At 37.4% G+C, this 62,035-nt stretch overlaps 3 protein-coding genes and 1 pseudogene across 3 annotated transcripts; all 4 read right to left on the reverse strand.

Annotated features, from left to right (window-relative positions):
* Positions 1 to 6,876: 6,876 nt before the first annotated feature.
* LOC100522425 (olfactory receptor 5M3-like) lies at positions 6,877 to 7,808 on the reverse strand. The gene is given in 2 exon segments (XM_003124127.2): positions 6,877 to 7,208; positions 7,211 to 7,808. Coding segments are annotated over 2 exon segments (930 nt in total).
* A 14,425-nt stretch (positions 7,809 to 22,233) lies between these two features.
* LOC100518949 lies at positions 22,234 to 23,171 on the reverse strand (annotated as a pseudogene).
* Positions 23,172 to 38,205: 15,034 nt separating this feature from the next.
* Positions 38,206 to 39,188, reverse strand: LOC100154947 (olfactory receptor 5M8-like). Its single transcript, XM_021082132.1, is given in 2 exon segments — positions 38,206 to 39,137; positions 39,140 to 39,188. Coding segments are annotated over 2 exon segments (981 nt in total).
* Positions 39,189 to 45,958: 6,770 nt separating this feature from the next.
* On the reverse strand, positions 45,959 to 58,452 carry LOC100152560 (olfactory receptor 5M8-like). Its single transcript, XM_021082145.1, is given in 3 exon segments — positions 45,959 to 46,903; positions 57,848 to 58,170; positions 58,173 to 58,452. Coding segments are annotated over 3 exon segments (1,548 nt in total).
* Positions 58,453 to 62,035: the final 3,583 nt, after the last annotated feature.

A 62,035-nucleotide genomic window follows, 5' to 3' on the forward strand; every position in this document is an offset into this window, starting at 1 on the left:
ATTCTTGTTGAAAATGAGTAAATAATAAATATACAAATAAGATACATCACCTAGTGGAGCTGCTGTGACAAAAACACAGCATGCTGATAAGATCAGAAATAAGAAGAGGCAGGATGCAGACAGAATGGCCAAAAATCTTGTGGATATGACTTTGGGTTAAGGAAAAGTAGCCAGATATGTAGAAATAAGGGGGAAGAAAATGAAAATGCAAAGTGTTAGAAGAGGAACTATTTAGCTTGCCATATTGAAAAAAAGTGTTACCTGAGGTACCCCTTTAATATTATGAAGTGTATTAATTCTATGACTATATCATAAGTTCCTCTAACTAATAGAAGAGCACATTTAGGAAGTTAATTAATCTCAAAATATTTTCCTACTTCTGACATTATTAATATAGGAATTAAATACACCATGTACTTAAAAAAAGAAGTTCCTGTTGTGCCTCAGCAGGTTAAGAACCCAACATAGCGTCCATGACAATGCGGGTTCCATCCTTGGCCTCTCTCAGTGTGTTAAGCATCTGGTGTTGCCAAAAGCTGTGGGGTAGGTCACAGATGTGGCTCATATCTGGTGTTTCTGGTGATGTGGTGTAGGCTAGAAGCTGAAGTAGGATTCAACCCCCATCCCAGGAACTTCCATATGCCACTGGTGAAGCCCTAATAAGAAATAAAGAAAAAAAAAGAAAGAAAGAAATATACCATGAATAAAATGAATTGGACATGTAACACAATAGACACTGAAGTTTCCGTTCAGATCTGAGTTACCCTTTACTCTAAATTCCCATGAATTTAGACATGTGCCTTCTTTTATGTGTAGAAATACTTAGTGAGGTGAGAGCTGCAGACTCTGGTTGGGAAATAGAGCTAAGGTCAGGAGTTTCCCTATGTAAAAATCTCCTAACCCTGCTCAATGAAACTATAATGCTCTAATTAACAGAGTTGGACTTGGGCTAGTGGTACTGCAAAGTATAAAATACATTAAAAAGCATAAAGACATCTAAGAAACATAAGCTAATATTAATTCTCCAATTTTGCTTCCTATATGCGTAGTTGTTTTTTTTTTTTTTCCTTTATAGGTAATCATTAGCTCTGTGGTAGCAGAATTTGTCTCATTCATCTTGGAACCTTTAAACTGTCTAGCTTAGTTGTTAAACATAATGGATATTCGAGAATATTCATGATATGATTTTTAAGAGCCGTGATCTCTAGATCTGGTTCATTCAATGCACTTAATATTAATAAATTCTCTAGGAAAGATTGTTCTAGTGGCAATAGCCTCAGTTTTAAAATGTACTAAGAATAGCTAATTTGTATTGAATGCTTGCTAAATCTTTTGCCTGCAAAGTTCCCATGAAGCAGGTTCTATTAGGATAATTCTAAAATTGAGGAAACTGAAGCACTGAAAGCCTAAGACGGTCTTCCTATACTGGACATCTACTAATTGGACAGATCAAGATGCAAGCTAATTAATCTGACTGTAGTAGTGTACCCTTAATAACTTTATATCACTGCCTAATTGATAACCTGTTCTAGCATTCTATTTCTTTGTATTTAAAATTCAGTTTGATCATCCACCCCCAAAGAAGAAAGGTTTTCCTTTTAATAGTTCTTCCTTAATGGACCAGAAGAGCCTTGAATAACTTCACAGCAGGCTGAACTACAGTAATAGACCATGGCCTCTCTCTGCCTCTCAAAGTTAGGCAACCCATAGTTCTAGGATCAGAGAATCCAAGTGAATTCTGGGATAGAGCCAACTTACTACATGTGTTCATCATATATTAAAATAATAGATAATATAGAATATGAAATTTTAAAATTAAGAAAATATTAACCTTTCAGGAATTTCCCATGAAGAAGAACAGTGGAGGTCTAGTAAGTGGCCAATCATCCTCACTAATACAATACTTTCAACTCCATTCACACACATTTTAATTATTTATTTATTTTCTTTTTTAGGGCCACACCTGTGGCATATGCAGTTTCCCAGGCTAAGGGTCAAATTGGAGCTACTGCTGCTGACATACACCACAGCTCATGGCAATGCCAGGTCCTTAACCCACTGCGTGAGGCCAGGGATTGAACCCGCAACCTCGTAGTTCCTAGTTGGATTTGTCTCCACTGCACCATGACAGGAACTCCACATTTTAAAACACAATGGTCTTTGCAGAGAAGTGGTAAAGGGGTAAAAAATGAAGAATAAGCATTTTGTTAAATAAACTGTGGATATAAATAATGTATTTCCCAATAATATAATTTCACCCAATAAAACATGGTGATAACAAATATGTCTACAATTTAGGTCTTAGTAGCTTCAAAATAAGAATAAAAATTAAAATATGTGACTTCATTAATCTGTACTGCAAAGAGCATAACGTTTGTAGATCTACCTTCAGCAGCAAAGATAAACAAATGATAATTTCTCACTATTTATAATAGAATCTTGAACACTGAGAGGATTAAGAGCATTTCCCCGAGGAAATTTCCAGGTAGTTATGAAAGACATAGTAATTAAAATTCTGGAAACATCTCAGGAGTAAGGGATGTTAAGGAACATTAGTTAGAAGAATATTACCTATGATAAAATTAAAATATCAAAATTTTTAATATCATGATCTAATTTCTCCCACTTTCACATGGGCTCTTCCTTCTTTGTTCACACTTGACAATTGTGTGTCTCAGGAAAACATTCTTATTTTACATTATAAAATATCAGTCAGTGGTTTTCTTTTCTGTTTTGTTAGAGTTCTTATAAGCATCATCTGTCAGAATAGGTGATCATAGAGACGTGTGATCTAGGCATCTCAAGTTTGTCTTATAGATAGAAGATGCCTCAAAAGTATACATCACTTGGAAACATCTGGGGAGAATGAGTAAAACAGGAGGTCACTGGTGAAGAACATGATTATTAGTAAGACAATTTTTCTCACTTATTTTAGGTTCTTATGGGAATCAGCGAGGATTGACTTTGATGTCAGATCAGGAATCGCACCTCAGCTTTGACTTCAACTTTGTGTCTTTGGATAAGTTAGAATTCCTGCCTCAATTCCCAACTATAGAATGAGGACATTACAGTCTCACAGTGAGGCATGGTGACCTTAGATAATATTGGCATAACTCTCAGCACAATGTCTGTATCATCTAAAGCACTCAAAAAAATTGAAATGATTTGTGCCTTTTTACCTATAAACAGTTCACAGGTATGATCTCACCACTTCTCTAGGACTGTGGCCAATATTATCCTTATATTGAAGAATAAAAATATGCACATGTTAAATAACCTTAATGTTAAGTTTTTCTACCGAGTTTAGATATAGCTAGCAGGTTAACAAACCAGAATACCCACCTAGATTTTTCATAAACCTTAGATGATATGCTGCTTCAATTTTGTCTGGAAAACCGTGAGCAGAATAGTGCTCAGGAGAAATCTTTTTCTGCATTCTTCAATGCCCAAGTACCCAGAGCTCCTGAGTGCTTTTTCACTTATTATGATAAAAGTGCATCATGTAAACTCATTGACACAAGCTTATTATAACGTAATATGCATTTTCTCAAGAAAATGCAGTTTTGAAAAGAAGAAAGTGTGTGTGGGTGTGTGTGTGTGGTGTGAGTGTGTGTTAGGGAGAGAACAATGAAGGGAAGGAGAATGACAGAGAAAGATAAGGCACTTTCTGTTGGAGATGCTTAATATAACGGTGTTCATAGATGTCAAAATAAATGTACCAATAAGACCTATTTTTGAAAGTATTTGAGAAAACTATCCTGAATTTTCAGCAAATAGCAAAACTGCTTCAAGTTCTGCTAAAGAATGCAGACTCATGGAAATTACAAAAGCCAGATGAGATCTTGGGCATCAGACTCTACAACTTAAAAATTAACTGGGTCAACACAAATGACTTCTCCAAGGTTATTCAGAAATTGCTTTGAAATTTGGAAACTCAAATCAGTAACATGATTTAACCCGTGACCTTGTGTCAGGAGGTATGTCTCTACAATCTTTTATTAGCCTCTCTGCTTCTATTTTCTATGCTGAAAACTCCATCTTGTCCTGCTTTACCTTTAACCCATATTCCTGCTTGAAAAACAGTCACAGTGTTGGTAAACAGCTTAAGCTTAAGAACAAAGAGCAAAAGGCATAAGTTATTCATGTGGTCAGCTGAATGAGGACATAACGCATTGGTCTAGGCATGCTGGACCTGTGCAGATAGCCACTCACATCAGTGCACAGCACGATATGTCATGGTAAAATAAGAGGAAGAGGAGCCTCATGGCCCCACGGGGCTTATGAGGGGTCATTAGTGGGATATGCATCAGCAAGGAGAAAAGGTGCAAACCTAGGCATGCCCAGGTTACCATAGGTAGGACAGCTGTCTGCAGAAGCAGAATGGTGATTCTCTAGATGCTGTGCATAGACAGCTGCTGCCAAGCTTCCTCAATGCTAGTGACTGTTAAATGCCTAAGTGTCAGAGTAAAAACTTAACCAGCTACCATCTATGCGACTTTTAAAATAGTAAAAAAAACCTATGTCTTGCACCTACAGCCCCCTCCTCACTTGATGTAATCCCAAAGAGCACAGTAAAAGCAGTGTGGTTTCTTGAGGCGGGGCTCTTGGTCCCTGAGACCTTGAGTCCCCCGGTTCCCACCTTTGATTAAGATAAATGTGTCTTGTTTTATGTTAACCTTTTCTTAAGTTTCACGCACCCATTCATCAGCCCTCACTTGCTGAGCTGGTCTCGGCAACATTGACATCATCATTCTTCATGCAACACTAAACCAACTCTCCAAAAAAGTACATCGAGAAATTGGTTTAGGTTTGGGAAAATAAAAAAAGACAACAAAATCATCCAAATCCACTTGCTGACAAAAAATTTTAAAGCTTTAAAACCATATTACTAATCAGCAAGTAGTTTAGTATATTGAGTTTTCCAATAAATGGTGACTAAATGGTGTTAGTGGCAAGATAAATTACTTTAAATTCACCTGAAAAGTAACATTAAGTAAGATCTTGAATTCCTTAGGGGACTTAGGTTTTTCGGTGACAGATGCAGTAATATTATTATAATTTAATCTGAATTAGAAATTTGTTTATATGCAAATAGCTTTTTAAAATGCCCATGACATATGTGTGTGTTTGTAGAAATGAGCTTACGAATTTATCATTTCCCTAGAGGAGAATAAAAACTTAAAATGGACAAAGGAGAATGTCCTCATACTGCATCAATCTTATTTTATATTTGTATCTTTGTAGATAAATTTGTGATTACTTAATGTATAATTTAAATATGCAGATAACATTTCAGTATTATATATATTTTCTGCACCAGGACAGCAGCACATAATTTATTTATGTATTTATTTCTATCAGAGGACATAGAAATGTTTTGGAAGTTGTCAAGTCATTTCCTCATAATAGTACTTAATGAAGGGAGATACAAAGGAGAAGCCAAACTATGTTAATTATATCATGTCAGGACATGTCTTCGTTAACCACAAATAGACCACCAAAATATTTTATTTCTATCAAATACAAAAATTATTTTATAACATTTAAGGAGTTCCTGTTGTGGCTCAGTGGTTAACGAATCCAACTAGGAACCATGAGGTCAGAGGTTTGATCCCTGGCCTCGCTCAGTGGGTTAAGGATCCAGTGTTGCCATGAACTGTGGTGTAGGTTGCAGACACGGCTCAAATTTGGCATTGCTGTGACTCTGGCGTGGGCGGGTTGCTACAGCTCTGAGTCGACCCCTAGCCTGGTAACCTCGATATGCTGCAGGTGTGGCCCTAGAAAAGACAAAGAGACAAAAAAATAATAACTAAAAAAATAAAACATTTAAGTACCATATCTTGGTCACAAAAATGCAAAATGTGAGTTCTCTTGTGACTAAGCAGTAATGAACCCAACTAGTATCCACAAGGATGCCAGTTTGATCCAGGCCTCACTTAGAGGATGAAAGGATCCAGTGTTGCCATGAGCTGCAGTGTAGTTTACAGTCATGGCTTGGATCTGGCATTCCTGTGTCTGTGGCATAGGCAGGCAGCAGTAGCTCCAATTCAACCCCTGGCCTGGGAAATTCCATGTGCCTCAGGTTTGGCCCTAAAAAGAAAAAAAAAGTACAAAATGTCAATTCAGTTTTTTAAATGGAGTCTGGAGAACTCTACTTTCAAAATGACACATCTACTAATTCTACCTACTTTTCATTCAGAATGAAGGCACTATAGCCAGGGCATGCAGGAGGGTACACATTCTGGTCACTGGAAAACTTGGAGTTAAAATATGGACGTTACTGGAATCTGTAAAAGAGAGACACTTACCATATTATATCTCTTAAACGCTAAAAAAATGAAAAAGGATTAAACACAATAGGATTGCTCTTTTCAAAATAGTAGTCTCTGAACAGACCCACCTTTCACATTAAAAGAAGCATTACACATCAATCAATCTTACAACTACAGCTGAGCCCACCTTTTATAAACCTTTGCACTAGAAAGTTACATGAAAGATGATATTTTTATGCCCCAAATTACTACATAAATAGGCAAATCAATAAATATTTGCTAAATTCATCCACTGCATTTTTGAATAACTAAAACAAAATCTCTTCATTCTAGCTAAGTACATGAAAAATTTGAATGAGATTACCTGTGAACTTGGACTTAAATGATCTTTTCTATTAACTTATTTATTATTTTTTAATTAAATTTAACTACTTAATCAATAGGAATGGGTCAATCCACTTCATTCTCTGAATTTTTATCTTTTCCTCCTTTTTAATGTACAAAGTCCTTAGCTTTTGTAAAATGTCTTTAGCTATGTATTAAACAATAATTGTTTACAAACACATATTTATGAGATAGAGGAAAAAATTAACCCAACCTCATTTTATTTTGTTAAATATGTTCTGCTGAACACTTTGCTCATGGCCTCTTTCACATCCTTGTTCCTCAGACTGTAGATCATGGGATTCAACATGGGGATCACTGTGGTGTAAAACACAGCCACCATTTTCCCCTGTTCCACGGACTCCTCTGAGGGACGTCTGAGATACATGAAAATAAGGGTTCCATAGAAGATGATGACAGCTGTCAAATGGGACCCACAGGTGGAAAAGGCCTTGCGCCTCCCTTCTGCTGAATGCATTCGCAGAATGGCAACAAGAATAAACAGATAAGATACAATAACTACAGTCAGAGAATATGTGAAGTTAATGCCGCGAGTATGATCATGGTATATTCTTTCACAAAGGTCCCAGCACAGGCGATTTTGATGAGAGGAGGATCTGCACAGTAGAAATGGTTGATCTCAACTTTCCCACAGAAATACAAGCCATATGTCCACAAGGTTGCTGCCAGACTCGTCAGAAAACCATATATGTAAGGGAAAGAAATCAGTCGAATACAGACAATCCTTGACATTTTGCTGCCATAGAGCAAAGGCTTCCCGATGGCCATATATCTATCAAAGGCCATCACCGCAAGGATAAAAACCTCTACATGGACAAGGGCAATAAAGAAGAAACACTGGACCAAACAACCAGCATAAGAAATAGTTTTTGTTTTTGATAACAGATTTTCTAACATTTTAGGGGTGACATTAGAAGAAAACCACACATCAACAAATGACAAATGACTAAGAAAAAAGTACATGGGGCTGCTGAGCTGTGGACTGACCTTAATTAACATGATCATGCCAATATTACCAACCATGGTGATAATGTAGACCACCAGGAAAAGGATGAAGAAGAGAACTTGCCATTCTGGACGAGTGGTTAGTCCCAAAAGAATAAAGTCCGTCACATCCGTGAAATTGAGCATTTTCTCAGTTCTTGGTTAGTATTAGTTACAAACTTCTGTGATAAGTAAAAGGGAATAAAATTTAAAATCAAGTATTATTTATTTATTAATTTATATTTTTCCAATGACCTCTTCTTTTTTTTCTCTCTCTCTTTTTTCCTTTTCTATGGCCCCTCCCAGGGTTTATGGAGGTTCCCAGGCTAGGGATCTAATCAAAGATGTTGCTGCTGGCATACAGCACAGCCATAGCAATGCCAGATCCAAGATGCATCTGCAGCCTACATCACAGCTCATGGCAACACCGGATCCTTAACCCACTGAGCAAGGCCAGCGATCGAACCTGCAACCTCGTGGTTCCTAGTTGGATTCTTTAACCACTGTGCCATGATGGGATCTCCCATTTTTTTCTTTATTAAATATCTATGACTGTGTTTTGCCATTCTTCTTAGCAAATCATTTCTGAGTACTTACTATGTAACAGGCTGTCTGAAGTTTGCTTGGATAAATGCACATTCTATATTATATAACATATATACAAAATGTGATTGAAATATGCTAGAACCAGGTTTCAAAGCCTCCTACTTAAATACCCCTTTTTTCCAACACAGGCATTTGGTAATTGCATATTTGAAGACATGTACAGAGAGTTATGGTTCTCATTTTAACATAGCTCAAAAGTAATAATTTTACTCTTTTTCATTGTAAGCATAATCTTCATGATTAGATATGGAAGCCATTTAATCCAAAAATTTGTTAGCCCTAAATCTCAGATAAAATGATTTTAATATAACTTCATATTTGCACTCATTTAAAGAGGGAAAAATGATCACTGTAGTCATTAAAACAAAATGGTAAACTGCTTACACACATTCATACATTATGCATATTTCCTGGATAGGACTCTTGTTTGCATGTCTAACATGAAATTATAATCTACTAGATATCTTCCATTGCTATGTTCTGTGAATTCAGATATATGTTAGGCAAGGATATTAATTTCACTATTTAAAACAGTGTAAATGTAAATAAACTTTCTAAAACCCTGACATATTCCTTCAGTGTGATACTGGGTGCAGAAAGCAGGCAATAAATGATGCTTCTATGGAGATCCAGTGATGTTCTAGGAAAACTTTCTGGTATTTGCAAATTTATTTTCAAATATGGGTGTATCATATGAACATTTGCCAGAACCACATTACACCAATCATTTTCCTAAGAAAACACTAGTTCTTGGAGTTCCCGTCATGGCTCAGTGGCTAACGAATCCAACTAGAATGATGAAGTTGCAGGTTTGATCCCTGGCCTCACTCAATGGGTTGAGGATCCAGCGTTTCCATGAGCTGTGGCGTAGTTCACAGATGTGGCTTGGATCCCACGTTGCTATGGCTCTGGTGTAGGCTGGTGCCTGCGGCTCCAATTGGACCTCTAGGCTGCAAACCTCCATATGCCATGGGAGCAGCCCTTGAAAAGGCAAAAAAAAGGACCAAAAAAAAAAGGAAAAAAAAGTAAACACTAGTTCTTTGCATTTTGTTTATAGGAGATAAATCCATAAATTTGGTTTTTTTTTTTTTTTTTTTTTTTTTTTTTTTTTTTTTTTTTTTGTCTTTTTGCTATTTCTTGGGCTGCTCCTGCGGCATATGGAGGTTCCCAGGCTAGGGGTCGAATCGGAGCTGCAGCCACCAGCCTACACCAGAGCCACAGCAACGCAGGATCCGAGCCGCGTCTGCAACCTACACCACAGCTCACGGCAACGCCGGATCGTTAACCCACTGAGCGAGGGCAGGGACCGAACCCGCAACCTCATGGTTCCTAGTCGGATTCGTTAACCACTACGCCACGACGGGAACTCCAAATCCATAAATTTGTATTCATCAAAAATGAGAAATATTTATATCCCATCCAAACTCTTAGAAATACACAATGTAACTAGTAAAGTTAAACTATGAGAAACTGTGTGGGAAAGCATTCTATTATACATATTCTAGTTACCACTTACTTTGCTTAAAAATGAGAGAAAGAGAGAGAGAAAGGGCAAGGAAGAGAGAGATATTCCACCAGCATGAGCAAACATTTGTATTCTGTAGAACACAGAATGTAATTCCAGCAAGAATCTTGAGATAGTTTTTCAACAGGACAATGTATTTATTGAAGTTGGGATTCTGCTGTGCTCTTCAAAAGATAAATGCCAGGTGATTATTTCCAAGACCCTATCTGAACCTCCAGGATTATATTTTGTGGAGCTTTGATTTGAAGGACCCTATGACTGGGTAGTAACAAGAAAGGATAAGAACAGGAAAGACGGTAAATGTCATTGCCATAGGGAAAATAAATAGACTCTAATGCATAAAGGTAATCCACTGTTCACCCCATTTGGAAAGAAAATTTTTCTCAGGAGAAAGCAGAAAGCCACCAACCAAACTATATAACTCCAGAGAAACAGGCTAATTAATGAAAAACTGTGGCATTTACTAATGGAATAAAAATTAAAGAATAATATCAGTTAAAATTATTGAAAATTGGATAACCCAGCAGGTGCATTCTATTGCAGTTTTCAAGGATTAGCATTGAGGAATTTTTATGTGGAAAGTCAAATCTAATTGCTCAGCACCAAGGATTATTTATTAAAAAAAATATGTGTGTGTATGTGTTTGTGTGTGTGTGTGTGTGTGTGTGTGTGTGTGTGTGTGTAGTACTTTTCAGAAGCGAAATATGAAAACACCTGAGTGGTGGTTATCTGGATTATAGATAATGATGGTGAACTCATGGAAAGTAGTGCACATCTGATCTTATGAAGTAAGAGGTCCGGAAAAAAGGGAAAGGCTTGGAGAACTTAGAAACACTTAGAGGCTTTTCCTCATGAACTCCAGGCAAAATATATATACCCAAACTTCCCATACTGTATCTCTCTGTATTTCAAATTCACTTACAAATAACTGTGGTTATTTCCCTCCCAAGAGCAAGCATGAGGAAATATTAAATATTCCAGTAAAATATTTCTTTTTATATCTTCAAAATTTAATTGTCTTGGTTGAATTCTGGCTCCACAATTTATTTTACCAACTTGGGCAGGTTTTATTCTCATTTGTTTTGTTTTTAATTTATCCATGTCTTAATATGATGTAACAGTAATAATAGAATCCAATTTCATTGTGTGTTTGTGAGTATGAAAAGACATATTATGCATGAATACACAATGAAAATACAAGACATAACTATTATTAAATGCTCTCCTGGAAATTGTAGCTTCCATTATTACTTTGTAATAATTAAACAATCAAATATCTATAGAAAATTTACTTTTCTATCTCTCTCTCTTTCTCTTGTTCATACACTGCCAGAGGCCAGCTCTGGTGGCCAGGGAATGTGCATTTTTCCCAAAGGAGAGGGACATGCATCAGCTTTTGTAACAGAGACAGCTTCTTTGTCCCTTCCTTCAGGGCACTGGACCGCTCACATTTTATTGGCATAAGTGGTTGATTATATAGACTGTTTCTAACTACAGATTACATCATAGTGTTAAAAGTACATCGGTTAAATTTTACATGGTACAGCAGCTATACATCACATTCTAAGATCTTTGTCTTAACTAAATTTAGTGAGTACAATTTAAGGGCATTAGGTACAATACATCATATGGAAAGGAGGAGACTCAGTACAAATCATCCCTTGGCCAGCCAGTCTTTACAAGTTAAAGAGGTCACAGACACAAGAATTTGGCATTCACAAATCTTGTTTTTAGACTGCTGCTTATCTTTAAAGTGTTATGGCAGGGAGACCGTGTAAGAAAATATAAACCAACTTAACTAGCTATCACTTAAAAGCTTTTAAAATCAAGGACAAAACTCACAGGTAGGATTCATGAATAATATATGCCTAACTTCTATGAACCTCATTAAAATCCTAACTCTAGAGTTTACTACATAACTAGTTAGTAGATAAACACTATGTTTTAACTAAGTTGGATTTAAATAGAGGAAAGTCCTTCAGGATGAAATTCTTATTATATTATTGTTGTAACTTTTTTAAATCACAAATCACCACAGGAAAATGAGAATGGAAAGTAAGAATAATAAGCAAATAATCAGGAAAGACTGAGGAAAACTGAATAACAAGTGAATAACGGAAAAGACTTAAGTCATCCATGGAACAATCCCCACTCAGCAATGCAAAATGGAAATTGTTTCCTGGAAAATTCAGTTCCCCACCAATGTCAGCAGGCGAGCCTTATTTTCTTCTGGGGTCTGTCCTTGGAATTGCACCATACAGGCAGACATCTCCTTGTTTAGAAATCTGCCCGCGGAATTGCAGTTTTCAGACAGGCCCCTTTTTCTGATTAGGAGCTTGCCCACGGAATTGTACTGTTGAGGCAAGCTCCCTTCCTCGGCTCCTTATATCTTCTCGGCTCCCCACAATACACAAATACACACAAACACACAGATAATATGTATGGTATAAGTAATTAATTGATGTTAATGTTAATTAAGCAAGAATAACAAAAAATAAAAATCTAAGATGCAACATTTATCTTCCAGTTCCGGATAGATGCATTTGTACACCAACCTTAGATTGAAGGGAGGTATTCCAAGTAAGAATGCAGAATTGAAAATTTAATACTATCTGAGAAGTTGTAAACAACATATACCAACAAAACGAGAACGTTGAAATCCACAAAAGAGGTTTTCCTTAAATGTTTGCCTTAGGAAAAAAAAGAAGCAATTAAGAGGCTTCCCCTTGAAATGACCCTGGGGAAATTATACCTCCAGAGGAAGAGTCAACTGCTGAGTTTTGTGGGGTTTTGTAACAGACTTGCACAGTTTTGTTTTTCCCCAATTTCAAGTGATTTTGGAAGTGTCCTGGGATCAAATAAGAAGTTGCTTTGGGTTTGCATCATGCTAAACTTGGGGATGGCATTGCTCAACCTGCAAAGCCAGTCCTGTGCTCTGTGCTTTGTGGTCTGTGCCACTTTGCTTTTCTAGTGAAAGATAAAACAAGTATTATCCCCTATACCGAAATGATGACATACCAAATCAGGTAAGACTGTATCTTCTCCAACTCCCTCACTTTATAAACAAAGAAAACCAGAAACTTAATCATAGCAAGGACAAGCATTGATTGAAGTTAGCATATGCCAGTCACTATGCTAATTTAATTCTCGAAACTACTTCCTGTAGTCATTATTTTTCCCATTTTACAGACGAGAAACTCAGAACCTTAGAGAGGTTTAGTGACTTGCTTAGGGTCACACTTTCCATGATCAGAGACAAAATTATTTTTTAATGATTTTTATTTTTTCCATTATAGTTGGTTTACAGTGTTCTGTCAATTTCCACTGTACAGCAAAGTGACCCAGTCACACACACACACATATGTATATACATTCTTTCTCTCACATTATCCTCCATCATGTTCCATCATAAGTGACTAGATATAGTTCCCTGTGCGATACAGCAGGATCTCATTGCTTGATTTCAAAGCTACCACAGCAGGATCAAATGACACATGGTTGTGTCTGTTTTTATAGCTGAGGGAGAGAGGTGAGGTCTTGCAATACACCTCCTGACCTGCTGATTGGTTGGGGGCCTTTATTGCCCCTATAGGAGCAGGGTAAAGTGTGGGACACATACTTTTTCTAGTAGGGGTAGGAAGGAATAGGCCAGGTTGCTCAAGTTGGGGAGGGGTCATTACAACGAAATGAGTGATGCTGATAATTCTTGACTTGCGTTCGCTCTCCTTGAAGAGGGCTTGAAGTCAAATTAATTGATAAGTGTTTCAATTTTGTACAATGGGAGATAATAAAATAACACTACTTTTGCCTACAGTTGATGCACATAAAACTCAGAAAGATTAAAAGGCATGGGACAAGTGACTTCAAATACAAAGAAAATAAAGATCACAGCATTAATATAAAGCCAAGTAGGAGTTCCCACTGTGGTGAATTGGGTTAAGGATCCATCTGAAGTGACTCAGGTCACTGTAGAGGTGCAGGTTCCATCCCTGTCCTGTCACAATGGGTTAAAGATCCAGCATTGCCACAGGTCACAGCTGTGGCTCAGATTCAATCCCTGGCTTAGGAATTTCCACCTGCTATGGGTGCAGCCATAACAAGATAAATAAATAAATAAAGCAGAAGATAAATTATAATCATTAAATAAGAGAGAAAAATGTCACTTGTTTTTCATTGGTCTTTTCTAGGGCCACACCCACGGCATATGGATGTTCCCAGGCTAGGGGTCTAATCAGAGTGGTAGCCACTGGCCTATGCCACAGCCACAGCAACGTGGGATCCGAGCCTCTTCAGCAATCTACACCACAGCTCATGGCAATGCGGATCCTTGACTCACTGAGTGAAGCCAGGGATGAAACCCACAACCTCACAGTTCCTAGTTGGATTCATTAACCCTGAGCCACAATGGGAACTCTGAGAAAATGTCACTTTTAACTAAAGGATAGCATCCATAATGAAGATATAACAGTCAATATGTGTAATGAATGAATTATCTAGCATAAATTATATAAAGAGATAATATTTTAAATTAAAATTAAATTTGACTTTTTAATGTCTTAGATTTCTCAAAACAAGCAGAAGAAAATAAGATTAAATATGCCGAGGAATAAATAAATAAATAAAAAGAATAAATAAATAAATAATCATAGATTTTTAAAATTGTTATTTTTTTATTATTCAATGAATTTATCACATCTGTAGTTGTATAATGATCATCACAATCCAATTTCACAGGATTTCCATTCCACAACCCAAGCACATCCCCCCACCCCCCAAACAGTCTCTTCCAGAGACCAAAAGTTTTTCAGTGTCTATGAGTCAGCATCTGTTCTGCAAAGAAGTCCGTCTGTCCTTTTTTCAGATTCCGCATATCAGTGAAAGCATTTGATGTTGGTGTCTCATTGTATGGCTGACTTCACTTAGCCATCTTAATTTTTCAGAAAGCATGTAATAACACAACCATTGAATATTTTCCAAAATTACTATTGAAAAACACAGGAACTATAATGTTATCTAAAAGATGTCAAAGAGCACAAGGTTTTTAAGACAATGAAGAGTACATTCTTAATTAATGTTAAGTTATTAAAACAATTATTTATAAGCTAAAACATTTACATATATCATTCTTAGGTCTGAGAGTAAAAAATAGTTAAAATTAAAATTAAAACATTACATAGTACAAATTATGCATTTCAAAATATATGATATGATATGGTCCAAGTTAAATATATTATTAAATAATCATTATTACTAATTAAGAAAAAATGTAAATTGATCAATCATGCATTGAACTTCAAATGTTAGAAAAAATATATTCAAAGACAGTTAAAAAATGAGATTCATAACATAGCAACAGAAACTGATAATAGAAAACGGTAGGGCTGATTTTTTAAATCAAAGCTGTAGTTCTAGAAGATATGCAGTTGGCCCATTTACACATTTGGACAATTACCAGCTAATGTATTTAACAAAAAGAGAAATTATGAAAACATAATATTTTGAGTTTTATTCCTCACCCATAAAACCTATGGACAGGTGTTCCAGATCATGGTCCAGTGTCTGTTCATGCTGTCACTTAGGGTCTCAAGTAATCAGCCCTCTGCAATAGTGGTTTACCAAGTCTACTTGAGCATCTATATCCAGCTTTCAGGTGTTGGAGAAAGAACAGGAAAGCCATCTGCACTTAACCTCTTCCTCAGTCTAGAAGTTTCACGTATAACTTGCATTCCATCGGTGAGACCTGTTCAGTAATATCTAATTCTAGATAATAATATCTAATTGAATACCTACATTCCAGAGCAAAAAGAATTTGCGGTGGAGCATCTATTGCAAGCAACAACTCTGCCTCATGGAGTGAGAGAGATCTATATTGAAAACAGACACGGAGTTCAGGGTTAGTAGATTCAGACTGTTACATTTGGAATGGATAAACAATGGGTAATACTATATAGCATATGTTCCATAGTTTGGAACATGAAGGAAAATAGTATTAAAAAAAAAGAATATACATATATGTATGACTGGGTCACTTTGCTGTACAATAGAAATTTAAGAAATATTGTAAATCAACTATACTTTAATAATAAAAGAAAAGAAGCTTGGATAAACTAGGAGAAAAAAGAAAATATTCCCAGAATCTGAAGACCTCTCACCACTTTTACTGCTCTGTCTTAGCAACTATCTCTCTTGACTGAATTACAGGCTCTTGTTCTTCTAAACTCCATTCTGAATTCAAAAACTAAAGTAGGCATTTAAAAGGGAAATGACTCCCAATTCACTTCTGGGAGTTCCCATCGTGGCTCAGCAGTAACAAACCTGACTAGTATCCATGAGGATGTGGGTTCAATCCCTGGCCTCGCTTAGTAGGCTAAAGGTCTGGCATTGCTGTGAGCTGTGGTGTAGGTCACAGACAAGGCTCAGATTTGGCATTGCTGTGGCTGTGGTGGAGGCTGGCAGCTGTAGCTCCAATTCAACCCCTAGCCTGGGAACTTCCATATGTCGCAGTTTTGGCCCTAAGAAGAAAAAAAAAGCAAGTCATATCATATTGCTTCTTAGCTTAGAACCTTCCTAGAGCTTCCCATTTTTCTCAAGATAAAAGTCTTCCAATGGCTCACAGGGTCTTAAGTTATTGGCCACTAATCCTCTATTATTCCTCTGATCTCATATTCCACTAATTTTCTCATTACCCTGGACTCTAACCACAATGACTTCCACATTTCCTTGAAACAACTTTTGAATACTTGCATTATAAGGCCTTTGAAGTGATTATTCCATCTCCCTAGACCACTGCCCCTCATGCACCTCCATAAGGTTTTTGCTCTGAACCACCTCCATAAGGTTTTTGCTCAATTATCATCTTCTCAATAAAATGTCTTCATTTTCATGCCTAAACCAGAGTCACTCCTTTGCTCCTTTATCTTATGGTATTTTTTCCTAGATTTTTCCATAATATCACTAACATACTATATGATTTACTTATGTATTATGTATTTGTTTATGTTTATTTCACACCATATGCTCCATGAGATAAAGGATTTGATTTCTTCTGTTCTGTTCATTGATAACAAACAATTAATTCAGAGCCTGGTACATAATATTCACTCAGATATTATTTATTAGATGAGTGAGCAAATTAACTAATTAAGCAGCAGGTTAAAATGCTGAGAAATAGACAAAAAGAAATATAAACAGTTTATGTATGTTATCATTATTTACATTTTAAACTGAGTGGGTGTAGAGAGATTGCTTAATAAGTAATGATGATTAATGTTTTATGAGAATTAGTGTTAGCTTTCTTGCTTCAGACGAAAAAATACATTCTAAATTAATTAAGTGGAAATGTTTTAAATCTGTATGCATTGCAAGGCCTTTTATGTAAGTGATGATGCCATTTTTTATTTTTTATAGTGATTTTTATTTTTTCCATTATAGCTGATTTTTCCAAATTAGTTAAAATAACGCTAGTGGTCATAACAGCCTTGGAAATTGTCTATCTTTCAAATTCACCATGTTTTAAAATCTATGGTCAGAATATAGCCAAATAGAGAAAGGAGTTCTTTTGTTGCAGAAGCAGGCAACTCGGAATTATACACATAAATGTGGAAAGGGAAAAAATGTAGTACAAGATAGAATATAATATTATAAAATTATAATTGATATAGTTATGTTGTTTATTTTATGTGACAACTAGTTTGCTCCTGAGAGATACTCCTAAATGGAAATCTGGGCAAAGCGCTGATCAAGTTGATTCCTCTGAAATACACACACATAAAAACACAAAAATCCGTATATACACCTTTGTACACACGTGTAACCTATACAATATATAAACTTCTGCGTGCTGTAGGCATGGCCAAAAAAAAAGAGCAAACTCCAACCATTGGGATGTCAAAGGAGGCAGGATAATGGAGAAAGGACCATATGGTTTCTAAGAAGCACAAGATCATTTAATATTTTGAAATCAAATAAATTCTTTGTCAGTCATTATGTTTGAAGACATATGGTTGGTATCTTATACATGCTAGTGCTGTATTAAAGTTTAAGTCATTGACTTTATACATGTGTATGAGGGAAAGAGAGAGAAACCGAGACAGAAAGACAAAGATAGAGCAAGAGAAAGTGAGACTGAGCCTTGCACTAAGTGTCTTTAGTAAAGAAAATAAAAATAATTATTTGACTGCCACTTACTGACACTTTATGGGGAGGGTTCTCATTGTTTGTTAGGCAATATCGTATACATTTCTGCCACCATCACAAAATTGCAGCTCTTGGATAGGGCATCAGGCCAAAGCCCCAACCGTTGCCATGGTGAAGACTCTCTAAGCTCACTTCCTAATAACATTTCCCAGAACATGGTCCTCCTACTCAGAATGCCAATGACTGCCTAGAAGGCTAGCACTTCAGACTGTTTTTTTAAAAATACATGGACTCCCTGTGCATGAACCTATCTGGGCATGAAGAAAAAATGTTCTTGGGAACATCTCACCTGTCATCATCCATGGGGGGTGTATAAGGATTTATAAGTGTTGGATCTCCCACTCTGGGAATTTCTCACCAGAGAATAAAGACAGAAAGTCAAAGAAGTAATTAAAATGCTCCATATTGCATCATCTGTGAAAGAAAATGAACCTTAAGAGAAAAATAACTCTCAGCAGAATTAGAATTTTTTAATAAATAAAAATAAATTAAAGGGCTAGGAGAACTTGATATTTTAATTTATTCCTTTTTTTAAATGTTTTCTTTGCATTCTGGAGAGAAACTGTGTTGCCTTTGTTTGGGGGGTGGGGAGACAGTTCTTAGTTTCCCAGGTGATAATAATCATGTCCATATTGCATCAACCATGACATTCCAAATAATCTGTACTTAATGAGTGCAATTCTTTGTATTAATGAAGAAAGTCTCTTCCATTATTCAGTAAGGGTTATAAAACTGATAATGAAAAGACACATGTCATATGCACATCATTGATGAATCCCAAAATAGACTTCTTGTCTGAAACAATATACCTCTTAAATCCCAAATTAACACTCAGATTAGAGTTGATAGCTTTTTCATCGTTAATGCTCTTTTGCTTTTACTCTACTTTTAACTCTGTCACATAAGGAACTCATTCATCAATATTTTTATTGACAGAAAAAGATTTCTAATAGCTATTCTTCTCATGCTTACAGTTTCTACACATTTAGGATAAAAAATTAACATGCTTGAGAAATATTATTTTAATTTTTATTGGAAGATAATTGTTTGTAAATTCAATTGGTTTAATTTTTGGTTCACAATCTCTGTATTGTAAGGCATACTTTATTCCTCTAACTGAGCTTAATTGATACTTTAAGGGTCTATTTTCCAAAATGGAAAAAATTTAACTTATTCCCTCTCTGCTTTCTATAGGACTGCAACTGCATTCTAGGGAATGAGTGTACCCCACGGCACTGGAAAACATAACAATTAATTTTTATTGTATTTTTCTTTTTATGGCCTTACCTGTGGCATATGGAAGTTCCCAGGGCAAGGGTCAAATTGGAGCTTCAGCTGCCAGCTTACACCACAGCCACAGGACAACACCAGGTCCTAGATGCATCTATGACTTAGCTTGTGGCAAAACCAGATCTTTAACCCACTGAACCAGGCCAGGGATTGAACACATAGCCTCACATAGACAACATCAGGTCCTTAACTCACTGAGCCACAATGGGAATTCCAGGTAAAGACAAAAATTCTTGACCTTGAATTTATTTCTAAAAATTGTGACATGCATTTATTTATATATTTATTTACCCATTTACTGTGTGCCTAGAATAGAGTAAAAATTAAACAGATAATAATATGGTAGCTACTCTCATGGACTCTATGTTCCAGTTATATATTGTCATTCTAATTGGATGAATTCTCCACCTTCAGAACTCTCTTCATTTTTCCAATTTTGTATACACCATACTGGACCACAAAAAGCCTCAGGAGCCTGTGACCCTAATGTGTAGACATATGCTACAATTATTATTTTGGGAATGTGTTGCTTTCAATATTTAGTGAGAAGAAAGAATACAGGTCACCCTAATCCTAATACTTGAATTCTAAAAATTGAATATATTGAATGTTGTGACTAGCCTCAATTCCCAAGTCTAAGGCAGAAAATTGGGTTAAAGTCACAGATTTTTCTGTTTCTCATGCAAACAGAGCCTGAAAACTTCTAGGTTATCCTCTGCCTTGTCTCTTCCTCCAAATTAAGATATTTTCTGAGCTGCTAATAAATTTGACTTTCTTATTTACCCTTTATTTCTGAGTCCCTTTCTTCTTTCTTCATATGTATGTAATATGTAATCATATAGTATTAACTAACATTAACGGAATGGAATTATTAACAGTGATATCCTGTAAAGCAACGCTATTTGGACCATCTGCCAGTCAACACATTTTTAATAAGTACTCACAAACCCTGAAGGCTACATTCCATTTTCTCCTAAGCATAACTATCAACATACTGGCAAGCTGCACTGCTGCTGGTGAAGCTGTTTTTAAGAAAGACTTATTTAGTGAACTGATGATGAGAGGTTATTGATTATTATTAATTAAAAAAAAATAGTAGACCTATTTGGAAAAAGAATCTGAAAATGAATGAATATATGTATATGTATTACTGATTCACATTGCTGTACATCTGAAATGTACATAACTTTCTAAGTCACCAAGAATCCAATAACTTGTATTTTAAAAAAAGAACAAATTATTTCTTAAGACATAAAGAGTCAAAGAAGAAAACAATGATAGTCATTACAAGTGAACTGCTGCTTTAAGATAACATTGTCTTATCTTTCATAAAGCAATGTAGATGTGAGAGGAAACACCATAGTATTGGACCACTACTTAGAATATCAGGCATAGCCCTCTGCTAAGTGCTATTTCTCTTACCCCTCATAGTAATTCAACCTGTAATCCCAAAGAGGTATGTTTCTATATCCAATATTTAGAGGTTTGGATAATGTTTTTCTCAGTTCATCCAAGTAACTTGATTCTAACTCCTTAATTCTTAGGTTGGCTCTTACTCACACCAGATGATTTTGCACTTATGAAAAATCCTGTCATGACAATAGCATATGAACACAAGACGTCCTTTCCTCATACAGATAACAACTAAGTATTTGCCTTTACTGCTAAGAAATTTTAAGAAATAAGGCCAACAAATAGAGGAACTAAGTAAGAAAATTATAGTGCATGCTTGTTCTTCATAGATTTAAAATTGGTGATTTTGACCATTTCCTCACAACCTCAAAAGATGAAGGTGTGTTGTACTTTGGCTGAGGCCACATTAGAATGCCAGGTACTAGGATGGTGAGGGAAATGGGTGGAAGATAAGAATTGTACTAAGTCTTTTATTTGCCTGTGAGTGAAACTTACTCCAAATGTTGGCATCAAAACACAACTGAACACAAACGCCATGTTTCATAAAGTAACTTCAGTCAAATGAGGGTTAAAAATGGTTGTTTTTTTTTTTATTTCAAAAAGGGCATTGAACACCAATGAAAATTTAGGAAGTTTACACCATTATCCTATCCAAAGAAAACACAATCTTCTATACAATCTTGATTTTTAAAACAGTTGCATACATTGAGTAAACACATCCATGAAGGCATTTTTATGATGCTTCAAGAAAAAAATCTTGTTGTAACACTGAGCCTCTGGAAAAAAAATGTTCATGTGGCAGAATATGTTCAATGAGATTCCACTCTACAACATTTATGGAGTAACCTGTATCAGGTATCCACTCTCCTCCTATCATCTGTGAAATAAACTGTTAGTAATTTCAAGTGTTGGACATAATTGAAAGTGAATTATGGAGTTGTAACTTAAATGAATAAGGGGTGAAGGTGAGATATTTTTAAAAAGTGGGGTGGAGATGGCTATTTACCATCAGAATGGAGGTAGAACCCTTCTCTTTTAGGCTAATACAATGTGCCCTGGGATAGACATTCCCAGAAACTCTTGCAGGGAGTTTTGAACATATGATTAAGTTTGGACCCAAGAGATATGAGATAACATCTCATATAGAACATTTGAAATATGTGATAATCATTTGAACATGCAGGCTGGCTTCCTGGCAGCATGTTGCCTCATAAAGTGACCTTAAGAATGTAAGCCTTGGTTCACTGTAAACCAGCTATAATGGAAAAAATAAAAATCATTATAAATTAAAAAAAAGAATGTAAGCCATTAAAGTAAAAAGTAAGCTATAAGGAAGAGACCAAACTTAATAAAGCTAGCGTATAAAGTGGACACTTAACCTGCAGGATTGCTTCAACTGACATTAAAACAAAACAAAGAAAATTCAGATTTTCCAAATTCAGATTAGAAAAGTATGGCACATAACTAGCTTAAAATGAGCTATTTAATTCAATCATCTCATGTCTTACTCTATCTTGAAATGTTTTCCGTGACAGTGGTATTTTATTTCCCCAATTTTTGTTTCCCTATTGCTTTTCTCAATGCCTCTTTCACATCCTTGTTCCTGAGGCCGTAGATCATGGGATTCCACATAGGGATCACTGTGGTAAAAACACAGCCACCATTTTGCCCTGCTCCACAGACTCCTCTGTGGGGCATCTCAGATGCATGCAGAAGAGGGTTCCTTAGAAGATTGTGACCACTGTCAGGTGCAAGCCACATGCGGAAAAAGCTTTTTCTCTCCCTTCTGCAGAACGGCTTCAGAGGATAGCAATGAGGATGAACATATAGGACATGAGAATGATCAGGAGGGACTGGACGTTGCTGTAGCCAGCTACTATGTACATCGATAACTCTTTGTTGTAGGTGTCAGAACATGCCAGCTTGATAAGAGGTGGATCAGCAAAGTAGAAATTATTAATTTCATTATCTCCACAGAAAGAGAGGTTGTAGGTCCTCGAGGTTTCCATCACGCTAAGGAGGAAGCCATAGACATAAGGGATAATGACCAGGTGGACACAGACCCTCTGGGACATCTTGCTACTGTAGAGCAGAGGACTGTAGGTAGTCATGTAGAGGTCATATGCCATCACAGCTAGCATGCAGTGCTCTGTAAAGACCACAGCAATTACTGCATAGCACTGCACCAGGCAGCCTGCATAGGAGATGGTCTTCTTCTCTGATAAGAAATTTTCTAGCATTTTGGGAGTGACATTTGTGGAGAAACACAAATCTAGAACAGACAAATGTAAGAGAAAAAAGTACATGGGAGTGAGAAGCCGAGCATCAATTCTAGTTAAAATAATCATGCCCAGGTTTCCTATCACAGTGACTAGGTAGACCACAAGGAACAAAACAAAGAAAGCAACTTGCAACTCTGGATGGCTCATCAGGCCCAAGAGAAGAAATTCTGTCACTTCAGTGTAGTTTCTTTAGAACATTTCTTTGTCTCATCTGTAAAGTGCTGGTTGATTATCTAAGGGGAAATAGAAAAGGTTTATTTTTGTTTCTTTAAAAAAAACACACTGGAAATAGGGAGAGAGAGGACAAGATGGCGGAGGAGTAGGGGGACACGCTCGCCCTCTCCCACAAACACAACAAAAAAAGCACATCTACAGAAGAAATGACTCGCACAGAACAACAACCAATCGCTGGCAGAGGAACCTAAACTCCAATAACGGCAAGAAGTTCGTGACATTATTGGGCAGAACGGGAGAAAAGAGGAGAGTGAGAGAAGGTGAATCCGAGCGGGACGGGCGCTCCCGAAAGGGAACTGCGGAGGAGAAAGGGATCCCGCACCCTGGAAAGTCTCCTACCGGGGGAAAGATCAAACGAACCGGAGGAATCTCCAGATGCAGAGAAGAGTGTAGCAGTAAGTCGGAGTACAGAAAAACGATCAAGAACCCAACGGACCATCTGAACTACGGGCACAGTCACCAAAAATTGAGACGCCTGGGTGGGGGCTGGGCACCGAATCCTCGGCTCCAGAGGTTAGTCCCCGGGAAAGGGCCGGGGGACGCCTGGGTGGGGGCTGGGCACCGAGACCTCAGCTCTGAAGGTTGGTCCCCGAGAGGGGGCCGGGGGACGCCTGGGTTGGGGCTGGGCACCGAGACCTCGCCTCCGAAGGTTAGTCCCCAAGAAAGGGCCGGGGGGCGCTGCCTGGGTGGGGGCTGGGCACCGAGACCTCGGCTCCAGAGATTAGTCCCCGGGCTAGGGGGGCGGGGAAGAGCGGAAACTGCTTGGGAGGTCTCTAAACCATTTGACGGGGCAGAGACTGCCTGGGAGACTAGAAAACAAAGCTGTCGCAGAGGAAGGGAGCAATACTCTAGGGGCGGGGAAGTGGAAAGCCACCTCAGAGGGAACCTGGGAGAAGAGCCTGGTCTGCGCCCGTGCTGGGGAGGGGAGAGAAGAAGGGGTGGGTCCCCATAGAATACCCCCCACGCCACAGCAAGCTTACAGGCCCGCTAGCTAGCAGAAAGCTGTGCTTCCCAGTGCATTCCCTCCCCCCACCCCGCCACCCCCTACGCTCTCGCTGAACCTGGGGCTGCCTGCCATCCAGGAGGGCTGGCCTCAACAATTGCCTGAAGCCTACCACCGCAGGGGCTCTCCCTGCACAGGCCTGCTTGCCCTTTGGAGGGGCTACACTTCCACAGAGCAGCACCAAACACCACCAGCCCCCTAGAAAAGGCCTGCAGCCCAGAAAAGCTAGAACAAGCCTAGCCAGGCCGTGAATAGATCGACCTAATTCTCCGACGGTTTTTCTGAGACGGGCTCCCCCGGGGAGGAGCCTCTTGAGTCTCCAAGGGCCCTGCTACACGCCCAAGACCCCAGGGGGTGCTGAGACCTAGTGGACCAGCTGCATAGGACTGCCAGCTCCAGGCAGGACCCCCTGCAGCCCAGAAAAGCTGCAACAAGCCTGGCGGAATCGGGAAAAGATCTCAAACGGTCTTTCTGAATCGGGCTGCCCTGGGGAGGAGCCTCTTGAGTCTCCAAGGGCCCTGCTAACCGCCCAAGACCCCAAGGGGTGCTGAGACCTAGTGGACCAGCTGCATAGGACTGCCAGCTCCAGGCAGGACCCCCTGCAGCCCAGAAAAGCTGCAACAAGCCTGGCCGAATCGGGAAAAGATCTCAGACGGTCTTTCTGAGTCAGGCTGTCCTGGGGAGGAGCCTCTTGAGTCTCCAAGGGCCCTGCTACCCGCCCAAGACCCCAGGGGGTGCTGAGACCTAGTGGACCAGCTGCATAGGACTGCCAGCTCCAGGCAGGACCCCCTGCAGCCCAGAAAAGCTGCAACAAGCCTGGCCGAATCGGGAAAAGATCTCAGACGGTCTTTCTGAGTCAGGCTGTCCTGGGGAGGAGCCTCTTGAGCCTCCAAGGGCCCTGCTACCCGCCCAAGACCCCAGGGGGTGCTGAGACCTAGTGGACCAGCTGCATAGGACTGCCAGCTCCAGGCAGGACCCCCTGCAGCCCAGAAAAGCTGCAACAAGCCTGGCGGAATCGGGAAAAGATCTCAAACGGTCTTTCTGAATCGGGCTGCCCTGGGGAGGAGCCTCTTGAGTCTCCAAGGGCCCTGCTAACCGCCCAAGACCCCAAGGGGTGCTGAGACCTAGTGGACCAGCTGCATAGGACTGCCAGCTCCAGGCAGGACCCCCTGCAGCCCAGAAAAGCTGCAACAAGCCTGGCCGAATTGGGAAAAGATCTCAGACGGTCTTTCTGAGTCAGGCTGTCCTGGGGAGGAGCCTCTTGAGTCTCCAAGGGCCCTGCTACACGCCCAAGACCCCAGGGGGTACTGAGACCTAGTGGACCAGCTGCATAGGACTGCCAGCTCCAGGCAGGACCCCCTGCAGCCCAGAAAAGCTGCAACAAGCCTGGCGGAATCGGGAAAAGATCTCAGACGGTCTTTCTGAGTCGGGGTGCCCTGGGGAGGAACCTCTTGAGTCTCCAAGGGCCCTGCTACCCGCCCAAGACCCCAGGGGGTGCTGAGAACCAAGTGAAATCTGCTACCATCGTGGGGTGGACCTCCCAGTCCTGTCTGCCCTCAGGAAGTCCTCCTTTGCTTCAAAGAAACACTGTTAGTCCCATCAACACTCCAGAAAAGCCACACTGCCTCAAAAAAAGATTGACCAACAACGACAGCCCTCAGGAAATATTCCAGGGCAGTGACAAGGCAAACACTACCCGATCACGGAGAGTACAACTCCCTCAGGAGAAAGAAGACAACAAGCAAGATGAAGAAGCTGAGAAACCACCCCCAGTCAAACCAACAGGAGAACTCACCTAAAACAGTCAACAATGAAACTGATCTCTGCAGTCTGACAGACCTGGAGTTCAAAAGAGAAATAGTGAAAATACTGAAGGAATTAAGAGAAGATATGAACAGCAATGCAGATACCCTCAGAAAGGAGCTAGAAAATATAAGGAGGAGCCAAGAAAAACTAGAACATTCATTTGCAGAGATGCAAACTGAACTAGGGGCAGTAAAAACCAGAATGAATAATGCAGAAGAACGAATCAGTGATATGGAAGATAGAATAATGGAAATCACTCAATCTGGTCAACAGACAGAAAACCGAATCAAAAAACTGGAAAGCAATATAAGAGACCTATGGGATAATATAAAACGGGCCAATCTACGCATAATAGGAATTCCAGAAGGAGTAGAAAAAGATAAGGGAATGGAAAATATATTTGAAGAAATTATCGCTGGAAACTTCCCAAGTATAAAGGATACTGGGTTCAAGATACAAGAAGCACAGAGGGCCCCAAACAAACTGAACCCAAACAGACCCACACCAAGACACATCATAATAAAAATGGCAAAAGTTAGTGATAAAGAGAGGATCCTAAAGGCAGCAAGAGAAAAACAGAATGTTACCTACAAGGGAACCCCCATAAGAATATCAGCTGATTTCTCTACAGAAACACTACAGGCCAGGAGGGAATGGCAAGAGATATTTAAAGTGCTCAAAGGAAAAAATATGCAACCTAGAATACTTTATCCAGCAAGAATATCATTTAAAATAGAAGGGGAAATAAAAATTTTTCCCAACAAACAAAAACTTAAAGAATACAGCAACACAAAACCCAGGTTAAAGGAAATATTGAAAGGGCTTCTCTAAACCAAAAAGAAAGGAAGGAAAGGGAATAAAAAAGAAAAGAAAAAAAAAAAAAAGAAGAAGAAGAAGAGGAAGAACTAGGACTGAGGAAGATACAATCAGAGAGCAGTCACTCAAATAAGCCAGCATACAGATTTAATCATGAACATGCTTCAAACAAAATAAAATTAAAAAGAAAAAAATAAAAGAGTCATCAAAACCATAAAATGTGGGCAAGGGATGTTAGGAGGTAAATAATCCTTTTTGTTTGTATGTATGTCTCTCTTCTTAATTTTAATATAATAATGAAGTGTTTGAACTTACAGGACCATCAGGCTAAAACACACAATTATGGGAAGGGGTTAGCATACTTAAAAAACAGGGCAACCACAAGCCAAAACCAAATATTGCATTTGCAAAAAATGAAAAAAAAAATACACTCAAGCAGATAATAACAGGAGACCATCCAACCAAAAAAAAAAAAAAAAAAAAAAAAAAAAGAAAGGAAGAATGGAGAACCATAGAATCAACTGGAACACGAGGATCAAATGGCAATAAATAATCATCTATCAATTATCACCTTAAATGTCAATGGACTGAATGCCCCAATCAAAAGACACAGAATGGCTGAGTGGATAAAACGGCAAAAACCTTCAATATGCTGCCTACAAGAAACTCACCTTAGGACAAAAGATACATATAGATTGAAAGTGAAAGGCTGGGGAAAAGTATTTCATGCCAATAGACATGACAGAAAAGCAGGAGTTGCAACGCTCATATCAGACAAAATAGACTTTAAAACAAAAGACATAAAGAAAGACAAAGAAGGACACTATTTAATGATTAAGGGATCCATCCAAGGAGAGGATGTTACTATCATCAACATATATGCCCCAAACATAGGAGCACCCAGATACATACAACAAATATTAACAGACATAAAGGGAGATATTGATGAGAATACAATCATAGTAGGAGACCTAAATACCCCCCTCACATCAATGGACAGATCCTCTAGACAGAAAACCAATAAAGCAACAGAGATCCTAAAGGAAACAATAGAAAAGTTAGACTTAATTGATATCTTCAGGACACTACATCCAAAAAAATCAGAATACACATTCTTCTCAAATGCTCATGGAACATTCTCAAGAATCGACCACATATTGGGACATAAAGCGAATCTCAATAAATTTAGGAGCATAGAAATTATCTCAAGTATCTTCTCTGACCACAATGCCATGAAATTAGAAATCAACCATGGGAAAAGGAAAGAGAAAAAACCTACTCCATGGAGACTAAACAACATGCTACTAAAAAACCAATGGGTCAATGAGGAAATCAAGAAGGAAATTAAAAACTATCTTGAAACAAATGATAATGAAGACACAACCTCTCAAAATCTATGGGATGCTGCAAAAGCAGTGCTCAGAGGGAAATTTATAGCAATCCAGGCCTTTCTCAAAAAAGAAGAAGGATCCCAAATTGACAACTTAACCCTCCACCTAAACGAATTAGAAAAAGAAGAACAAAGAAGTCCTAAAGTCAGCAGAAGGAAGGAAATTGTAAAGATCAAAGAAGAAATCAATAAAATAGAGACTCAAAAAACAATAGAGAAAATTAATAAAACCAAGAGCTGGTTCTTTGAAAAGGTGAACAAAATTGATAAACCCCTGGCCAGACTCACTAAAAAGAGGAGAGAAAGAACCCAAATCACCAAAATCATAAATGAAAAAGGAGAAATCACAACGGATACAGCAGAAATACAAAAAACCATAAGAGAATACTATGAACAACTATATGGCAATAAGTTTGACAATCTGGAAGAAATGGACAATTTTCTAGAATCTTACAGCCTGCCAAAACTGAATCAAGCAGAAACAGACCAACTGAACAGACCAATCACCAGAAATGAAATTGAAGAGGTCATAAAATCACTCCCTACAAATAAAAGCCCAGGACCAGATGGCTTCACAGGTGAATTCTATCAAACATATGAAGAGGAATTGGTGCCCATCCTCTTTAAACTCTTTCAAAAGGTTGAAGAAGAAGGAATACTCCCAAAGACATTCTATGAGGCCACCATCACCCTCATTCCAAAACCAGGCAGAGATACCACCAAAAAAGAAAACTATCGCCCAATATCATTGATGAATATAGATGCAACAATTCTCAACAAAATCTTAGCCAACCGAATCCAACAACATATCAAAAAAATTATACACCATGACCAGGTTGGGTTCATCCCAGGTTCACAAGGATGGTTCAACATACGCAAATCAATCAACATCATACACCACATTAACAAAAAAAAAGTCAAAAATCATATGATCATCTCAATAGATGCAGAAAAAGCATTTGACAAAGTTCAACATCCATTCATGATCAAGACCCTCGCCAAAGTGGGTATAGAGGGAACATTCCTGAATATAATCAAAGCCATTTATGATAAACCCACAGCAAATATAATCCTCAATGGGGAAAAACTGAAAGCCTTCTCACTCAAATCTGGAACAAGACAGGGATGCCCACTCTCACCACTGCTCTTCAACATCGTTTTGGAAGTCTTAGCCACAGCAATTAGACAAACAAAAGAAATAAAAGGCATCCATATAGGAAGAGAAGAGATCAAACTGTCACTGTATGCAGATGACATGATTCTATACCTAGAAAACCCTAAGGACTCAACCCCAAAACTCCTTGAACTGATTAATAAATTCAGCAAAGTGGCAGGATATAAGATTAACATTCAGAAGTCAGTTGCATTTCTGTATACCAGCAATGAAGCATTAGAAAAGGAATACAAAAATACGATACCTTTTAAAATTGTACCTCACAAAATCAAATACCTCGGAATACACCTAACCAAAGAGGTAAAGGACCTATATGCCGAGAACTATAAAACCTTAATCAAAGAAATCAAAGAAGATGTAAAGAAATGGAAAGATATTCCATGTTCCTGGATTGGAAAAATCAATATTGTGAAAATGGCCATCCTACCCAAAGCAATCTACAGGTTCAATGCAATCCCTATCAAATTACCCATGACATTTTTCACAGAACTAGAACAAACAATCCAAACATTTATATGGAACCACAAAAGACCCAGAATCGCCAAAGCAATCCTGAGAAACAAAAACCAAGCAGGAGGCATCACTCTCCCAGACTTCAAGAAATACTACAAAGCCACAGTCATCAAAACAGTGTGGTACTGGTATCAAAACAGACAGACAGACCAATGGAACAGAAGAGAGAATCTGGAAATTAACCCTGACACCTATGGTCAATTAATCTTTGACAAGGGAGGCAAGAACATCAAATGGGAAAAGGAAAGTCTATTCAGCAAGCATTGCTGGGAAACCTGGACAGCTGTATGCAAAGCAATGAAACTAGAACACACCCTCACACCATGCACAAAAATAAACTCCAAATGGCTGAAAGACTTAAATATACGACAGGACACCATCAAACTCCTAGAAGAAAACATAGGCAAAACACTCTCTGACATCAACATCATGAATATTTTCTCAGGTCAGTCTCCCAAAGCAATAGAAATTAGAGCAAAAATAAACCCATGGGACCTCATCAAACTGAAAAGCTTTTACACAGCAAAGGAAACCCAAAAGAAAACAAAAAGACAACTTACAGAATGGGAGAAAATAGTTTCAAATGATGCAACTGACAAGGGCTTAATCTCTAGAATATACAAGCAACTTATACAACTCAACAGCAAAAAAACCAATTAATCAATGGAAAAATGGGCAAAAGACCTGAATAGACATTTCTCCAAGGAAGATATACAGATGGCCAACAAACACATGAAAAAATGCTCAACATCGCTGATTATAAGAGAAATGCAAATCAAAACTACCATGAGATACCACCTCACACCAGTCAGAATGGCCATCATTCAGAAGTCCACAAATAACAAGTGCTGGAGGGGCTGTGGAGAAAAGGGAACCCTCCTGCACTGCTGGTGGGAATGTCAACTGGTACAGCCACTATGGAGAACAGTTTGGAGATACCTTAGAAATCTATACATAGAACTTCCATATGACCCTGCAATCCCACTCTTGGGCATCTATCCGGACAAAGCTCTACTTAAAAGAGACACATGCACCCGCATGTTCATTGCAGCACTATTCACAATAGCCAGGACATGGAAACAATCCAAAAGTCCATCGACAGAGGATTGGATTCGGAAGAGGTGGTATATATACACGATGGAATACTACTCAGCCATAAAAAAGGATGACATCATGCCATTTGCAGCAACATGGATGGAACTAGAGAATCTCATACTGAGTGAAATGAGCCAGAAAGACAAAGACAAATACCATATGACATCACTTATAACTGGAATCTAATATCCAGCACAAATGAACATCTCCTCAGAAAAGAAAATCAATCATGGACTTGGAGAAGAGACTTGTGGTTGCCTGATGGGAGGGGGAGGGAGTGGGAGGGATCGGGAGCTTGGGCTTATCAGACACAACTTAGAATAGATTTACAAGGAGATCCCGCTGAATAGCATTGAGAACTATGTCTAGATACTCATGTTGCAACAGAAGAAATGGTGGGGGAAAAACTGTAATTGTAATGTATACATGTAAGGATAACCTGACCCCCTTGCTGTACAGTGGGAAAATAAAAAAAAAAAAAAAAAAAAAAAAAAAAAAAAAAAAAAAAACACACTGAATCTGTGGTTAAAAGTTATACAAGGTTAGATGTAAAAAAATCCAAAGGGCTTTAGTTATGTTATCCCAGTATTGTTCCCATAATTAGATGTTAAGAGATATACCACAAAGCAAGTCTAAAAGTTTTTCAATGAATGATTTTCATTTATGTTGTTTTTGTAATTACATGGCAATCAAGTTGGAGACTAAAGACAAAATTGTTAAGTTTAAGTATCCTGATGCTCTGAAAAATTTAAAAATATCTAGGTAACTTATATGTCAAGGAAAAAACCATACTATAAACTTAATTTTCCCATCTATGTTCCTTCGTATATACACATAGATACATAGGTTAAAAAAGACTGTGAAGATAACACAGGTAAAGTTCATTCTGAACATTGAGAAATTGAATCCCAGGGAGACTAAGATTTGTCAGAACTTCATCCCATATTTCCCAATTCAATGATCTATGGATGTGCTACATCTCTCACTAAGTCTGACTCATTCTCTGGAAGCCCACAAAAAGTTTAATTGTTTATTTGTTGTGGTGATAGATGGTCATGGTAGTGGTGGTGGCAGGGTGTCATTAGTGTTTGTGGTGTTAAGAGAGAAATGCACATTTAGATAGGGGAGGGTTATCTACGTATATTTTGAATAACCAACTATTAAGACAAGCATAGTAATGAACATCCTAAAAATGTTGCTGTAAAATCATAAGGAAACAAGTGATCTGAGAGTTCATAACCTTCAGAAAAAATGAGAAGTGGTGGGTAATATAATTCAAAGATATGAGATTAAAAGTGCCATCAAAATTCAAAGTGCATAACTGGAAAAATTTACTGTATCCTCAACCAACTCTCTTAACATTCTTCTCACCTATTTTCTGGCTTTATAGCGAGAACACTCTTTCCTCTGTAGGGAGTTTCTTATCAGATATCAAGACTTACTATAAAACTGCCGTATGGATTCAGGACAATGCATTATTGACACACAGTTGAAAAAAAAAAATGACAAACATAATGGAAAATAACATCCACAAAGAGAAGTTACACACATAAGTAAAGTGATATATGATGCCAGTGAAATTTCAGATCAGCATTAAAAAAAGGAAACTTCTCAGTAATTGCTATATGGCTTAACTGGTTACTTAAATGAGAAAAAAATTAAATTGCATCCTTAGCTACAAAAATAAATTATAATGCAAGGTACAGGTTTAATGCATATTTCTTATATTTTTGTCTTTATAATTTATATAAATGGTATGAATTTTATTGAATTTATCACAATTTTTTTTTGTCTTTTTGCGTTTTCTAGGGCCACTCCCGTGGAATATGGAGGTTCCCAGGCTAGGGGTCTAAACGGAGCTGTTGCTGCCGGCCTATGGCAGAGCAACAGTAATGCGGGATCTGAGCTGAGTCTGCGAACTACACCACAGCTCATGTCAAAGCAGGATCCTTAACCCACTGTGCAGGCCAGGGATCACACCCTCAACCTCATGGTTCTTAGTCGGATTTGTTAACCACTGAGCCACGATGGGAACTGCTATCACAAGTTATTTTAAATATATAATCAAAATAAGCTAAAATATTATGTCAGTATATCTCCAAATTTCAGTTTATGACCAAATTTCTGTATACTATGAGTCATATAAAAATAAATTGACATGGAAATGTCCCTTTTCTGTGGAACAATTTTGACATTAAGAAATTTTATTATCAGAGAACTTGTCAGAGGCTGTGTAAAACTTTTCCTACCTTCTGACCATCATAAGATGTCAACGTGAGGAGCACATCATTTTTCACCAGCTCAAAGAATGTAAATAAAATTAATAGACTTGTTTAATTTTATGCTTGAAGGTTTACATTACAATGACAAAAATAACATATGTTGGGTTTTTATACTCCATGCACCATACTAACATACTTCTCTTCTAATATTTATTTAAGTCCAACAACCTTATGAAATAGATACTATATTAATTCATTTGTAAAGAAATGCATAGCATTTACTGGGCCCTCTGATTTCAAATCTTGGTGTTATCAGCTATTGCACCCATCTTATTAACATTAAATTTATAGTTCACAAAACATTTTAACTTATTTTGTAAAATCCTGTAAGCTCTGCATTCATTTATCTATACCTGCTTATGCACCTTTCAAATTCCAGACATGACGCTGGATAGAAGAAAGATGGTGGAGAAGACAAAGGCAATAGGTTCGGTTAGGTCCATAATTAAGTCCAGAAAATTTAACACTGTGACCCTGGCTCACATCTCAGACACAGAACTAGGAGAGGAATGAAATATGATAGTACCTAGTTTAGTGTCCTTCTTTTGTGACATGCTACCCTCCCATCACTCCCTCTCAGTGGGACAGACTGCTTGGGAAAATGTTAAAATTTGATTTATTCAACTCTATCACCTCCCTTGTCTCCATCAGTGATTACACTATAGGCTACTAGAAGAAAGAAATATGAATAAAATAGAATTCTCAACTAAAGTTCCTTGGAAGTACAGAAGATAGGGACAGACATTCTAACAAAGATAAATGACAGAGGAAGAAGAAAAGATAACAGTGTCCTGTTAAAAATAGGAAGAAATTGGGGTTGAAAGCCCAGGGCAGTGGCTAGAGATCATGATTAAGTCAGTAAAAAAAGAAAGCCATGAGCCTTCCAACTTTTTTTAACAGTCTGCCCAGGAGCAACTTCTTTAGATAATTTACATTCTAGCATTGAAGAGTTTTGCAGTTTTGGTCAGATCTCACTGGTCATAGCAGCATGGCAATTTTTACTGGAAACAATTATCTTTAACTATATTGTAATCCTAGAATTGTGGGCCTATGGCAAACAGAGACTACTAATATAAAGATATAACCCACAGAAGATGTGTCGGACTGTTGCTGAGAATCAACAACATTCAGAGCAAACATTCAGATGCAGTCAAGTGACTACATAGGCAACTTGGCAAAATAAGGATGAGTTTTCACCAATTTACTGTCTTAAGTTCTTTGACACATTTAGGTCTTTGAGTACTTTTAGACTGACTCATATTTCAAATATCTTTGTTGAAAAAAAAAAGAACAATATTCTGAAAAAAAATTTTTCCCTGTAGCACAAGTATGACTTGTGAAAAATCAGCTCCTTAATAGAAACAAGACATTGGGAATCAATCCAGAATCTTATAAATCACAGAATCATTAAGGACTTAGAGATATCCTAATAAAAACAAACATCTTAGCTACATATACTGAAACTAACTTTTCCGTATGTTTAACAGTCACAAAAAATCTTGTTTGAGCATATACTTTACTTCTTAGAGTAGGAAAAATTTAAATTATTAATAAACTACAAAGACCTAAATTTCCAATGTGTCTTTTTCATGTAGAAATTGGTAACAGTAGATACCAAGACATTAGACAAATGGAAAACACAGGAAGAATATTACTTGAAACTAAATTATTGTAAAATATATGCTGGAGGTCCATACTATGGAATTCTACCAGAATGATTCAAAAACACTGGTAATATCTACCCTAAAAGAGAAAGACAGAGTTGAGTAAGCCTGTAAAGATTTTCTCTCATGGAACATGCATTATCTGTTCGAATTTTCCCCAAAACTTTCTGTTTCAATATATCAATATCCTCCCAAAATGTTATTAAAAGAAGAGAATAGATACATTACTAGGTATTAAAAGATAAGGTACACATGCCTTTCCTACCTGTGGATATAAGAGTGTCTTCTCCAGGACCACAAAGGTCAAATTTCAGCCAATGCTGTAGAATTTATACTCAGGCTACTGACATTAGCATTTATCTTGGGGGAATCCCCAACTGTTTCAAGAAACAATTAGAAATGCAATCCCAGTGGAGAATATTCATACTGGGAAAAATACTAATTGGTAATGCTGTACCTTCTCAAATCAAGCTTTTGTTTTGTTCTATTTTCCAGTCCATGGTTCATCAAAGTTCAAACTGTTTGTCTGCTATGAGGACTTGGGCAATACTTTGGGCAATATTCAAAGCCAAATATAAAATACTCTGAGGACACGACTTCTTATGAAACTAAATTCAAGTAAATTCAAGGTGTCATCATTTCAACGTCTCTAATATTTCCTATATTGTACTTAACAAACTCACACAAAAACTATACTCAATGCAAACTTCCATGCTTTTTAATCTTGAAAATACACGGATGAAAAATATATCCTTTCTATCAAGGTGTTTGTTCTTTGATGAGTTGCTTATGTTTTCAAATAAATTGTACTAGGTATAAATGGTTTGTTTTCAGAAGAAAAACACATGGAATATGACAGGTAGAAGAGACTGATAACTAGCAACAACAATGGCAGCACCTGGTGGAGACAATAATCAACAAGTATATGTAAATATAAGAATGACTTAACAACTTAACAACTTATTTAATTAATTGTTTCTATCATGCTTCCCATGGTTGGATAACTTCTCTAAAAGTGAGTCCAAATTTGAACTCAAAACATTCTTTCTTCAAAATGTAATTGAGGAAAATATTCCCTACAAATAGTATTTGATATTCCCAATAATTCCATGAGATGGGCATCAGTCATCATGCTTTCCCTGTCAATTATGAGAATCTGCTGACCATCCAATAAATAAGGAGTCCATTTTCTGGCATCAGTTCCTCTGATTGTTTCTCCCATTTGTTAAGCTCCAGCCACATGGCCTTTCTTTTTGTTGACCCATCCCTGAAACTTTGTTCTTACTATTGATTCTCTTGGTTACAATTCCAAGTGATTTGCTTATGTTTGCCTTCTTCTGATCATTTAGGCTTCAAAAGTCTCCTCCTCTAGCAGTCCTTTCCTATCAATGGCATCCACAACCCAGGCATCTGACTCTGCCAAGTCATCATCTTTTATTCTGCCTTGGTCCATTGCACCTACCAGTATCTGAAATATTTTATTATCTGCTCATTTTGATGTCTTGCTATCTAACTCTCCATTCCACTCTAGAATATAATGAAGGGTTTTTCTGTCTTGTTTATTGCTAAATCTCCAGTTTGTATATATTGCCCTGTAATCAACTTAGGTTGAATGAATGAAATATTTTAAACAAATAGTAGCAATCACTACCTCAAGATAGCAGCTTCTGCAAGAGACCCAGACAACAACCCTTGGAGAATCCAACAGGAGGATAGAGGGTCTCCAGGAATGAAATGTGTCAATTTTAGATCATGTATCAGGTTTACCTCTGCAGAGGTGCTTTAGAGTTCTGCAGAAACTTGGGGAAAAGTAGGTACCAAAAAAAAGGCAAAAAATAAGACAACTATTAACTATACAAAAATCAGATAATGGTACAAGAAGAGAACTGCATTCCCAGGATTACTCATAGTGTTACTAACACTCACAGAGATTTCATAGTGTTTTTCAGGTACTACTGATTTCATACTCATTATAATTTTAACAATAAATATTGATTAAAGAACAAATGTGATCATATTGTGAAAATGAGAAGAGATAATTCTGGGATAGGGATGCAGGGATTGGTAAAGAATGCTAATACCTTATCAATAATAAACTGATGTCAATCAATCATGTCCATGACTGAAAAATCAATAAATAGACATATAAGTGTATAATTCAAAAGGAATTAATTACCAAAGAAAATAACAAAAAAGTGTTATCTATGGGGAAATTGAGGTGGGAAAGAATGATACAAGAGTTTATATAAAGTGTTCCTTGTGGCTCAGCAAAAACGAATCCCATTAGTATCCCTGAGGATACAGGCTTGACCCCAGGCCTCATTCACTGGGTTAAGGATCTGGTGTTGCTGTGAGCTGTGGTGTAGGTCATAGACGCAGAGCTCAGATCTGGAATTTTGGTGGCTGTGGTGTAGGCTGGCAGCTACAGCTCCAATTCGACCCCTGGCCTGGGAACTTCCATGTGCCACAAGTATGGCCCTAAAAAAAAAAAAAAATTATATATCTTATGCTATTATTTGACTTTTAAAACAATATTTATATCTTAGTAATTATAAGTAGTAATTAGAATAAGAAATTTCAGCTAAACTCATGCATATGTGTAAAAACGTAGAAATAAAAGACTAGTAGAACATAAAACATCAAATGTGATTCCTTTGAAGTCCGTGGTATTTAATTTCTATATTATATGCATCTGCATGATTGAATGTTGTGAACTTAATATTGTTTCAGTAAGAAGAGGCTACATCCGACCCTGGAGTTAAGCATCTAAACATATTGTAGTAGTTTATAAAACAAAGGGCATTTGTCATCTATTCTACATTTCTATTGTGAGATGGCTGGGGGCTCTGTTCCATATATTCACTCAAGAACCCATGCTTAAATCTCAAATCTTTCTGGTCACCATGGAAGGAAAAATAAGTAAATAAAGTTATCTGTTGTAAATTCTTTCATCTGCAATGAAATGTTCGACTGAGAAGGGACACAGGAATTTGAATTTAACTCATTTTCCACAAGTAACTACATACTTCCACCTAAAACAAAGGGGGAAGAAATGCAATGGTATCATGTCCACAAAAGGCAAATAAATTAAAATAACTAGTTAGCAAGATAAATGACAAATGCAAACATGAAATTTTGTAAGCGAATTTTTATTTTTGTTTGTATTTTTTTAGAAAATCATTAAAGGTTCAAGAAATGTAGTGCCCCCATTGGAGTTCCACATTTCTCATTTTGTGATCAATTCTATCGAGAAATTTATGGGAAAAAATCTAGAAAACAATTAGGGACCAAAATAACAGTGATATATTTTAAGAAAATTTTTTTTTTCCTTAACAGCTCTTTGGTTAATGCTTCCTTCACATCTTTGTTTCTAAGGCTATAAATCATGGGGTTCCACATGGGAATTACTGTAGAATAAAATACAGCAACCATTTTCCCCTGTTCCACAAAGTCCTTTGAAGGGGGTCTAAGATACATGAGGAAAAGAGTTGCATAAAATACAATGACAGATGTCAGATGAGAGCCACAGGTAGAGAGAGCTTTGCGCCTTCCTTCTGTGGAACGGACCCTCAGGATAGCAGGAAATATGTAGATGTAGGAAATGAGGATGATAAGGAGAGAATAGGTGAAATTAAAACCAGCCACCACAAACATTGACAACTCTTTGTTGTAGGTGTCTGAACAAGCCAGCTTAATCAGCGGTGGGTCAGCACAATAGAAGTGGTTAATTTCATTGGGGCCACAGAAGACTAGGCTATAGGTCCACATGGTCTCCATCAGGCCAGTCAGTGCTCCATACACATAAGGCACCATGACGAGGGACGTGCACACACCCTTGGACATCCTGCTGCCATAAAGCAGAGGGTTGCAGATGGCCATGTACCGATCAAAGGCCATCACAGCCAGGATGTAGATCTCCACGTGGACCAAGGCAATAAAAAAGTAGCACTGCACCAGACAAGCAGGATAGGAAATGGTTTTCCTCTCTGCTAAGAAGATCCCCAGCATCTTGGGGGTCACGTTGGAAGAGAAGCACAGGTCCACAAAGGATAAGTGGCTGAGGAAAAAGTACATGGGTGTGTGGAGGCGGACATTGACCCGGATGAGGACAATCATGCCAAGATTCCCTGCCACTGTGACCATGTAAATGCCCAGAAACAGCACAAAGAAGAGGACCTGCAATTCCAGGTCAGTCCCAGGAGAATGAATTCAGCCACCGAGGTGAAGTTTCTTCTCATAACGTCTTCCATGAGAGAAGAGATCTCCTCATTTATATTGGCTTACAGTAACAGAAAATGAAAGAAAAGCACTATTATAGTAATGATATTTTCACCAACTATTTTCCATCTCAGGCTTATTTTCTCCACTCTGTTTTGGTATTCAGTCTTGGTAAACACAATCTCAGCTAGGCATTGGAAACTAGGGGTATTCAAAGCATCTCTTCTGCCTTTCGTGACATGACCCTCTATTTTCCTTGTTCAATTTCCCTTTCTTTCTGTTCCTTTTTGATTATGTTTCCATACTTTTATTTTCCTTCTCCACTCCCTCTTTCTCTTTCTCTGTCCTTGTCTTTTTATTTGACAAACATGCCTTACAGGAAAACCTGCCCCAAAATACAATCTTCAAAATATAACATAATATAAACTTCAAAATATAATATTTACCTCTAGTTATAGTAAGAGCAGAGGAAGGTTTTGGAAAAAGCAAAGGATAGGGTATCAAAACCAATATTTTCCCTAATGACCTTATCTTTTTGAATAATTTTCACCTAAACATTTTCTAGGGAAGAATCCAATGTAATAAAGCTGTGCTAGTTTGATGCTTATCAACACTTTTAGACTCAATAGAATAAGGACTTTCTAAGGAAGGCATGAGAATTTTGTTCTTCTCTTTTTGAAAAAATTATACATAGCAGCTTTAGTCAGTTGGCCAGATTTTCAATTCTCCTGCCATAGGCACCCTGTTAGGACGTTTTTGTAGCACATTTCCTATTGCATTGAGTTGGCAGTGATGGAAAGCCTCTCCTCTTGGAAAACATGGTTTTCATGTGAAATCCATGGGCATACTCTGTGGTTCAGAGAGAAATAAGTAGGAATTGGGGCTTGCCTCTGGCTATCTTACATGAGTAAATTACTGATTCAATGTGGGCAAAATATAATTGCATCAAATTAATTGCAGTGGACCTTAAATACCGGACTGATATGCAAGAGGAGACTGACTGACAAGTCTGAGCTGCCCAGCCTCCAAACTTCCTGGGTCAATCTCCAAGTCTGATATTCTGGCTGCACATTGATTCGGAAGGCTTCATATCCTTCCAGAACAGCTTATTTTTACTTAAGAATGCTAGAGTTGATTTCTATTATTTGCAAGGGGAAAAAAATGCCTCATACTACTACTAATAATAAACAAATATTTATTTTTCTATGTGAAATTCATCTATATTCACTAAAATCCTACAGAAAGCTATTGTTTTAATTCGAAAGACTGAAGCAAAGGTTTAATTCATGATTTAAGTAACGTTAATTTATATTCGCATCTACTTCTGTTTAAGTATAGTAGCCCATGGTTTTTATCCATATCTAATGAGAAACAGAATGCCATAGGATGTGTCTGAGTGTTAAATAAGTAAATATTTATAAAGCACTGAAGTCAAGATATCTTATAAGCTTTCATCTAGGCATTTTTAAATATGAACTCATTTAACACTCAAACCAACATCTCTTATTTTGTACCTCACAGACATGGATGATAACATTTTTCAAATTCAGTAAGGAAGGAAATAATATTATAAGTAGTAAAGTTTGCTCTAAAAAACAGGGGCTCTGGAGTCAAATTGTTGAGTTCACATTCTGGCTTTAGCAATTTTGAACCAAGTAATCTGGGCAATGTTTATTTATATTTCTGGGCTTCATCTTCTTCTATTGCAAAAAGGAGTGCTTAGATTGGCAGGGTTCTTTTGAGAATTATACAAAATAAAGTATGCAATATGCAAAGTGTTTTGCCTAATACATGGCTAGCCCTTAATGAATGTTCGCTATAAGTCATTAAGTGAAGAATCCTAGAGAATACCATTCCATATATTTGGATTTCCTTATGTTCTATCCTCATTACTCAAATAATTTTATAAGTCATGGTTCATTATATATGAAATGTTCACACTTTTCTGAGAATTGGCATTCCTCTTTCCATCTAGTTATTTGTAAATCATAAATCTAATTTGGATAATGCATACAACTGCATAGGTAAGTACAGTTTCCATGGTGACAATAAATGCAGAATAAATAATACCTACCTATGAAGGAAGAGCTGTCTTTACACAGTATAACAACAGCTCTTCTACTGAATGATGCAGGCAGAATTTATATTATTTTCAAGTTGATACCATTTTCTTAAGATATTGCACAAATAGGGGATTATGAAGTCATTACTTTGTTAAGTAATTATTTTCACTAAATGAGTTCTCTGGAGAAATAACAACTAGTACAATGCAGATTTAACATGGGAACCAACAGATATCTAGTGTTTTTCTTCTTTATGTTCAGTCTCAGTATTTTTGTTCACACATTGGAAAGTCCACACAGTAATGTTGAAGTCATGGGTGCTCATACTACATTCTGTTTTCTGTAATATCAGCTTAAGCCAATTTAATGCATTTTCCTCCATCTCACCATCATAACTTTATGTCATAATTCTACTACCACTTCACTCTGTGTTCTCGGCTGAATTGTGTCTGTCTAAAAAGCATACGTCAAAAATTTGGCTCCCATTACCCCAGAATATAACTGGATTTGGACAAAGAGTCTTTAAAGAGGAAATTAAAGTGAAATGAGTTCATTTGAGTGGGTCCTACCCCAAGGTGACTGGTGTCTTTGGAAGAAGACGACATTAGGACATGGGAACACACAGAGGTAAGAGCACATAAAGAGATATGAAGGTGATCTATAAGCCAGACAGAAGCTTAAGAATAAAACCAACCCTACGGACATCTTGACCTTGAACTTCCACTCTCCAAATGGTGAAGAAATAAATTTTTGTTTTGCTGCCCAGTCTGAGGTACTTCGTTATGCAGTCCTAGCAAACTAATGCACTCTTATACTATATTGGAATGAAGCTTTGCTTGTTCAAAGACTAGTATTTTTTTTATCGTTTTAAGTAAACTTTATAGTGAAATTTAATATACACATAGAAAATGTAGAGCTTAGTGAATTTTTACATAATAAACATACTTGTAAGGCCAAACCTCCAAATTAAGTAAAGATTGACACTACTCCAGACCTTCTTCTCACTTCCTTTCTTAGCCATCCCCCAAGTTAGCTAGATCCTCTTTTTTTTTTTTTTTTTTGACTGAACCCACAACATGTGAAAATTCCCAGGACAGGGATTTAACTCATTCCACAACAGTGACAATACCGGATGCTTAACCCACTGAGCTACCAGGGAACTCTTATCCTCACTTTTAACACTATAGGTAACATGTCTTTTTTGAATTTTACATAACTGGAATGAATCAAACAGTACATATTCTTTTATGTATAGTCTTTTATTTTATTTTTTTATTTTTATTTTTTTGTCTTTTTGCCATTTCTTGGGCCGCTCCCGCAGCATATGGAGGTTCCCAGGCTAGGGGTCTAATTGGAGCTGGAGCTGCCAGCCTACGCCAGAGCCACAGCAACGCAGGATCCGAGCCGAGTCTGCAACCTACACCACAGCTCACGGCAACGCCAGATCCTTAACCCACTGAGCAAGGGCAGGGATCGAACCGCAACCTCATGGTTCCTAGTTGGATTCGTTAACCACTGCGCCACGATGGGAACTCCTATGTATAGTCTTTTAAAGATCACTGTGTTGATGCCTGAACATTATGCTGGTAAATGATTTATTTTGTTTGGACAAAATGATTTATTTTGTTTTGATATAATGATAGTATAAATGAGTGGCTTATAAAAACAAAATTTCATTTTTTACTGTTCTGGAAGCTGAAAGTCTAAGATCAGGTTGGGTTCTGATGAGATACTCTTCCTGGTTTGTACATGGCTGTCATTTTGCTGTGTCCTCACATGAAAGAAGGGGCAAAGGACTTCTCCTGGCTCTTTTTTCTTTTTTCTTTTTATGGTGGCACCTGTGGCATATGAAAGTTCCCAGGCTAGGTATGTAATCAGAACTGCAAACGCCGCCCTTCACCACAACTATGGCAACACCAGATCCGAGCCCACATCTACAACCTACACTGCAGCTTGTGGCAGTACGGGATCCTCAACTCACTGAGTGAGGCCAGGAATCAAACCCGGATCCTCATGGACACTATGTCAGGCTCATAACCTGCTGAGCCACCACAGGAATTCCTCTCCTGGCTCTTTTATGAGGGCACTGATCCCATTCATGAGGGCTCTGCCTTCATAACCTAATCATATTCCTGAGGCCCCCACATCTAAATATCATATCTCACTTGGTGATTAGGTTGCAAAATGCAAAGTCTGGTGGGACACAAACATTCAGTCTCCACTCATGTTGAATGTCATGAGTATAGCAATAGATCTTTATTGTCATTATTGTGTGGTATCCATTGTATGACTCTACCTAAAATATTCTTCCTATTTGTGTGAAATTATATAGAGTCCTTCCATAGGTGGCTGTTACAAAATACATCCCTGCACAAATCTCTGTATGTTCACATTTATGCATTTCTAACTATTAGAATTCTGGTAGAACTGCTGATTTACAGAATAAGCATATGTTCTTCTTAAACTGATACTATCAAAAAGCTTTACAAACTGGTTATATCAATTAAATTCCCACCAACATTTATAAGTAGACTGGTTCTACAGTCTCTCCAATACTTAATATTAAGAGTAATTAATATTACTCTTAATATTACGAGATTTATTTTTCTTTCCTGGCTTGTGATTGAGCAACTCAAATTGACAAAATAATTTACCTACTATTCTGAATTTTCAAATGAAATTATTTTTAACTGCTTTATTAGTCAAAGTTTACAAAGACTACTTTGATTTTTTTGTCTGTAGTTGACTCTGTATTTCTGTAGAGTGTGTAGCCCTTCAACCATGCTAATTTCACGAGGGAAATTAGCAGAGGTTCTTACCTCTGCCTTGTGTGTGCATCTCATCATCAGTCTCCTAATTTCTATGCAGATGATTATCCTTAAAGCTCTAGGTTGCCCTTAGGGGACCTGTTGTCCTCAGCACCCACAAAACATACATTTACAAGACTGGAAGTGGTGGTGCTGGCAAAACCAGCAGTGGGTTTTTTTTGACTATCAGTGCTCACTTTGACTTTCAAGCTGCAGGTCTTTCATCTTTAAGTAGGAGAAGCTATTTCAGTTCCACAGGGTTCCCACTGAAAATAAATATCATCTGTTCCTAATATTCTGTGGAAATTAGTGGGAATAAGGTAAAGGACTGTGTAATTGTCAAAGTGATATGCAAATGTGAGGCGACATTATTATTATTATAACCAAGTTGCACACCTTATGGAATCATAAGGTATCATAGCTTTAGACACACTTTTAATGTATTAGCAAGTAATTTTATATCTCTTTACACAGTCTTTTAGGTAACACTCAATTTGACCAATTTACCCCTGCCCCAACCAAAGATTCAAGAGAAAAGCCAGGGATAGATCAGAGCGAGAAAAATGTCCTTCACTGGGAACCAAGTCCTTGTGTGTTTGGGGCTCAAGATGGGGTTGATGGAAGCAGGGTCTAGAACAAAGCTTACAGATGAGTAAAAAGGGATGGGATTTACATTATAGGTTGGATGGCTTTGTTGGGGCTCTTAGAAGCTCACCCCAAGATACACCACGATGGTATATTGACTATTTTAAATTAAAATTGTTTGGGAAACAACTAGTGAAAAAAAAAAGTTTAAAAAAATCCCTCTCTGAAGTTCCTGTAGTGGAGCAGTGGAAACGAATCTGACTAGAAACCATGAGGTTGTGGGTTCAATCCCTGGCCTCGCTCAGTGGGTTAAGGATCTGGCATTGCCGTGAGCTGTGGTGTAGGTCACAGACATGGCTTGGATCTCACGTTGCTGCAGCTATGGCATAGGATGGAAGCTGTAACTCCAATCGGACCCCTAGCCTGGGAGCCTCCATAGGCTGCAGGTCCAGCCCTAAAACAAACAACCAAACAAAAAAAAAAAAAACACCCTCTCTGACCTTCCTCTTTTCCTCAAAAGTGGGAAATAAATCTCCAATTAGAAGATATTCTTCCCTGTAGCAGGAGGATAGAAAGCATTCTTATCACTAAAATTAGGGAATTCAAGGCTAAGAAAGCTGTATTAACAAATTTTGTTACTTCTTTATCAGTTTACTACTGGAAGCACAAGCCCCTTTGTTTTGCTAAACCTCTGCAAATAATTTTGTCTTTGTCTGAAAATGAGATGTACACAGGCTGCTTTTTCTAGTGTCTCATTTCTATGAGACCACTGTATATATGAATTAAATGTTTTTTTTATCCTTCTCATGTTGGTTTAATTAACAACTTAACTCACCTGAATTAAGAGAGATATTTCCCTCCTTCTGAAAGTTCAGTGACAGTGCTGGTGTTCAATGATAAGGAAGGCATGCTTGTTTAGTAACATGAGCCAGAAGTAGTTTGTTTTTTGAAATTTATTGGCTACATGTTAAAGTCAATAATTCCCTTTAAGAAACAGTCTTAACTACATGGCAAATTCCTTCCAAAGAGAAAATACTATTTTAGCTTTAAAGATTTTATTTTCCAAGGTGTAAATTGGGATTTTTTGCTGACATTGAGTCCTCATTGTACAGGTCCTTGGTTCCGGGTTTCGGCCAATAAAGCTTTCTTGGGGAATTAAAAATTCTCTTCCAGTAACATAAATACCCATATTCCTTTTGGTGGAATTTGCTTTATGAAAATTTCCTCCACCCCTTCAAAGAAAGTATATGTATTTGGAAAAATTATTTTTGTACTAAGCCATAAGAAAAAAATCATAGGGTATAAAAAATAAAAATACTTAAATTACCACTGAATTTATTTAGAAAACAGTCTCCTGTTGAGCAGTTCTTTGATCAAAGCTTCTTTCACATCCTTGTTCCTTAGACTGTAGATCATGGGATTCAGCATGGGAGTCACTGTGGTATAAAACACAGCCATTATTTTCCCCTGTTCCACGGACTCCTCTGAAGGAGGCCTGAGGTACATGAAGAAAAGAGCTACGTAGAATATGGTGACGGCTGTCAGATGGGAGCCACAGGTAGAGAGAGCTTTGCGCCTTCCTTCTGTGGAACGGACCCTCAGGATAGCAGGAAATATGTAGATGTAGGAAATGAGGATGATAAGGAGAGAATAGGTGAAATTAAAACCAGCCACCACAAACATTGACAACTCTTTGTTGTAGGTGTCTGAACAAGCCAGTTTAATCAGCGGTGGGTCAGCACAATAGAAGTGGTTAATTTCATTGGGGCCACAGAAGACTAGGCTATAGGTCCACATGGTCTCCATCAGGCCAGTCAGTGCTCCATACACATAAGGCACCATGACGAGGGACGTGCACACACCCTTGGACATCCTGCTGCCATAAAGCAGAGGGTTGCAGATGGCCATGTACCGATCAAAGGCCATCACAGCCAGGATGTAGATCTCCACGTGGACCAAGGCAATAAAAAAGTAGCACTGCACCAGACAAGCAGGATAGGAAATGGTTTTCCTCTCTGCTAAGAAGATCCCCAGCATCTTGGGGGTCACGTTGGAAGAGAAGCACAGGTCCACAAAGGATAAGTGGCTGAGGAAAAAGTACATGGGTGTGTGGAGGCGGACATTGACCCGGATGAGGACAATCATGCCAAGATTCCCTGCCACTGTGACCATGTAAATGCCCAGAAACAGCACAAAGAAGAGGACCTGCAATTCCAGGCGGCTGGTCAGTCCCAGGAGAATGAATTCAGCCAGCGAAGTGTAGTTTCTTCTCATAATTTCCTTCCATGGAAAATGAGAACTTAGGGTCAACACAGAAAATTCTTTAAATGGAAAGAATTCATATTATCTTAGGGATATTGTTGATGTTTAATTCCCTTCTGTAGGTTTTCCTTTCCTTTCCTATGATGGTTTTGTCTAGGGAGACACCAGAAATAGTGGTTGAATTAAAAAATAAACTAATTTAACTTTAGCAAATGCTTAAACCAGGAGTTTGCACCACAATGCAGTGGGTTAAGAATCCAACTGCAGTGGCTGGGGTCACTGGGGAGTCCCAGATTTGATCCCCTCCCAGCAGTGGACTAAAGGATCTGAAATATGTCAAAGCTGTGGCTTAGATTCAATCCTTGGCCCTGGAACTTCGGTATGCTTCAGGTTTAGCCATACAATTAAAAAAATACACTTAAACTGACTCTGGGTCTCTGTCACTACTCAGCTTCAAATATTCTTTTTGCTAACCATTCTCTTATTTCTCTATTTATAGTTTGGTTTATGTCACTACATTTCTTACCATCTACATTTCTACTTTATTTTCCTCATTTCACTTAACCTTATGTCATTTTTATTCATTCTAGATTTTGCCACTCAGTGCCAATAATCAAATAGGTACTTAACTAAATGATTTGCTTGCTGGAAGTTAAGAATCATGTACCAAATATTCTCTTTATGGCAACAATTATTTCTTCCAGGACATGCCAGATAAAATCATCTAGGTTCTTTGTAAAAAGTCACTAAGTGATGATACATTTTAATTCATCTTCATAAAATACAAAAGGTCACTATTTTCTATTTTAAAATGACTAGAGACCATTTGGGGGGAAATGAAAGAAAAGATAAATCTTTGAAAAGCCACAGTTTCAAATCTTTTATCATGATTGGGACTGCATGTAACGGACGGGAACTTTCAAAAAGTCTTTTATCATCTTTCCAGTTAATTCGATAAACTTTGGTAAAACTAATTTTTCCATCCCTGGACCTGAATTAGACAACAGTAATTACTTAGTCCGGCATGCTGTCTAAGACTGTGAAAACAGATTAAAATCACACACACTAGGATTTGATGAGAGTCTGAGCTGGAAGCTGTGCCCAACCCTCCTATTCATATTAGCATTCACTTCTTGGATCTAGAATTGGTCTTAGAAAACAAAGCCAAAGCAAACAAAACAAAGAGCCACAAAAACCTCCCTTTTCTTTGTTTATTCTCAAACTAGATTTGCTATAACCAAAGAGTGAGTCCTAGCCAAGAGGTGATTATACAGAAAGGTGAAATTGTTATCTATCCCCTTTAACACAGGCTTGCCCTCTCCGTCCACTTTTCTGCCTACTGCTGGCTGCAATAAGGATGAAGTGCTGAGCCACTCTGGTTCATACAGGTGAGATGGCAGAAAAATGAGTGAAGACATTTGACAACCAAATATATGCACAGTCTAAAAGTTGAGTTATTTTTTATTTGATGGGCAAAACTGAGGACTTAAGCCCGAGAGGCTGCATCTCAAGTAACTGCTCCAAATAGGTGAGGGGGGAGCCAGGATATATAAGAGTTTTGCAACAAAGGGCAAGTAGTAGGGACAAAAGATTACTGGCAATGAAAGAGAACAAGATAGCTCAAGTTAAGGAATTTATCATTTTTCTACATCTGTAAAGGTGCAAGGATCTGAGATCACTGAAATTAGTCCTTTGGTATGCACCTCAGCTATCCAGGGCCAATATTCTGTTTTCACATCCTGAATTTCCTCAGGGCTCACTTTCAGGAGTGGCCGCAGTCTGATGGCGCTAGATGGCAGATACTCTGTTTCCTTCCTGAGTTCCCTTGGGGCTCACCATGGTAGGTGGCTGCAATCACTGAGGACTGTGACATCCTTTGTTTACTGATCTGGCAGGCAATATTTTACCTCTGACATTGATACTTATAAAATCATGGCAGTGTGGAACTGATAAACTGCTCAGAATTCCATATAAATGAGAATTGAACTTGTTTAACTGTTTTCTTTGCTTCTTGCAGGAGTGGAAAGTGTTATTCAACTAATGCAAACCTTTAAAAGACTCCCATAAGCCTGACTGCTATATAACATAAAACTACATCGTGATAATAATTAGTTAAAATTTAATTAAGCTTTCAGGTTTATGCCCAAGGATCACGCTATAATTTAAAAATGGTGACAATAATGCTTAGATAACCCAGCTACAAGGCTCTTAAAACCTTGCAAAATTGCCATAAACCTCTTTTCTATCCATTCCATGATATTTGAAAATCCAAAATGCACACAATACACATACACACAGCAATTCTATGGAATGCAGGTGAAATATAATATTTTTTGGAAAAAGAATAAAAAGTAAAACTTAAACGATCGTCACATTTATTCTCTAAATTCCTGCCTTGCACCCTAACAGAGGATTTTTCCACGGATTATTTTATAGTATTTAATTCCCAGCTTTGTAACACATCTCTGGTTTCTCTTGTCTCCCCCATACTATTTCTCACCTCTTTTCTTTTCTGGAATGTCTCACAAACTCCAAATTTTCCTTTCCATATTTAAGAGTTCACCTTTGGCTTCTGCTTGTGCATGAATTTCCGTGCAAGTAAGAAGGAGGATGTCTCACTAATTTTTTCTCATCTCCTACTAGAGAAAACATTGAAAGATTATGTTGTACCCTTCTGTGAATTTATGTCCTATTCTTACATCCCACCTTTCTTAAAAATGGTCTACCACCTGGGGTTCCTGTTGTGGTGCAGGAGAAACAAATCTGACTAGCATCCATGAGGAAGTGGGTTCAATTCCTGGCCTCACTGTGTGGGTCAGGGATCCTGCATTGCTATTGCTGTGGTGTAGCTGTGATGTAGCTGCTGTAGCTCTGATTCGACTTCTAGCCTGGGAATTTCCATATACCATAGGTGCAGACCTTAAAAAAAAAAAAAAAAAAAAAAAAAAAAGGTCTACCACCTGTGCCAATCTATGTGGGAAAAGAATATGAATGGTTGAATCATTTGTTGAATCATTCATTGTAAAGCAAATTTATCATAGCCTTATAAATAAACTGTACTTCAATAAAACTTATAAAATGGTCTACCAAGGTATCTTTGTGCTTTCCAAAATTAATATATATCCATTTGGAACTGGGAAGATTCAATCTGAAAAATCACAACTATGATTGGATCTAGGCAGATTTATTTTGAAAAATCACAACTATGTTATGTATTAGTTTTATAATTGTAGAGAACTGAACTTTTATGAGCAATGTTCTCACCTTGAGAATATTGTTCCAGAGATTTTCTCTGAGGATTTAAAAAATTATAATGTATGTAAGTATCTGACCTTGTGTCAGTCACATAAAGCCATGATTTTTTTTTTAGTTTCTACTTCCCCATGTTTAATATTTAGACAAAAAAAATCAGACTTCATCATTGGTATTTCCCAGATAATTAACCCTAATATTTTCTATGCAGTCTTTTAACTATTTCTAACCATGTACTTATTCCTATCAGATAAGAAATTAGAATCTAAAAAAGACTGTATATATTTATATGTATAACTGATTTACTTTTCTGTACACCTGAAACTAACACAAAATTGGAAGTCAACTACACTCCAATAACATTTTAAAATAAATGAAATTGGATTCCAAGTATAATAGTAATATTTGGGCTAGTTCCTAATATACACAAAATAGACATCCTAAAATGATGTGGGAAAAACAATGGGCTTTCCAAAATTATAAGTGAGGGAAATGGTTGCTTGTATTTATAAGGTTGATTCCTTTTCCCTGTGGCATTCTTTTTTTTCATGTCAGGATTAAGCAATCAATTCTTATAATTAAAAGTTCCTTGAAGATAATTCAGGAATTTTGAATGTGGAAACTAGGACTAGCTTAAGCATCTCTTCTGCATGTTCTTCCTTACCTTTCTTGGTGGTGACCTTGCCTACTGCTTGCCATGCATTGTTGGGTACCATGCTCCCTCAGTACTGCCATCACTAAGAAGAAAGAGCTGCATAAAAGAGTAAGTTAGTCATTCATTTTACTTGGTCACCAATTCAGCAAGGGCTTATTTTACCACATGGATTAATTGCAGTGATCATATATTTATTTGAAAGAAAACAATATTTTGGTCTCCCTTTTCCTGATTTTTTTAAAAAATATATGTATGTTTTTCTAAATATATATATATATATATATATATATATACACATATATATATATATATATGTGTGTGTGTGTGTGTGTGTACACACACACACACACATACACATTTTTAAGAAAAAGACAAGACCATGGGCAAACAATATCAATTTGAGACACATTAGAAACTCATTTTAAAAACTTAAGAGTTCCTGGGTGGCACAGAATTTAAGGATCAGGCATTGTCTCTGTGGCTTGCATTACTGCTGAGGTGTGGGTTCGATCCCCAACCCAGCACAGTGGGAGTGGGTTAAGAATCCTGTTTTGCTGCAGCTGTGGCTCAGATTTGACCCCTTGCCCCAAAACTTCCTTATGCAGCAAGTGTGGCAAAAAACAAAACAAAGCAAAACCTCAAGCCCATTGTACAGCTGAAGATACTGAGCTTAAAGAGAATAAGCAATTTTCTCAAATTCAAAGATCTAAGTGGACTGACTTGCTGAGATGAGAATGCACATCTGACTACAAATCTCTTGTTTTTAGTCGTGAACATTTATAGATTCCCTCAGATTTCATCTCATTTCACCGAAGTATTAAACATCTACTACCATGAATCAAAAAATCCCCATGCTTTCCAGGTTTAGGGAAGAAATTTCAAAGACATTCATTACAACATTTAGCGTGAGAGAGAACTAAGAAAAGTAGGTTTAATTACACTTTAATGATTCTTTTTCTAGAGTCCAGTCCATTAGTTTAAGGCAAGTTACCCTATGTCAGCTTCTTCAACTTTCAGATGTTAAATATGTATATACTAGGTGTCATTTCCAAATCCAAATATTTTACCCTTCATATTTCTTAATATTTAAGAAAATCAAATACATATCTTGAGACTTTTTTGGGGACTCTCACTCATAAGAACTTTTTTTTTCCTTAGAGGTTAGTGGTGCCAACTTAAAAAAAAATATGCACAAGCTAAAATTTGACAGTTAAGTTTTTTTGGAGGCAAAATGAGAACTGTAGCCTGGGAGGCAGCATTTCAGATACCTCTGAAAAACTGCTCCAAAGAGGTAAGGGGGAAAGTCAGTATATATGTGATTTTGGTGAAGGTAAATGTATGTGCACTCAAGCACACAAATTGTTTGCTGAGAAGTTTGCTGCTAGTTTCTTAAAGGTTACTTCTAGTCACAAGGAGCAGATGCCACCATGAAGGATTTTAGTGCTTTTCTAGATAGAAGGAAATGCAAGAATTTGGCTCATAAATTTTTTTCCAGAAAATAATTTACTATCTAAGACATGTTCTGCCAGTTTTCCCACAGCATGGGGTGCCTCCCTCTTGATCTTCACCCTGAGCTTCTTTCAGGGGGTGTTGAGGGTCAGCAAGTGCAGTGGCTCATGATTAAATCCATGTAGAGGCAGATGGTGAGTGCCCATCTCTAGTTTACAGTGGAACTAAGCTTCTGCTCAGCAACTGGGGGGATAAGGGTGCTTCATAACCATGTATGTTAGGACCTTGATAACAGCAGGAAGTGGGCAGCAGGACCCTAAATCTGTAAAGAAGTGGGGAACTAAAAAGACAGCAAAGATAAGAACAGATAAATAAGTAACCAATACTTATGTGTTTTTTTTTTGTTTGTTTTAATAAAGTTAATCCCAAGATGGAAGCAAAGAATTCAAAATCTTGGCAAGAAATGAAATCGGCCTGGGAAGGAGACTGTCATTTGCCAGATTAATAATGGAGACCATTCATTCATACCGTCACTATCTACCTTGGTCAAAAGAAATCATTGCTCTTTACAGAATTCTTGTGTCGACTAAAAAAATATAACGTGAACTTTGAGAGTTAAGTTTTATTTGGGGTAAAATTAGGACCTAAGCTCCAGAGACAGCATATTAGGTAGCCCGGAGAAACCACTCCAAGGAGGCAAGGGGGTAAGCTAGATATATAAGTTTTGGAAACAAAAGGAAGGTAGTAGGAACACAAGATTTATACAGAACCAGACTTACAGAAGATTTACAGGAAACCATTTCTATGGAAAGACATAAAGGTCTGGGATTACTGGAATCCCTCCTTTGATATGCTTTCCTGAGTTCCCTTGGAGGTGGCTGTTCTCACAGGTGACCAGGACATCTTTTGTTGGGGCCACTAACTACAGCCCAGGAAGATATAAGTCATAAAGGTGAAGGGGGTGGTGCATGCAGCCATGCACACATTTTATTGATGTTCTCTGCTGGTCTCATGTAGGTCACCACAAGTCACAGACATTAATCATCATTGATGGACCCTAGTGTTTCTCTAGATATAAGGAGATGCAAGAATTGGGCTCAAAAAATCTTCTGAAAATATCCAACTACCTGAAAGCCCATTCTTCCAGCCTTCCCAGAGCACAGAATACCTCTCTCCTGGTCTCCACCCTGATCTCCACTCAGGGGGTTCTGTGGGTTGGCAGCTGCAGTGGCTCATGTTCTACTCAACATAGGGGCTGATGGCACACTTGTCTCTCAGAAACCTGAAGAATGAGGACAAAATCTTGTGCCTCCATGTCACTACTCAGAAAGTATTGATGGTTTCTGTAGATACCAAATTTAGTCTAAATATCGTAGCAAACATCCCCATCCCTCTTCTTCATGTGACCCTGTTTACAATTTAGCCTCAATTTGTCTGAAATTCTTATCCATGATTGGTGTCCCAAGCAAGACCAAGATATTCTCCTTTTATTAGTTGCCTCTTTCTTTAGGAAATGCCTTTGCATCTATCCTCTACCTTTTGAAATTCTATTCAATTCCAAAGCCTAGCTCTACCCTAAAAGCCTTGAAGTCCAGTAGGATGCTAAGGGGCATTCCCTGGACCAGCTCATCCCTTATATCCTCTGCTTTCTCATCTCTCTGAAGTATCTAGCTAATAGAATCTGGTGCTCATTTCCTGAGTTGTTTTACAAAAGTCAACTTCCTACCCCCAACCAAATGGAAGAGGTTAGCTACTTGACAACCATGGGCATAGATCTCCCGGGTTTTCTGGAGTTTAAGGACTGATCGCATTAATCCCTGTGACTTAGCCCTCTTACCTCATCATCAGCCAATCAGAAAGTGTGCACTAGCTGGTCACTTACCCTGTGACTACACTCCCTCACCTGGCTTTTAATAATGCTTTGCAATTTTGGGAGTTCCTGTCATGGCTCAGTGGTTAACGAATCCCACTAGGAACCATAAGGTTGTGGGTTCGATCCCTGGCCTTGCTCAGTGGGTTAAGGATCCGGTGTTGCCCTGAGCTGTGGTGTAGTTCGCAGACTCAGCTTGGATTCCACATTGCTGTGGCTCTGGCATTGGCTGGCAGCTACAGCTCCAATTCGACCCCTATACTGGGACCCTCCATATGCAGTGGGAGTGGCCCTAGAAAAGACAAAAAAAAAAAAAAAAGATCAAACAAATGCTTTACAATTTAGATTCTAGGAGTGTGGGATATTTTGGGGGCATGAGCCACCTGTCTCCTTGCATGGACTGCCACTCAGCTTCAAACTCTGATGTTTCAGTTTCCTTGGCCTCACTCATGTGTCAGGCACATGAACTTGTGCTAAGAGCCTTAGTCAAAATTAATTTTTTTCTTTCTCTGTGCTCACAAAATAATTGTTTAATATATCAACTGTTTCGTTTATCTTAGCAAGTCTCTTGGTAAGACAGTTGTGGAATTTTTTCCATCAATAAACATTACTCTTCATAAGCGGGGAGTGTACATTTAATCATTTTTAAAACTTTCAGTAGTTTGTTTTTGATAAACTTTAATAACTTTGTGTTGAGCTAAGTTAAATTAATATGTGGCCACAAAGATATTAATATATTAAGATATTTTAATTATTTAAGGTGTGAAATAAGAGGGAACCTGTGGTCAATATAATCTTGCCCAGGTGAAATGGACTTTCATAAAGGTCATTAAGCAGAGGAAGTTTTCTAGGAAAAATACATTTTATTATAATAGTTCTCTCAACCCAAACTATCAAAAGAAACAATAATTTAAATATATTGAAATTCCCAAGCCAATGGCTACTTTTACATACATTCTGACTCTCTAAGCTCATTCATCAGATCATCACATCATGAGTATATAATTTTGGGCTTCATACTTCTAGTGTCAATCATAAATATCAATGACATTAAGGGTCACCTCTATTTCTGCATCTATATTTGTGGTGGCAGGATTTAACCTCTCCAACTCCCTTCTCATAATCCTCATCTCCTACATCTTCATTCTCATTGCCATCCTGAAGATGTGTTCTGCTGAAGGCAGGCGTAAAGCTTTTTCCATCTGTGGGTCCCATCTAATGGCAGTGACTGTGTTTCATGGGACCCTGTTCTGCATGTACGTTAGACCTCCTATGGACAAGTCAGTGAAGCAGTCCAAAGTCATTGCTGTTTTATACACTTTTGTAAGCCCTATGTTGAACCCCATCCTTTACGGTCTGAGGAATCAGGATGCGAAACAAGCTTTTCAAAAACTGATCAGAAGAAATGAACTTTAGAAGTTAAATTACGGTGTATTCTTCATTATACACTAAATATATATATATATATATATATATATATATATATATATATATGAGAACTGGATCCAAACTTAACTGCATTTACAGAACAGTTGATTTTAAATCCATAATGGAAAGCTATAATCTAAAGACAAAATAGTAAAGACATGTATAAAAAATTTAGTTTTACATGTGATATGTACATGAATTGTGCGTAATATTTGGGCGCTATTTTATTATGTATGTAGATATGGGAATAATTATTCGTTCTTCATACATTTTTACCTTTATAACTTTATAGGTAAATTTTGCCTTATAAAATGTATACATTTTTATAGTAAACATTCAATCTTTGAAAGAATATAACATAAAAGCATAAAATATTTCCTTTTGTTTGCCCCACCCTGATCTTCCATTCTCACTTCTCACTTCTCAAAGTTACCATTATTAAGAACTCCTTACATTTATGGAGTTTCCATCATTCATGGAAATGAATCTGACTAGCATCCATGAGGATGCAGGTTCTATCCCTGGCCACACTTAGTGGGTTAAGGATCCAGCACTGCTATGAGGTGTGGTGTAGTTTGCTGACATGGCTCAGATCCCACATTGCTGTGGCTGTGGTGTAGGCCAGAAGCTGCAGCTGTGATTTGACCCCTAGTGTGGGAATTTCCATATGCTGTAGGTGTGGCATTAAAAAGCCAAAAAAATAATAATTCCTTATATTTCAAAAAAAATCTATGTATCTACAAGCAAGAATATGGTATAGCCATATATGTACTCAAAATTGTTGACACACATGTTAACTGTCATGAACTAACATTGGTCATTTATAATTCTGTTGCATTTACTATGCAGGAGCTTTGACCCCATAATTTAGAGAAATATGACCACAACTGCTGATAAGACTTGATCTTGCCTTGGGAGACAGAGCTTATAACCAATAAGACCCTCATGTCCATGCCTGGCATCTATTTATGTCTTCTGACCTGTGAGAGACATCTTCCTCCTTAGGACAAAACAGGAGACAAGAATCTTCAAACTATTTCTTAGGTATTAATTGATGATGTAGACAAAGAATGGTTCCTACAAAGAATTAGGGCCTGCTTCAGGAGCATTGTGACTTCTCTAGAGTTTATCAATATTTCACCCTCTTAGGGACTTGGATTTTCACACCTACTCTCATCTCTGCCTATCAATCTGTTTTTCAGGATGTGAAAGGTATTTTCCATTTATAAATCTATAGTTCAAATTTTACCTCCACCATTATCACAATTAGTTATTATATACCTGATTTTAGAATTAAATATGATGGCTTGTCTGTAAATATTTTAATGCTAAGGGATGCAAATACAAGATGATTCTTTAAGCTGTTAACATTTTAGGTGATTTTGAAACTGCATAGCACAGGCGAAAGTGATGAATATTTACTGGGTATCTACATTAAGCCAAGTACTGCTTTAAGTACCAAGGAAATTTTAAGGAGCTCTAGGATTGTATAGTTTTGTGAAACTGTAAAACTAAAGATTGACCCAATTGTTTAAGTTTTATAATATAAGAAAAAGAAAAGGTTGATCCTATGGAGGAAAGAAGATTGTAGTCTTCTGACTGTGTAAGACAAGAACTTGTTCATTTTTTGTGCACCTGCTCCAACATACTGATAGCTCCAAATACAGTATCGTGTCAGATAAGTCAGGGTCTGAACAAAATACGTGGCTGATGTCACTTTCAGAGGAAAGGGAAAAGCCACATAACTGTAATTAGTCCCCCATTGACACATTTTTTCTCAGTTATATTTCCAAGCATCATTTCTACGATAGAACTTATTTTTGCTTACTATTTCCTGTGGAATAATATTTTCATTGTCATTAGTTCTATATGATCTCATTCAATTATTTCAAACTCTCTATTTCTAGATGTTATTAAAAACTTTATTTTAAATAATTGCCTACAAATTGCATTAAAACACACATGCAAGCAAATAACTATTCTTGTAAATTTAACATTCAGTTAATAGTTTGTTGGCTTCTACTTAAACAAATACCTAGAGATCTATTGCTTTTAAGCACACACACATATTCAGTTATGTAAAACAAGCCTATTTATTATTTCAAATATTCTGACCTCAGTGTTCTTGGCTTTATCTTTACAGCCTCACTTGTCTTGACACAAAATAAAAGTTCTATAATAATTGCAGGATTAAAAAAAATAAATAAATGAATGCCCATTTTGAAAGTGAGGAAAGAGCCTCCATTTTTGCATATGTAAGAAAAATTTTTGAAGGAATCAACAAGTCACTCTGAGGAAACCTATTAGCCTCCTTAATGAAGGTGTCAGAGCATGAGAGTCAGATGAGGGGTGGGTCAGCACAGTAGAAGTGATTAATGACGTTGGAGCCACAGAAGGTCAAGCAGTAGGTCCACATGGTTTCCATCAGGCTACTAAGGAACCCATAGACATATGGACCAGCAATCAGGCAGATACAGACCCCTTTGGACATCTTACTGCTATAAAGCAAAGGATTACAGATGGCCATGTACCTATCATAAGCCATTACAGCTAGCATGTAATACTCAGTAATTACCATGGCAATGAAAAAATAACACTGGATTAAACATGCTGTGTAGGAAATGGTTTTTTCTCTGATAAGAAGTTTATCAACATCTTGGGGGTCACATTAGCAGAATAGCACAAATCCAAGCAGAACAAATTGGCAAGAAAGAAGTACATAGGGGTGTGGAGGCGAGAATATATCCTGATCAACACCAACATCACAAGGTTCCCGCACACCGTGATCAAATAGATCCCCAGAAACAGCACAAAGAGGATGGGCTGAAGATCTGGATCATCCGTTAATCCCAAGAAAACAAATTCAGTCACCAAGGCGGAATTTCCTCTGACCATTTTCTTAGGTGCCAGCATCATTCACTTAGGTGAATTAAAATAAATTAAGAAGTGAATGGGAAGTCCATCATATGCTCTTTCCCTCTCTTTCTCTCTTTCTCTTCTACCCTCAGTTACCCTCACACCCAGCTATTGTTAGATGGTGTCAGACTGTAGGAGATAGAATATTTAGAAAGATCATAACCCCTAAATCTAGGTATATAATGTGCAGATGATTCCCCAAAAGAATGGCTCCTGTGACTCTAATTTGTTTTGGAATGAGAGATTTATGACCCACAATTTGTCTTAAAATGGGTTGAACCACCAACTGCCACTTATAATTTGCTATAAAGTCACAGGCTTCATCATCAATCCCAGGAATGGTTTTGAACAAAACAGTGACGTATTTGAAAACATTTTGCTGTCCTTAGTGTGTGCATATTTAGAAAGTCAATTTTCAAGTGAAGATAAATTTCCCAGGATGGAGCACCTTCTTCATCTGTTCTGCTGTAATAAACTCCAGCACATCCCCTCCCTTACCTTTCCATTCCAGTATCTCACAAATATAAGGACGAGGTACATTTCCTGATTACAAAGCATAAACCTAAATATAAATTATAATATGGTGGCTTCATACTAGCCAATGACATACCAGTAAAATCTCATTTGTGTCTTGATTTAGAAAATTGCCTTTTTACCTTGTTATTGGTGGACATCAGAGTCCTCATCTATTCAATATCAGACTCTCCTCAATAATTTTCAAATTACAATTCTGGTTCATTATAACAGGTAGTTACCTTAGTTAATATTTAAAATTTCCCCAAAATTATCTTTCCCCAATAATTTAAAGAGAGATTTATAAAGTTCCACAAGTTTTATTTCTTGCTAGAATGAGTTTAATTCTCACTTAATTTCATCTCTCTTTTTTAATTACTTCATAAAATTGGCTTTTTGTGGAGGGGGAGAGACTGTTCTCTCAACAGATATTCTAGAAAAGTTTATAAGGCTATCAGGTTGTCACTTTAATATGGTTATTCAATATGTGTTGAATTATTGAATGAATGGAAATAATGATATTTGTAAAGTGAAATGATGAGTGTAAATACATAATTCCTGTAAAGATCTATAATTTCTATTGACCATTCTATATAGGAAATATGTAATGACTTATTTTAACTGGCTAAGAAAATAAGCTAACATTCAAAGCTGACTTTGTTATCACCTGATTCCTATGGGTGAAGATCCAAAATGGAAACAAGGAAAGAAAACGTAGGTACAGAAGTAGAGTTTTCAAGCCTACCTGAACCAAAGACTCAGCGACACTAGTGGTCCAAGTGATGAACTGCTGGGAATGATTTATATCCTCCTTGTAATTTGGAACTTTTATCCCAAAAGTGTTTTTGAACACACTCTGAGGAAATAATTACAATGTTATTACAAGAAAAAACTCTGGAGAAATAGTAATTTATGTAGATTCATTCTCATTAGGGTTTTGGGATTTGCACCATGGGATTGCATCAATTTGTAAACATTTTGAGCTGATTGCTTTGAGTGATCAGGAGATTTTTTGCACTAGGGAATCACCATGTATTCCAGGTATTAGAAAGTAACATTTTATGGAAACCTGGTGAGCATGTAATTTAGCAATACGTTATTTATTTGACCAAACAGGATAAAGATGAGGTTACAATAGTATGCCTATTCCTTCTTTCCATTTACTAAGTATTCAAGTATTTTCTCATCAAAGATTAACAAATGCAGAAATGACATAATCCATGTGCTTACATAATTCTTAGTCTAATTGTGAAGGCAGAAGACATGTAAAGTCTTCAGTAGTAACACATTGTCCAAATGCCGTATGGAAATCAATGCTCTTACAATGGTCTGCTTCTAGATTCTCTGTAATTCTCTCCCTTGTCTATTCATCTAGTCATTATTGATCTTGTGACCTCTTTCTAAACTCAGAACCTTCCCATAGGCCTGTCACTGCTTTGAATACTAATTCTTCTAAACCTCCTCAAGTTATTGCCTACCCATGATTTAGATATCTTAAATGTCAATTCCTGAGACAGGTATTCCTCTACCTAAATGAAAACTAATAATCACCATAATCATTCCAGCTTATCTCACCTTGTTTTTTTAATAACATTTATTACAATATTTTTTGGGGGGAGACACTTGTAGCATGCAGAAATTCCTGCACCAGGGGTCTTACCCATGTTACAGCAGGGACCAGAGCCACAGCAGTGACAACACCAGATCCTTAACCATTAATCCACCAGGGAACTCCAATTACAATTTTAATTGTCAATAAAGTGTGGTTTATTTTCTTAAGATTTGTCTTCCCATCCAGACTATTAAATTCCAAGAGAATAGGAGACTATTACTTTATAGTCACTATGTACCCAGCATTTAGCACACTGACTTTCTCTGCTAAGTGTCCCATAAATATTTATTGAGGGAATTGATGGAAAAAATGTAGCAGGATTTCACCCACAATGTGTTTTGTTTTGTTTACATGGTGTTTTAAAATTGACCTATTTTGCATTAATTATGGTATTATGAAAATTATTTTAAAAGTCAAACAAAACAAATGAATATACACAACAAAACAAAATGAATATCAGGTAGAAATGGGGATTGCTAAAGGGGAGGGGTATTGGGGATCAGGCAAAACAGATGAAGGGGGTCAAAATGTGCCAACCTCTAGTTATAAAATAAGTTGTTGGGATGTAATGTAGAATTTGTTGCAATGTATACAATATTTAATCATTACATTGTAAAAATGAAATCAATATAATGTCTGTGCTTAAAAAAGGAAAAAATAAAAATCATGATAACCCGACTTCCCATAGTTTGCAATCTCTCATGGTAACAAATGACTAAAGCTGAGTAGTAGCTCCTTCCATTAAAGGATAAATGCTCTCTGAGTTGGAAAAACCCCTAAAATGCTTATTATTATCTTCTCACCTTCATGCCAACTTCACTGTTGACTTATACTATTTGATTTTTTAGTCATCATATTGAATATAGTGTGAGATGCACTAAACATTTACTTACAGAGTAGAATAGTAACAAAATAGACAATGTCTACTCCTACTTAAAAAAGCCTAGCAACATAATTCATAGGTGATGTCTTTATATCCACAATGCCTTGATCAGGTGAGCAAGAGAGAACAAGGCATCTTTCATTTATGAAGGTATAAAGTCATGATATTTTGTTGTAATCACATCTGTTCCATTTGAGTTTATGTCAGCTTGCTGGAAGAATCTTAGTTTGCCCTTGAAATAACACTGTCATTAAGACAGTCTGATACTTAGTGAAATAACCCAGGTTTAACAACAGATGGATGGATAAATACATTGTATTTTATCTTTAAAATGTAATCCTATTCAATAATAGAAGATATATCAAATAATGGATCCAACTAACAAATGGATAATTCTCCAAAACATTTTGCTAAGTGAAAGAATCTACATACAAAAGGCTATAGTGACTTTGATTCTTTTTATATGAATTATGGGTATAAAAGCAGATCTGTGATCATTAATGTCTGCGTGTGCAAGGAGGAACTGTCTGCAAAAAAATGAAAATGAAATTTGGGGAGTGATGAGAAAGTTT

The sequence above is a fragment of the Sus scrofa genome, unplaced genomic scaffold (assembly GCF_000003025.6).
Source record: "Sus scrofa isolate TJ Tabasco breed Duroc unplaced genomic scaffold, Sscrofa11.1 Contig53, whole genome shotgun sequence".
Lineage (NCBI taxonomy): Eukaryota > Metazoa > Chordata > Mammalia > Artiodactyla > Suidae > Sus > Sus scrofa.